Genomic DNA, 69,363 nt, shown 5'->3' on the forward strand with positions numbered 1-69,363 from the left:
CAGTACCCATTGTGAAACTAGAACTTACCGTCTCCTGGTGATTGGCCCAAAGTCACCCAGTTGCTTTCAACGCCTAAAGTGGGACTAGAACTCCCTGTCTCCTGGTGATTGGGCCAAAGTTGTCCAGTCAGCTTCAACACCCATTGTGAAACTAGAACTCACCGTCTCCTGGTGATTGGCCCAAAGTCACCCAGTTGCTTTCAACGCCTAAAGTGGGACTAGAACTCCCTGTCTCCTGGTGATTGGCCCAAAGTCACCCAGCCGCCTTTTAACACCTAAAGCAGAACTAGAACTCACCGTCCCCTGGTTTCTTCCACCCGGCCTGGAGCTGTTTATCCTCTCTGTCCAGCAGCTGAAATTCCTCAGGTTTGATGGTGCAGGAGAGCAGTTTCCACAATGGCCAGAATCCTGCCGGAGCCCCCTCTGGGTTTTTTTCCGGCCCGCCAGACTGATTCCAAAATCTCCAATTTCACGGGCGGCTGCCCCGCTTCCTCCGACATGCGGCGGGTATTGTGCGAGGTCGGGCGTAAACGGGGGTCAGGCCGGAGGGGGGGGAAATTCTCTTGCTGGGGGGGTGGATTGCGTGGCCGAAGGGAATCCCACAATCAACGAACCCCCAGGCCGTTTTCTCCAAATATTAAAACAATCCTAACTTAAGGTGTACAGGGAATCCTCAACTTACGACAGTTCATTTAGTGACCATCCCAAGTTACAACGGCACAGGAAAAAAAAGGGACTTAGGACCATTTCCCCCCCCTCCCACTTAACGACCGTTCCTAGCATCCACGTGATCAAAATTTGGATGCTTGGCAGCTGACTCATACTTACGACGGTTGCGATGTCCCGGGGGCCCCCTTTGGCGACCTTCTGAGTCAGCGGAGAAGCCAGGCTTGCTTAACAACGGCGCGATTCACTTAACAACCGCAGCCATTTTGTTTCGTAGCCAAAAAAAGAAAAAACACCTCGTAAAATCACCAACCCCTCGATTAGCAGCGTGGGAATCCTGCCAACTGCGGTCGTAATCCGAGGACTGCTGCATCGGGGATTTGCCCGTCGTTCTGAAGTCTTCGCTCCGTATGCTGGCTTGCATGCTGGTTTAATCTAGTCTTTTTATTTATTTTTTTTGATGCCAGCCCATGGTGGCTTGCCATGGAAACTCCAATCGAAAGAACGTGGCTTGCCCACCTCGCCTCTCCTCGGACGGTGGGTGGGGGGTGGGGGGGGATCAGGCCTTCCCCATCCGGTCCGTCGTCTCACAGAGCCCCCCACCCACCCACCCACCCTCCGTCTGTCCGTCTTGGGGCTTGAGAGCTCTTTCATGAAGGACGGACGGTCTCCGTAGGAGGTGGAAGAAAAGGCCTCTTTGTCCAGACCAAGTTTGTCGAACATCGGCATAGTTTCTTCGCAAGTCCGACTTTGGTTTCCCAGAAAACGCCCGCTTGCAGGGGCTGAAGAGGGGGCTCTCCTTGCACCACCACCCCCAAAAAACCCGGCTCTTTGGCACAGTCTCATTGGGTGGGGGGGTCTCGGCTGCGGGGGGGCACGGGCAAGACCCACCTAAGCAGCTAGCCAGGAAGCCTCTTCGGACGATCGCGAAGGAGAAGAAAAAAAATCGAGGATAAATCTAGCCAGGAAGCCGCTTCGGACGACCGCGAAGGAGAAAACCAAAACTCGGGGCTAAATCCGGGCTCTGGTTTCTTCTGATGTTTCTCTACTGGAAGAAGCGGGGGGCTTATGAGCTGGAGACGCTGCCCCCCGATTTGACGGATCCGGAGGCGAGCCTGGTGGAGAGGTTCTCCTGGAGTTCGACGCTCAACATTGCATCCCAGGATCCGGAGGGTAAGTCAGTCGAGAATTGGACGGGTCTTTCAGAGTGACAAGGGCTGGAAGGGGCCTCGGGGGGTCATCTAGTCCAACCCCCCCCCCCCCGCTCAAGCAGGAGACCCCTCGGCCATTCCGGACAAATGGCTGTGCAGCCTCTTGTTGGAAGCCTGCCGCAGTGATGGGAGCACCCGCAATTTCTGGATGGAGGCCGTTCCCTTGGTTAATTGATCTGGGATTACAGAATAACAGAGCAGGATGAGACCCCGGGGGGTCATCTAGTCCAACCCCCTGCTTTTCAGTCCCTTCTTAAAAACCTCCAGTCCCCTAGAGACTTGCTGGCTCCCCGCTGCTCTTGCAAAGGGTCACAAGGGGGGGGCTACAGATTGTCCTTGAATTACAACCTTCCCTTTAGCGACCAAAGTTACAACGGTATTGAAAAAGTGACCCCGGGGGAACTGAAGTCCATTGCTACGTGCCACGTGACCACGGGGGGGTGCCACGATGGTTGTAAGCGTGGGAAATGGCCCTTTTTGCAACTTGCAATGGCCGCTAAGCGAACTGTCGTAAGTCGAGGAGGGTCGGCAGTGCGGGAAGAAACCGCACAGGGCAAGCTTATTACATCGCGAGGACGGGTGTGCACGATCGTCCCGAGTCTTGCAGGGTTCAGAATATCATCGTTTGGGGGGGGGGGTGGGAGGTCAAAAAAGTCAAGATGGCGACAGGGGCCTTTCCAAGCGTTTCCAAGGCAACCTTCGCCCACCCTGGCTGGGACCGTCCCGAAACAATGGGGCGGTCGCTCGCTTCAGCTGACCAATGGGAGAGGGCGAAGCGCTTTTCTCTCGTGATGGGCCCTACTGCCCGAGCTAGGGGGGGTCAGTCTAGATGACCTCCGGGGGATCCCTCCCCATTCTGTAGAATTCTGTAACATTTGCTGCTCCATTCCAGATGCTGGCCGTCACAAAACCTCTTTTGTTGCTTGGATCTGTGTTGGAAAGGGGGGGGGGAGAGATGAAAAGGACGACACACACTCTCACACACACACACACACACAAACACACACCAGCCCAGCTGGAAGGCCGTTTCTATTTTACAAAATTATATTCTCCTCCTCCGAGGAAGGCATAATGCCCTAATTATGCGATCCGGGTTTGTGGGAGGGTTGAAATGCAAAAGCTTTTAAGAGATTCAAGGTTTTTTTTGAGCAGGAAGAGACACAGTTGTGAGACGAAGAAAGTGTTTCGTCTGCAGGGTTTGTGTGTGTGTGTGTGTGTGGTGTCCTCGACTTACGACCTACCGTACAGATGGTCCTTGATGGACTTAATAACGCATTTAATGCCGCAGGTCTGAATTGGTGGTTAAAGGCACCAAGCTAGAAACCAGGAGGCGGTGAGTTCTAGTTCCTGCTTAGGAATGAAATCAGCTGGGTGACTTTAGGCCAATCACCACGTGACAGGGAGTTCTAGTCCCGCCTTAGCCATGAAATCAGCTGGGTGACTTTGGGCCAATCACCAGGAGAATGGGAGTTCTAGTCCCGCCTTAGCCATGAAATCGGCTGGGTGACTTTGGGCCAATCACCAGGAGAATGGGAGTTCTAGTCCCGCCTTAGCCATGAAATCATCTGGGTGACTTTGGGCCAATCACCAGGAGAATGGGAGTTCTAGTCCTGCCTTAGCCATGAAATCATCTGGGTGACTTTGGGCCAATCACCAGGAGAATGGGAGTTCTAGTCCTGCCTTAGCCGTGAAATCATCTGGGTGACTTTGGGCCAATCATCATGTGACAGGGAGTTCTAGTCCCGCCTTAAGAATGAAATCATCTGGGTGACTTTGGGCCAATCACCAGGAGAATGGGAGTTCTAGTCCCGCCTTAGCCATGAAATCAGCTGGATGACTTTGGGCCAATCACCACGTGACAGGGAGTTCTAGTCCCGCCTTAAGAATGAAATCATCTGGGTGACTTTGGGCCAATCACCAAGAGAATGGGAGTTCTAGTCCCTCCTTAGCCGTGAAATCATCTGGGTGACTTTGGGCCAATCACCACGTGACAGGGAGTTCTAGTCCCGCCTTAGCCGTGAAATCGGCTGGGTGACTTTGGGCCAATCCCCAGGAGAATGGGAGTTCTAGTCCCTCCTTAGGCAAGGATCACCTCTCCATACCTGGAATTGTGATAGGAAGAGAAGGTGAAATTGACTCGCCTCTGTGAAACAAGTTTGGGAAACTGATTTGAAGGAAATTGACCCGCGAAGGACATCTCAAATCCTTGTTTTCGCAAAGGGGACAGAAAAAAATAACTTTTTCACTTTAAAAAAAATAATAGCCTTGAGCGCCGAAGGGAAAGAACAAATTCATCCATCTTTCTCTATCGGGAAAAAAAACAAAATTAATTTAGTCGTCCCCCCCCCTCAATACAGCTGCAAAGTCGCTCAACTCTGCTTGTGTTTTATACCCAGTGGTAGGTCGTGGCTGCATTCACACACTTTGACCCGTGTCCTGACAGGGCTGGACTAGATGACCTCAATGTTTTTTTTAATCCACGCTACTGAGAAGCAACACACTCACACACAAACACACAAAATACATCACACAATTGGCTGCAATTTAGGGGTCTTTCTCCCCCTCCCTCCTATTGTACCCCCCAGTTTATCCCAGTGTTGCAACTGGATTTCCTCACTCGGTGGCCTTTTTCTTGGCTGGAGAAACGGCCCATTTCCACTTTCCTTGTTATTCATAATAGATTGTTGGGCAGAAATAATTTTGCCCGGCCTTTTGGCCAATAGGAATGCTGTCACTAAGTGGTCAAGGACAGACAAGGAGACAGAAGGGCCTTTGTCTGACCGGAGAGGGGGGTGTCTGGCTGGCCAGAAAAATTTGGAAGCGTGGGCAGCCCATCTCTCTCTCTCTCTTTCCATCTCTCTTTCTCTCCCTCCCCCCTCTCCTTCTCTGTCTCTCTCCCTCCCTCCTTCCCTCTCCCTAACTCCTTCTTTCTCTTTCCCTCTCTCCCTCTTTTCTCACCTCTCTCCATCTCTCCTCTCTTCTTTCTCCTCCTCCCTTTCTCTCCCTCTTTGTCTCTCTCTTTCCATCTCTTTCCCTCCCCTCTCCTTCTGTCTCTCTCTCCCTCCTTCTCTCTCCCTAACTCCTTCTTTCTCTTTCTCTCTCTCCCTCTTTTCTCACCTCTCTCCACCTCTCTCCTCTTTCTCCTCCCTCCCTCTTTGTCTCTTTCTCTTTCATCTCTCTTTCTCTCCCTCCCCCCCTCCTTCTGTCTCTCTCCCTTCTTCCCTCTCCCTCCTTCTTTCTCTTTCTCCCTCTTTTCTCACCTCTCCCCATCTCTCTCCTTCTCTCCCTTCTTTCTCCTCCCTCCCTCTTTCTCTCCCTCTTTGTCTCTCTCTTTCCATCTCTCTTTCTCTCCCTCCCCCCTCTCCTTCTATCTCTCCCTCCTTCCTTCTCTCTCCCTCCTTCTTTCTCTTTCTCTCTCCATCTCTCTCTCCTTCTCTCCCTTCTTTCTCCTCCTTTCTCCCTCTTTCTCTCCCTCTTTGTCTCTCTCTCTGTCTCTCTCACCTTTTCTCTCTCAAAACGGAGCAAAATTAATTGAATTGCCTCACTTTGCAACATAAATTTGGGGCCCAGTTGTGGCCGTAAGTTGGGACTCTCTGCCTCTAAGGAGACCAACTGTCTCACACGGATTAAACCACCGTGTCTTCCTCTCCTCTTTCTAATTCCAGATGAAGAAGATGCAGTGGAGGAGACGGTGCCCCAGTGCGAAAACCCCAGCTGTGCTGAGAACCAGAGGGCCGTCAAGGTAATTCCCCTGCCCACCAGCAGTGCCCCATGGGCCTTGGGATCTATCCTGGCCAGATAGGTTCAGCGGTATTCTAAACCGGAGTGCTTGCCACAGAGTGAATGGCTGCGTGAATGCAGAACAACAGAGTTGGAAGGGGCCTTGGAGGTCTTCTAGTCCAGCCCCCTTCTCAAGCAGGAGACCCTAGGCCATTTCAATCAACCAATCCATCAGAATAGAGCTGGAAGGGACCTTGGAGGTCTTCTAGTCCAACCCCCTGCTCAAGCAGGAGACCCTAGACCATTTCAGACAAACGGATGTCCAGTCTCTTCTTAAAACCCCTCCAGTGTTGGAGCAACCACAAGTAGCAAGTAGTTCCACTGATTAATTGTCCTCCTGGTCAGGAAATGTCTCCTTAATTCTAGGTTGCTTCTCTCCTTGATTAGTTTCCATCCATTGCTCCTTCTCCTGCCTTCAGGGGCTCTGGAAAATAAGTGGATCCCTTCCTCTTCTTTCTGAGGAACCCCTCAAATACTGGAAGATTGCTATCATGTCAATTCTAACACACACACACACACACACACACACACACACAAGTTTAGACACGGGATATTTCCAATTTGCAGCATGGAAGGACTCAGCTTGCAGGCAGGAATGGCAGGTGGTCCTCGGGTTACGACCGAAGCCCCAAAGTTACGCTGCTAAGCGAAGCCTTTGTTAAGCGAGCTTTCCCCCCATTCCTTCGGGTGACTGTTTTCCCGACCACGCGGCCCATCCTCCCCAGCCAGGGCCCCCCCTCGCCTCTCCTAAGGGACTCCTGCCAAAATGCAGAGGTCCGACCCGGGTCAGCCTCTCGTAATGTGTGAATTGGCTGCAGGCCAGCCCTTCCCTCGGCCAGACCCCCAGGCGCAGCGCTGAGACCCACAATTTTCCTGGCGGATTCTGCAGCCAGATTGCAATTTGTGTGTCTCCAAGCAAATTAGCGGCTGGGGAGACTGTCTCTCTTCTTCCCCGGCTTTAATCGGTTCGCCTCTTCCCGTAATAAAACCGCATTTTATTCTCCCCTCCGTTGAAGAATCAGCTGCGTTGAAATTTGTGGGGGGGGTCCTTTTCTTAAATTTGGTCTTTGCGTGTGACGTTTTAAGTCCTTTCCAGACCTCGCTGCTGTTCCCCCCACACACACACTTTAAAATAGCCACTTTGGCTCACAATTTCCCCTCCCCTTTTATTCATTGGCGTTTCGTTTGCGAATTGTGAATTATTCGCTAATTGTCGGCCGCATTTTACGACCTTGCTGGCCACGGCCGTTAAAGGAATCGCTGCCGCTGTTAGCTGTGTCTCTTTTCCCCGTCTGCAAAGGTCTTCCCTGCCACCACAATAAGAACCTTGCAAATTTGAAAGTACAATCCTTCCCCCTCCTCTTTTTTCTGGCCTGAGAAACTAGGGAGGGTCCCTTCTGAGTCTCTTTCTCCACTCATCATGCAGCTGAGGGCTATGCGGTCTCTTATCTGACTGTTCCCTTGGCTGTGTCTCCTTTTCTCATCTCCCAAGGTCCTTCTCACCCACCCCTACAAGAATTCTTGCAAGTCTGAAAATGCAATTCTCCCGTGGTCTCTTTTATAGCCTGAGAAACTAGGGGGGGTCCCTTCTGAGCTTCTTAACCCCTTCCAATATCCAGGGGGAGGTTATGGAGTCTCTTATCTGACCGAAGGTCCTTCTCATCGAGCCCTACAAGAATCTTGCAAGTCTGAAAAAGTACAATTCTCCCACGGTCTCTTTTACAGGCTGAGAAACTAGGGAGGGTCCCTTCTGAGTCCCTTTCTCAGCACATTATGCAGCTGAGGGCTGTGCGGTCTCTTATCTGACTACTCCCTTGGCAGCGTCTCTTTGTCTCGTACCCCAACGTCCTTCTCATCTAGGCCTACAAGAATCTTGCAAGCCTGAAATTACAATTCTCCCACGGTCTCTTTTGCAGCCTGAGAAACTAGGGAGGGTCCCTTCTGAGTCCCTTTCTCTGCTCATTATGCAGCTATGGGGTCTCTTATCTGACTATTCCCCTTGTCTCATCTCCCAACGTCCTTCTCATCTAGGCCTACAAGAATCTTGCAAATTTAAAAGTACAATTCTCCCACGGTCTCTTTTGCAGCCTGAGAAACTAGGGAGGGTCCCTCCTGAGCTTCTTGCCCTGTGCATTATCTAGCTCTGGACTATGCTGTCCCTTATCTGACCCTTCCCTTGGAAGTCTCTCTTTTCCATGTCTCCAAAGCTCTTTCCCACACACACTACCACAAGAACCTTACAAGTTTGAAAGTACAGTCCTCTCCTCCTTTACAGGCTGAGAAACTAGGGAGGGTCCCTTCTGAATTTCTCACCCTGTCCATTGTGCAGCTGTGGGGTCAGCTGTCTCTTATCTGACCCTTCCCTTGGCAGTGTTTCTCTGCTCCATCTCACTTACCACTACAAGGACCTTGCAAGTCTGAAAGAACAAATCTCCCCCCATCTACAGCCTGAGAAACTAGGGAGGGTCCCTTCTGACTCTCTTTCTCCATCCATTATGCAGCTGTGGGCTCAGCTGTCTCTTATCTGACCTTCCCTTGGTTGTGTCTTTTTTCCTGGTCTCCCAAGGTCTTTCCCGCTTACTGCAAGAACCTTGGAAGTCTGAAAGTACTATCCTCCCACGGTCTCCTTTACAGCCTGAGAAACTAGGGAGGGTCCCTTCTGAATTTCTCGCCCTGTCCATTGTGTAGCTGTGGGGTCAGCTGTCTCTTATCTGACCCTTCCCTTGGCAGTGTTTCTCTGCTCCATCTCACTTACGACTACAAGGATCTTGGAAGTCCGAAAGAACAAATCTCCCTCCATCTACTGCTATCTCCTTTACAGACTGAGCAACTAGGGAGGGTCCCCTCTGAATTTCTCGCCCCTTCTATTATCCAGCCCTGGGCTCTGCTGACAGACTGTCCCGTAGGCAGCGTGTCTCTCTCCTCCTCCTCTCTCCCAGGGCCCACCTGTCTTGGCATCATATCACAATAACGCCATCATTCCACACCTTGAGTTCCCTCCCCCCCCCCTGGCCCTTGATGATGCAGAGCTGCGTTTCCCTCCTGGCACCCACAGGTGGCGCCGCGTGCTCAGAGCTCAGGCATCTCCAGGCGCAAAGGATTGTGGGAAAATCCCAAGCCCGCATCTGAACCCTTGACAGCTGTTTCCGAAATGGAGCTTTACAGCCCCCCCACCCACCCAATGTTGCTGTGGCAACAAAGAGCAACAGAGGAGGTAGGTGTAGACTGAGCATGCTCCGACAGGCTTCTCAGGAAGGGAGTGCCCGTTGTCCCTCTGTATGAGTCACAGTTCTGGGGTTTTTATCGGCTCAGCTGGCCGGATATTACTCATCCCGGCTTTTCCCCTCGTCACACAGGGTTGGGCTTCTTAAATGCAAGCTGGTCCTCGGCTTAAGACAATTGAGCCCAACATTTCTGTTGTTGAGCGAGACACACTACCGACCATCGTAACTACGAAACCAGTTGCCAAGCCTCCCAAATTTTGAACCCGTGACCGTGGGGATACTTTCGTGGCTGCGGCTAGAACTATCATTCCCCCGTCTCCTGGCTTCCGCAACCGTCATAAATCTGAGTCAGTTGTCCAGCCTCTGACGGATTTTGATCACGTGACAAACCTCCAGTCCCCCCCCCCCGTCCGGGGACGCTGCAACGGTTGTTAAGTGTGAAAAACAGCCCTTTACCCAGAGCCGTCGTAACCTTGAACGGTTGCTAAGTGAAGTCAAGAGCCGCCTGTAACTTTTAAGGAAACCTAAAAAACTTAAAAATCTTCTCAAAACAAACATAAAACCTGCCTTTTAAAGAAACTTTTAAAAAAACCTCTTTAATTTTTTAAAAAAAATGTTTTAAAAAATCTTTTAAAGAACTCTGCAAAGCATCTTTTTTTAAAAAGACACTAAAATATCTTTCAAATTATCTTTTTTTAAAAAAGACTAAAATATCTTTTTCAAACTTATCTTTTTAAAAAGACACTAAAATATCTTTTTCAAATTATCTTTTTTTAAAAAGACACTAAAATATCTTTTTCAAACTTATCTTTTTTTAAAAAGACACTAAAATATCTTTTCAAACTTATCTTTTAAAAAAGACACTAAAATATCTTTTTCAAACCATCTTTTTTTAAAAAGACACTAAAATATCTTTTTCAAACCATCTTTTTTAAAAAAAGATACTAAAATATCTTTTTCAAACCATCTTTTTTTAAAAAGACACTAAAATATCTTTTTCAAACTCTTTTTTTAAAAAGACACTAAAATATCTTTTTTAAATTATCTTTTTTTAAAAAGACACTAAAATGTCCTTTTCAAACCACCTTTAGGAGAGAGAGACAAACATATTTTTCTCTCTCCGTCTTAATTCTCCGTTTCCCCATCTCCACCACCCCCAAACCTGCAATGACCACCTTGTGGTGGTCTCTCCCCCACCACCTTCTCCCCAATTTTTCACTCTCTGCCCAAGCCCCGTCTCCTTGCGCGTGTTGGGCGAATGCAAAGCGACGCTCACTTGCTGGGGAGAGGGGAGAGAAGGGGAAATAAAATACCCCTGGGGGGTTGGATTTCTCCAGCTCTGAGTCCCCCCCACTCCGCCAAAAAAAACCCCAGCCTTGGTCTGCAAGGACACAGTCCAGACGGTCTCTCTCTCTCTCTCCCCATCAGCTGTAGCTGGCACGATTGCGCAGCGCCTCCCCACGGCTGACTATCCTCTCCAGCTGCCCCCGGAAGCTTCTCCCCCTTCTCCCCCCCGCTAAAATCCCTGCTAAGCCCCCGAGCAAGCTTCCAGCCCCCCCCCTCTCTTTTGCCTTGCCAGCCAGGGGGAGGGGGGGGGCTTCCCAAGCCGGCCGCTGGGGGAGCAGCAGAGACAGCAGCAGCCGCCGCCAGCCAGCCGGCGCGTAAAAACGCAGCAAGGGCCGGGTGGAAATTAAGGCAGCCGGCCAGGGCGGTTTGCAAGCTCGGGCAGGCAAGCAGGCGGAGATCCGTCTGGCTCAGCTGTCGGCTGCCCTTCCTGGCTGCTGTGCTCCCCACCCCCCAATTGCCGCCGCTGAGTCAAACCGCGGGCAGCCCAAGGCGGCTGCTGCAGCCGCCGCCGCATCCAGAGCGCTGTTGCTGCTGCTGCGCCCCCGCGCGCACCTTGCTGCCGCTTTGCCGGCCAGGTGAGTCTGGGGGCTGCTGCTTGCTTTCCGCCTCCCTCCCCCCTCCCCTCCTCCGGGCCTTTGTTCGCCTGCCTGCGGCCTTCCAGCCTGGCTGTGGCTGAGCCGGCGCTGAAAGCCGAGGGAGAGGGGGGGCTAGGAGGCTGGTGGAAAGGAGAGGAGGGGTCTCCCAAGATCAGGCACGTCCGGGGAACGCGGGTTAGTTAGCTGGAGAGAAGCGACTGGAGCTCGCCAGAAAGCAGATCGGGGAGTTTTGGGGGGGGGGTCCTGAGCGGGTGGGATCTCTGCTCTGAAACCCCCCCCCTATCTCCCATTCACCCATCCCCCCAAAAAAAACCTGGATTCCTGTGCATGGATGAGAAACGGGGAGGGGGGGTTAGATGGCTGGCAGGAAGGCAGGCAGCGTCACCAGAGGCCGTCTGGACAGGTTGGGGAGCCAGAAGTCTCCTCCACCCCAGCAGGGAAAGGACGGAGGAAGCCGGATTGGGGTAGGGGGTCGTGGAGTGAGGGGCTCCCTTGCAGAGCTCACAGGGGAATGCAGCTTAGCTGGACCGAGGCGACTCAGAACTCGCAAGAAAGCAGATTGGGGATTTTTTTTGGGGTGCTGGGAAGGAGGGGGGGGCGCCTTCTGGACACTTCAAGCTGTCTCTCAACCCCCCCCTCCCCAATCTGATTTTTTTTCCCCTGTGCACGGATTGGGTTTGAAATGAGGAGGGGGGGGGTGAAGGCTGGCTGGCAGGAAGGGAAGGCATCCACAGGGACGCTGTCTGGGCCACTTGGAGAGGCCAGGGTGGGTGCCCCCTCCACCCTTGGCTCAACAGGGTTAAAAGCCGGGTGGGGAAAAAAAGAAAAATTCATATTTTATTGGCAACTAAAGAGAGCAGACAACCCCCCCTCCTTCCCTCTGTCTGTTAAAATGGGATTTTGGGAATTCTGCCCAGGCCGGTTTGGGGGAAAAAAAATAAATCTCTTTTTAAAGGAAGCAGCCGGTTGGAGGTTGGGGGGAAAAACCCCGGAAACAAAATAAAAATAAAAATTGGAGGATCAACCAAGAATTCAGATTTTGTTTCAAATATTACAGGCGCGCCAGGAAATGCAGGACGAATGTTCTCTGTTTTTTTTGGGGGGGGGGGGAGATGAGGGTCTTTTTAATTTTCAAAATCGGGGAGGGGGAGTTGTCTGCTCTGGGTTGGCTGGGAAAAACTGAATTTTGAAAGCGGGATAAAAATATGGAGGAATTTTGGCCAAAGGTGCTTACTGTGACCTGAATGACGGAGAAATTTGGGCAAAGTATTTTGGTCCGTTGTGTTCTGCTTTGCTCTGCTATATTTTATTTTGTATTAAAATGTGGCCAAGTGTATATCTTGAGCCTGGAATATTTTATCTTGCTTTATTTACAAGCAGTCCTCGACTTAACGACCAAGACTGAGCCCAATTTTTTTTGGTTGCTAAGTGAAACATTTCTTAAGTGGGGGCCCCCCCTCCCCATTTTACAACCTTTCCTGCCGCAGTTGTTAAGTGGATCACTGCAATTGTTAACATTTGTCGGAACTGTTGTTGAAATGGATCTTGGAAACAGTCACTGACGGCCGTTTTTCACACGGAACAATTGTGGTGGAATCTTCACAGTCCCGGGATCAAAATTCAGACGCTTGGCAACTGGCTCGTATTTATGACGCTTGCAGTGTCCCGTTTTGCGACCTCCTGACAGGAAAAGTCAAATTTGCTCAGCGATCACATTACTAACTTAACTGCGGCGATTCACGTAACTCCTGTGGCAGGAAAGGTCGCAAAATGGGGCAAGACTCACTTAGCAACGATCTCGCTTGACATCCGAAATTTTGGGCTCAGTTGCGGTCATAAGTTGAGGACGACCTGGAGTGAAAGGCTTCAGGGGTGCGGTTAACAAAGGTCTAAGCGTTTTGTGCGGATCGGAGGGAGGTGGGTGAAGTGAGGTGATGGGGGAAATCGAACTCACCACCCACACAAATTGGGAGGAGCCACTTCAAATCCTGGAGCAGGTTCTGCACTGAGCACGGGGATGGACTAGATGGCCTCTGAGGTTCCTCCCCAGCTTATGGGGTGTTTTCTAAGTAGCGGAAAACGTGGGAGGTTGGAGCGGAGTTCTTGAGGACTGTGCGATCATCAATGGATGGAACTCGGCCAGAAGATGCCTCTTCCTTGACTTGTATGCAAGAGAGAGAGAGAGAGTCTTTCCTTTATTTGAACACCAGAGGAAGCTGCTTCCTTCACAGGTGTCCATCGTTCACTTGCAAGAGAATGCCTCTTGCTTCACGAGCCGGCAGTGTTGTTATGCCTCCCTCACCTAGCTGCAAGATAATTTCTCCTTCGAATGTCTGCAAGAGAATGCCTCTTCTTTCCCTTTCTGCAAGAAGAATTCCTTTCTCATGTCTGCGAGAGAATGCCTCTTCCTTCTCATGCCTGCAAAATAATTTCTCCTGCTTCTCATGTCTGCGAGAGAATGCCTCTTCCTTCTTGTGTCTGCAAAATAATTTCTCCTGCTTCCCATGTCTGCGAGAGAATGCCTCTTCCTTCTCGTGTCTGCAAAATAATTTCTCCTACTTCTTATGTCTGCGAGAGAAAGCCTCTTCCTTCTCGTGCCTGCAAAATAATTTCTCCTACTTCTCATGTCTGCGAGAGAATGCCTCTTCCTTCTCGTGCCTGCAAAATAATTTCTCCTACTTCTCGTGTCTGTGAGAGAATGCTTCTTCCTTCCCATGCCTGCTAATAATTTCTCCTGCTTCTCATGTCTGCGAGAGAATGCCTCTTCCTTCTTGTGTCTGCAAAATAATTTCTCCTACTTCTCATGTCTGCGAGAGAATGCCTCTTCCTTCTCGTGCCTGCAAAATAATTTCTCCTACTTCTCATGTCTGCGAGAGAAAGCCTCTTCCTTCTCGTGTCTGCAAAATAATTTCTCCTGCTTCTCATGTCTGCGAGAGAAAGCCTCTTCCTTCTCGTGCCTGCAAAATAATTTCTCCTGCTTCTCATATCTGTGAGAGAATGCCTCTTCCTTCTCGTGCCTGCAAAATAATTTCTCCTACTTCTCATGTCTGCGAGAGAAAGCCTCTTCCTTCTCGTGTCTGCAAAATAATTTCTCCTGCTTCTCATGTCTGCGAGAGAAAGCCTCTTCCTTCTCGTGTCTGCAAAATAATTTCTCCTGCTTCTCATATCTGTGAGAGAATGCCTCTTCCTTCCCATGCCTGCTAATAATTTCTCCTGCTTCTCATGTCTGTGAGAGAATGCCTCTTCATTCTCATGCCTGCAAAATAATTTCTCCTGCTTCTCATGTCTGCGAGAGAAAGCCTCTTCCTTCTCGTGCCTGCAAAATAATTTCTCCTGCTTCTCATATCTGTGAGAGAATGCCTCTTCCTTCTCGTGCCTGCAAAATAATTTCTCCTACTTCTCATGTCTGCGAGAGAAAGCCTCTTCCTTCTCGTGTCTGCAAAATAATTTCTCCTGCTTCTCATGTCTGCGAGAGAAAGCCTCTTCCTTCTCGTGTCTGCAAAATAATTTCTCCTGCTTCTCATATCTGTGAGAGAATGCCTCTTCCTTCCCATGCCTGCTAATAATTTCTCCTGCTTCTCATGTCTGTGAGAGAATGCCTCTTCATTCTCATGCCTGCAAAATAATTTCTCCTGCTTCTCATGTCTGTGAGAGAATGCCTCTTCCTTCTCGTGCCTGCAAAATAATTTCTCCTACTTCTCATGTCTGCGAGAGAATGCCTCTTCCTTCTCGTGCCTGCAAAATAATTTCTCCTGCTTCTCGTGTCTGTGAGAGAATGCCTCTTCCTTCCCATGCCTGCTAATAATTTCTCCTGCTTCTCATGTCTGCGAGAGAATGCCTCTTCCTTCTCGTGCCTGCAAAATAATTTCTCCTACTTCTCATGTCTGCGAGAGAAAGCCTCTTCCTTCCGTGTCTGCAAAATAATTTCTCCTGCTTCTCATGTCTGCGAGAGAAAGCCTCTTCCTTCTCGTGTCTGCAAAATAATTTCTCCTGCTTCTCATATCTGTGAGAGAATGCCTCTTCCTTCCCATGCCTGCTAATAATTTCTCCTGCTTCTCATGTCTGTGAGAGAATGCCTCTTCCTTCTCATGCCTGCAATATAATTTCTCCTGCTTCTTGTGCTTGCGAGAGAATGCCTCTCCTTTCACTTCTCTGCAAGGTCATTCTTCTTTCTTCTTATGGATGCAAGAGAATGCTTCTTCCTTCATTTGAATACCCTTCCGAAACCTAGCTCTGTTTATCCCTATCTAGACCAAATAGATCCATTGACCAAATTTCCATCACTAACTTTTCCTTAACTTGGAAAGCGGTCTGAAAATAAGACACACGCGCACCGCCCCAGGTGGATTATAATTCCTAAACCGCCACCTTCCCTTCTCTCCCCTCCTCTGCCCCCCCCTCTCCAGGTCTGCCACCACGCCAAATGTGAGCAGCTCAATCACCACAGCCCCCTGCACTTGTGCGAGGAGTGCGACGGGGAGATCCACGGGGCGATGCACTTTGACCGACATATCCGCTTCGACCTTCCTCCTCCAGGTGACCGCCCGAGGCCTTGCCGGGACAGAGCTGGGCCTGGTTCTCACGCACGGCGCTCTTTCTATATTGATTAGCCGATAACCTGGCCTTGCCCGGATACTTATTCATAGGGGGAAAATGTCTGGACCAAACGTAATTTCTAATGTTGTATTTTCCCCCTTACCGGACGGGGGCCCCCTTGTGGAGTACTGTGAAGCCATTACCGTGGCAACTCCACTGCGCTGTGCAGTAGAAGCCATTTCTCGTAATACAGTAGAAGCCGTTTTAAGGCACAACAGGCTGTATCTTAACAGAACACACACCTCGAGGGGTTTTAGGGGTGTCTTACCCCCCACAGTATTTTTCTCCAGAGAGTAAGTCATCTGTGTACCAAGTTTGGTTAAAGTTGCTCGAGGCGTTCCAGAGTTATGCTGAACATACGCTCACACCCAGCCGTTTTTATATATATATATATATATATATAGATAGATAGATAGATAGATAGATAGATGATAGATAGATAGAGATAGAGCAATAGCAATAGCAATAGCAGTAGACTTATATACCGCTTCATAGGCCTTTCAGGCCTCTCTAAGCGGTTTACAGAGAGTCAGCATATTGCCCCCAACAATCTGGGTCCTCATTTTACCCACCTCAGAAGGATGGAAGGCTGAGTCAACCCTGAGCCGGTGAGATTTGAACCGCTGAACTGCTGATCTAGCAGTAGCCTGCAGTGCTGCATTTAACCACTGCGCCACCTTGGCTCTTTCTCTTATAGAGATAGAGATAGAGATAGATAGATGATAGATATAGATATAGATAGATATAGATAGAGAGAGAGAGAGAGAGAGAGAGATGATAGATAGATAGATAGATAGATAGATAGATAGATAGATAGATAGATAGATAGATAGATAGATAGATAGATTTGTCAAATTTTACGTGATTTTAAGTGACAACAGAGAGGTTGTTTCTCAACCAAATTAACCTTGAATCATTAATTTACGAGACAGGCACATAAATAAACCTCGGCTGCTTTAAGAAGGGTGGACTTCAACTCCCAGAATTCCCCCAGTCCGCCATGCCTGTTTCCAGTCTCCTCCTCCTCCTCCTCAGAGCAGAGAGAGAGATCGCAGAGGAAGGGATTGCAAGAGAATAAGGAAAGGGATGCATTCTCGCCATGGGAATTCTGGTTGGAGTTGGAAGTCCACCCATCTGAAAGTAGCCAAGGTGGAGAAGCAGTGATGCAGCGGTGCCGGTTGGCGCGGTGCAGGACTCGCACCCAGTGCAGGATTCCGCCCCATGCCTCGGAAGAAGCGAGCCGCCCCTCGTGGCGCCTGAAGCCTTTTTGGGAATCAAATGAAGTCAAGAGAAGTGTGGCCGGATAAGAAATCTCTCCGAGGGGAGGAGTAACGTATGAATGCGACTTCCAAGTCCCCAATGCGGGGATTAACCGCCCCGTCACTCTTTATCCTCAGGGTCTATCCTGGCGCGTAACATCTCCACCCGTTCCTGCCCGCCACGCACCAGCCCGGCCTCCGATGTGGAAGAGGACGACGAGCCGCTGATTGACGGGAGAGGGTGAGTGCCAGGAAGAGCCGTTCGGCGAACATCCCCGCACTTCAGAAAGCTAGCTCCTCAGGGCCAGCCCGATCTCATTTCCTGCAGAGCTAGCTTTCAGAAGGAATGGAAATATATATATATATATATATATATATTTCCCCCCCCCACCTCTCTTTTGGGAGGAAGAGCAGAGAATGGAACAGAGGAGATGCTGTGTTGTAACCCCCCCAATTCCGTTCTCTTCCTTGTTTCTTGCAGAGAGAAGCGAAATTTAGCTCGGAAGCCGAAGAAAGGGACAAGGAGACACACAGACGTAAATAAGATATTCCTCAACCGCTTAGCAACTTTTGGATGGGATCCGGAGGCCAAACTGCAGGCTCTCGCAAGATTATCTAAGCCGATAGGGCCCCTCAGAGGTCATCCAGTCCAACCCCCCCACCGCTCAGACTTACTCCTCCTGTAATGGCTGTCCCCGATGGGCGGAGGAATCTTTTCAGCTTCTGAGTCGCCTATAAAAAAAAGGCAGATCGTTTTTTAAGTTTTAAATCCTTGTTCCTCAAAGTTGGGCACTTTCAAAGACGGGTGGGACTTCAACACCCAGAATTCCCCAGCCAGCTGGCTGGGGAATCCTGGGAGTTGAAATATCCACCCGTCTTTAAAGGGACCACGTTTGGAAAACACTGTGCTAAAGACATCTTTAAAAACAAAAAAGCTGCTTAAAAAAAACCACTTTAAAAACACGTTAAAAAACCTAACATTCCAAGTTTAAAAAAAACACAAAAGTTATATTTCTTCTCCAGGATCCCAGCAGGGAATATTTCACTCTGAAATTTGATTTGAACGTGGACGTCGAAACGGAGATTGCCCCCGCCATGAAGAAGAAATCCTTAGGGTGAGAACGGTTTCCTTCTTGTAATTCTCTAACCCATTTAAGCCTCTCAAATATTTCCGGATGATTCTCTCTGTGGGCGCGATGAAGAATATATCTGCTGGGGAAAAAAAAACTCTGCATCGGGGACAGGAAGGGCAGGCGGCCAGTAAAACACTCTTCTGGTTCCATCCAATTGGCCAGACTCGCCAAAAGGGATTATGAGGCCGTTAAAAGAAAAAGAAGATTCTACAGGTAGTCCTCGGCTTACGACTGTTCATTTAGTGACAGTTCAAACTTACAACGGCGCTGAAAAAAAGGGGGAGTTAGCACCATTTTTCACACTTACGACTGTTGCTATATCCCCCCACGATCACGGGATCAAAATTGACAACTGACTTGCATTTACAATGGTGGCAGTGATCCGCTTTTATGACCTCCCGACAGGCGAAGTTCAACGGGAAAGCCGGATTCACTTTACGACCTTGTGACTAACTTAACGACGGCAGTGATTACAAGAAAGGGGGCAAGAAAGGTCGTAAAAATCAGGCGGCAATTTGGTCCACAAATTTGGCTTTGCTTAGCAACAGAAATTCTGTGCCCCCCCTCCCCCCAGTTACCGTCGTTAAGTCGAGGACTGCCTGTACATTATCTAAATAAAATAAATATTTATTCAACATCCTTTGCTGCCCATCTCATATCTAAAATGACCCTAATCAATTTAATCATGGGTTAAAATATGCATATAAATTAGCAATAGCTAAAATGAATACATTTAAAATAATAATACATAAAAAGCACATGTTTTTCACAGGGGAGTTTGAGTCTGATATTCTTTGGGGGCAGGTATCTGCCCGCCGAGCGCTGTCACCTGTTGAATTTCTGCCTTTTTCTCTCCCCCCCCGCCCCCCCGCAATTGGACTATCCAGGGAGGTTTTGCTTCCGGTTTTCGAGCGGAAAGGAATCGATCTGTCGAAAGTCAACATTTACTTGGACCAGTCCAACACTCCGCTGTCGCTCAACTTTGAAGCCTATCGCTTCGGAGGGCATTACCTGCGCGTGAAAGGTAACGGCGGGATTCGATCCACGAGCTTAACCTTAGCGCTTGACTTAACGACGGGTCGCTCAGGGTGGACTTCAACCCCCCAGAATTCCCCCAGCCAGAATTCGGGGAGTTGAATTCCACCCATCTTCCCAGTTGCCCCAAGTTTGAGAAACTTTGCTCTACGAAAAGGAGGGGGGAAAATAAATGAGCTGGACGTTTCTCTGGGTGTGGGGAAACTGACTAGATCACGTTACTGTTTGGAAACAACCCCCCCCCCCCAAAAAAAAGAAGGTGGGAGAGAAACGATGGCTTGACAGCCCATTTCTGGCCAGAGGGTTGTTATCGAGGACTGTCAATCACCATTTCTCTCCCGCCGCCTTGATATTTTCCAATTTTCACCCAAACAGAAATGTGATCTAGTCAGTTTCACCCTGCTGGATGTCGGCACAATATTGAATGATTTCACCTGGGTCAGATCCAGAGGGCGTCTGCTTGGAGAACAGAGAAGGACGAGGACCCAAATTTGCAGCTGCCCCCCCCCCCCAAGTAGCCCGCTAGGAATCGGCTTTCGCAGGAAGTGGGTCCCACATAAAACCACGTTTTCTTTGTTTCAGCCAAACCGGGAAACGATCTCAAGGTGGAAGAGGGGGTGAAGGACAGCAAATCCCTGAGTTTGCCCATCCTGCGCCCGGCTGGCATCAGCCCCTCCTTCCTTGCCACCCCGTCTTTGGATCGACTGGAGCAAATTGCGCTTCGCCGGGAGAGTGCGGACATCGGGGTGAGTTGGGGGACAGCTGTGGGGGTGGACAGCTGTGGGGGTGGCGTTTTGCAATTTGCAGTTTTAATAGATTTGTATGCCGCCCAATCTCGAAGGACTCCGGGCGGCATCCCCATGTCCAGAAGCAGATGGATCAGGGACTGACCCGTCTGTTCTGACCGAGGCTTCCCGAGAGCCGGAAGCCAACTCCTGGTCCCGACAAAAACCCCTTTTGTTAATTCCCTGTGAATTCTGCTCATTCACATCCAGCAAAGTCTTTCGAGGGAGGATTTACGGTCACAGACCTTATCTGGCTTGGAGAGCTGCCAGGCCGATATCTGCAGAACTTGGCCAGGAGTCTCGGAGAGTCACGAACCAATTAAATGAACTAATGGTCTCCTGCAAACTCCACTCCCCTTCTGCTCTCTTTTATTCCCTCTGGGAGGGGCCATTCACCGTCCCCCTGTGGCCTTCCTCCCTGTTCTTTAGCTCTTCCCTTCATCTGGCAACTCTGCGCATGCGCACACTGGGAACAGGCTCCAGCTGTTCTTCTGCCTCACTGATGTCCGACTCCGAAGGCAGCTGATAACTGTCGGACGGCCCTGGCCCCCTCTCTGCCTCCAACCCAGAGCCCTCCTCAGAGCCTCCCCCAGACTCCAGGACTGGCCCATCTTCCTCCCCAACCCTCCTCACTCTCCGACTCTGCCGCCAGCTCTGCTGGCGACTGGCGGGTCACAACACCGCCAGGGAGAAGGAGCTGCATTCAGGGCTGCTGCCTGGGGGAATGGACTACCTTGTCTGGCCGTCGTTCCCTTCTCAGGCCAAGGTGGAAAATGCCTCCGTTGGAGATCCGTCAGACATTTTAGGAGTCAGAAGTCCAGTTCAAAAGTTGCCACGGTTGAGAATCTCTCTCTTGCCAGCGAGGAAAAAGAAGCTGGGAATTTCTACCAGCGGGATGAAACTGACCGGATCGTGTTTCAGGTGGCTACATTGGTCCCAAATTGGAAAATATCAAGGCGGCGGGAAAGAAATCAGGAGTTGCAACAACCCGTTTAGCTTCATTAGGAAGTGAGCAATGCGGGTGGGCTGTACAGATAGTCCTCGATTTGCGACTGTTCCTCACAACGACTGTGGCAGAAATGGACGCGCTGGTTGAACTTTGAGAGAAAAACCTCCTTTGGACAAGCCAGGATGGCCTCACTTCCCCCCTCGTGGGCCTTAGAGGCTGCCACGGGGCAACGGGACCCACGCTCCTCCCTAGAGAGAAAGGACGGTTGCTCTTTAGGCTTGCTATTTATTACCACCAGCCAGCAGGTGGCAGCATACAACCAACTTTGACTGATCCTGGGAAACTGGCAGGAAGTTGTTTAATGCTGGGATGGAAGACCAACAGGAGATCCCTGAATGGAAGACCTGGGCCAGGAGGTTAAAAAGAAAGACGTGGCAACGCGCTTCCTCAGGATTACTAAAATGGATGGGTTGTCTTTATTTGATTTTGAGTTTGAAGTTTGATTTTATTTTTATTGCATATTTGATTTTTTTTTAATTTGTTTGATTTGATTTTGAGTTTATATTTGATTTTCAACTTATATTTGATTTGATATTTAATTTAGATTCATTTTATTTTCAGCTAGTTGATAGCCCGGCTTTGCCTGGGTATTTATTTCTAGGGGGGAAACATCCGAAACCAAACATAATTTCTAATGTTGTATTTTCCCCCTTACCAGAGGGAGCCCCCTGGTGGAGTACTGTGATGCCGTTACCATGGCAACTCCACTGCGCTGTACAGTAGAAGCCATTTTACGGCAGTAGAAGCCATTTTAAGGCACAACAGGCTGTATCTTAACAGAACACTTCCCCTCCCCGAGGAGTGTTAGGGGTGTCTTACCCCCACAGTCTTTCTTTCCAGAGAGTGATTCATCTGTGAGCCGAGGTGGCGCAGTGGTTAGAGTGCAGTACTGCAGGCCACTTCAGCTGACTCTTATCTGCAGTTCAGTGGTTCTAATCTCACCGGCTCAAGGTTGACTCAGCCTTCCATCCTTCCGAGGTGGGTGAAATGAAGACCCAGACTGTGGGGGCGATATGCTGACTCTGTAAACAGCTTAGAGAGGGCTGAAAGCCCCATGAAGCGGTATATAAGTCTAAGTGCTATTGCTAACTGCTATTGCTGTGTACCAAATTTGGTTGAAATTGCTCGAGGCGTTCCAGGGTTAAGCTGGAATACACACACACACAAACACACACACACAAACACACACACACAAACACACACACACACTTTTCATTTTATTTTTAAATATATTTAAATCTATCTTTATATTTAACTTCTCTTCAACTTTATCTTTTATTTATATTTAACTAATATTTAATTCTTATTCACTTTTCATTTATTATATTTATACTTAACTAATATTTTATTTTAATTTATATTGTCTCTAATTTTACTTTTCATTTATTTTCTTACTCTTTATTTTTCACGTATGCTTACTTTTTACTTTCAACCTTTATTTTTTGGTTGACATTTAGTGTTTTTTGTTTTATTTTATTTTTAAAAAACAAGAGCTTTTTTTCCTTGCCCTGCGCTATTAACTCCTGGTGACCTCCAGCATTTTTTGGGGGGCTCAGCTTAAATTTTACAATTCAGCCTGTTGTCCATTGTAACTTAAAAAAGGCTTTTGATTATTCGTCATTCAAGGCGAAAGGAACAAAAATTGCGATCCAGTGCGGGAGAAAAATAATTATAAGTTCAGAAGTTGCCTCTTAGGGTGTGAGACGTTTAGTTCCTGTTATTTGGACGGTAAATAAATTCTCTTGAGTGATTGATGGGCGTATAGCAGATCCCTGTTGCCGCTCCAGAGTGTGACCTTTGGAGCTGATTACAAGTTTCCAACAAACACCAGGAAGTGCCAACACCTGGCCATCCTGGTGCCCGTTTGAAAATCTGTACTCCGCCTGCATCCACCGAGCCTTTGCCAGGTGAGCTTCCCAGCTGAGCCAGATGCCTTTTTGAGTAAAACAAGAAGTTCTGCTGAAGCTCATCCTCCTCCCCACTTAATGATCTTTTGAATTCTCCCCCTCGGCTGAGTTCGGATTCAGAGCTGTCACATTTTTGAGTGCGCAACTCTCAAAAGGACAATTTGCTCCCCGCCGTTTGGACGCTGGAAAAACAAATCCCTTCGTCAAAAATCATGCGGGATTAGAGGACCCCAGCGATGTTCGGTCCCAAGTGGAGAAGGTGGGACCTTCCGACTCACAGCGAGGGCCCGCCGGTGCCGCATTACGCCCGTTTCCAACATCTACTGGACGAGCCCTTCGTCCGACAGCTGTCCGTCACGCCGGGTTTTGTGGCCGCTTCGAATTCAGCTCTATAATTCTCAAGCCGAGATTTCTGGAGTTCCTTCCCAGCTGGCAAAACCAAACAGGGATTTTGGACGCGGCGCAGAAGAAGCCAGTCCGAGCGAGCCCGAAGGACAAGGATATCCGGTCGACGGGGACGATCCACACGGTCAGCCTGGATGTCGGACATCCGAACAGTCTGTAAGTCTGTATTTGCTGGACCGTTTAGGCTTAAAAGAGATCAGAAATCTTGAGTTTGCTTAGCGTAGCAGAAAAAGAGTGTCGTGAAGCTGCTACAGAGCTAACCGAGATTAAACCATCTTTGCGCGACACAGAGAATGCAGCTTCTAGGGTTTTCAATCAGCTGGTTGTGAGCATTGTGTGAATCCAACACGGGTCTTTTTTTTAAAAAAAAATCAAGAATGAGCCCAAATTTGGCTCGCTTTCTCTTCCGAAGCACCTTTTGAACTTTTGAGCAAATTGCAATGTCTGTTTTGGCAGAGGGAAGCGTCAAGAATTAAGGCCCCGTTTTAACGAAAACCAGGGTGTCTTTTATGGGTGACGGCCAAGTTTTCAATTCGCGGGACGGGACGGCGCTTGGGAATTGAATTCGGGTTGTCTGGTGGGTTGTGGATGCGAAGCAGATGACGGGGTCCCATCTCCTTCGGCTCGGTGGTGTGGTGTCAGCGGTGTAATGTCAGCCTGGCCTACCTCACAGGGCTGTTGTGGAGGGGGGGGATTAGACCTGTGCTGCACTGAGATCTCGCAAGATTGCAAATAAAAAGGAAAAATGTGTATATGGCTAATAAGGATCTCCTGAATGGTGGATAATTCATCACTGGGATTTTCAGTATTTATTTACTTATTTCTCATCTTCTTTCCTTCCTTTTTCTTTTTTTCTCTTTCCCTCCTTTCCTCTTTCCCTTCCTTCTGTCTTCCTTCCGCCTTCTCACCTACCTTCTTTCTTTCTTTTTTTTCCCTATCCTTTCTTCACCTCTCTCCTCCTCTTCTTTCCCTTCCTTCCTTCCTTCCACATTCTCACCTACTTTCTTTTTTTTCCCTATCCTTCTTCACCTCTCCTTTCTTCCCTTCCTTCCTTCCACATTCTCACCTACTTTCCTTTCTTTCACCTCTCCTCTCTTCTTTCCCCTTCCTTCCTTCCTTCCACATTCTCACCTACTTTCTTTTTTCCCCTATCCTTTCTTCACCTCTCCTCCTCTCTTCTTTCCCTTCCTTCCTTCCTTCCTTCCATCCATCTTCTCACCTACCTTCTTTCTTTCTTTTTTTCCTTTCCTTTCTTCACCTCTCCTCTCTTCTTTCCCTTCCTTCCTTCCTTCCTTCCATCTTCTCACCTACCTTCTTTCTTTTTTTCCTTTCCTTTCTTCACCTCTCCTCCTCTCTTCTTTCCCTTCCTTCCTTCCTTCCTTCCTTCCTTCCACCTTCTCACCTACCTTCTTTCTTTTTTCCCTATCCTTTCTTCACCTCTCCTCCTCTCTTCTTTCCCTCCCTCCCTCCCTCCCTTCATTCCTTCCTTCCTTCCTTCCTTCCTTCCTTCCTTCCATCTTCTCACCTACCTTCTTTCTTTCTTTTTTTCCTTTCCTTTCTTCACCTCTCCTCCTCTCTTCTTTTCCTTCCTTCCTTCCTTCCTTCCTTCCTTCCTTCCTTCCTTCCTTCCTTCCACCTTCTCGCCTACCTTCTTTCTTTTTTCTCCTTTCCTCTCTTCACCTCTCCTCCTCTCTTCTTCCCCTTCCTTCCTTCCTTTATTCATTCAGCCACCAATTTCTCAACCAATTTTGGCTGCCCGCCAATGCAACCTTGAAAGACTCATCAAACTGTTTTAAAACTATAAAACTGAAGCTGACGAAAACATTTTTTTTTAATTTTTATTTTGTGTTTGGTTGCCCTCCAAGCAATGGTGATTTTTTTTTTTAAATGGTTTTAAAGGTTAAGGGTTTTAAGGGTAACTGTTCTTTTTTTCAGCCAAAGCAGCTGCCATCCATCCTGCATTCATTCATTCTCTCTCTCTCTCTCTTTTCTCTCTCCTTTCTCTCTCTTCTCTCCCCACCCTCCCTCTCTCTTATGGTATAATTTATATTTTCTTTCTGTGTGTCAGAAGGCATAGTTCACTTAGTGTGCTTTGCGGTTCTTTAGATAAACCCAGATGGTTTTACAACTTTCCACCTGTCAGTTTTATGACTTTATGGTTCTTTGAAACTCTTGAGTTTCGGAATACAGGAGAACAGAGTCGGAAGGGGCCTTGGAGGTCTTCTAGTCCAACCCCAACGACACTGGGGAAAAAACCCCATTTTTTTCACACTTACGACCGTGGCAGCATCCCCCTGTCACGTGATCAAAATCCGGACCCTTGGAAAACCGGCTCACATTTATGACGGTGACGTAACAGCCGTGTTCCTAACTTATGAACTGCGGAAATTCGCTGAACAGCCGTGGGAAGAAAGTTCCCGAAACTCACTGAACAACGGTCTCGCTTAGCAGCAGAAATCTTGGGACTCAATTGTGGTCGTAACGCCAGGACTCCCTGTAAATATTTGTCTGGGAAATGAAGGGAAATTTTTATCTCGAGAGGATTCCATCTGTATAATTCTATAATTTTATATTTCCTCTTTTTCGCTCTGTGGTTCCCTGATTGTATTGATCCAGGCTGGAAATAAACTTAGCTGTGTAAATTTGTCGAAGGAGCAAAACCGAAGGGGCACACCCTTTTTTTTTTTTTGACGTGGCAAGCAAAGAAACAGCAACAAAACTAAAATAAAAATCCAGAGGCCAGAAAACCTTCAGCAGGAAAATTCCCTGCAGGACGCTGGTTGAGAACCCTGCATGTAGAAAGCTAGCTCTGCGAGGAAAGCGTTGCATTGCATCCTCTTACTCCGAGGACTTCTGCTGGCCAGGATTTGTTGAAATTAACGGCTGATCCTATTTAAGAGAGGTGGTGGATTCTGGGAGTTGAAGTCCACATGGGCTCGCTGGGGGACGATGGGAGTGGGAGTTCTTGCATTCTGGCTGGGGAAATTCTGGGGAACGGAAGTCTTTGTAATCTACTTGGGGAATTCTGAGGGTTGAAAGTCCTAGCATCTTAAATTTGGAGATTGACGAAACTATGGTTTATATAACTCGTTAAATATCCAAGGAGGTTATGTATTTGTAAATGTATTGATGACTATATGAAATGGACATATAAATAGATACATATAAATGTTATGATGGTATAGGTAGGTGGATGATAGATATAGATTGATGAGAGAGAGATGATATTACATAGATACATTCATAGATAGATCATATGGATAGAGAGAGATGATAGAGATAGATGGATGGATGGATAGATGGATAGATGATGGATAGATGATGGATATATATATAGATAGATAGATAGATAGATAGATAGAGAGAGAGAGAGAGAGAGAGAGAAGAGAGAGAGGATATATATATAGAGATAGATGATAGACATAGATGGATGGATGGGATGGATAATATAGATAGATGATGGAGAGAGAGAGAGAGAGATAGATAGATAGATAAATAGATAGATAGATAGATAGATAGATAGATAGATAGATAGATAGATATAGATAGAGCTGGATGGATGGATTGATAGATAGATAGATATAGATAGATGATAGATATTTCAAGCTATTTAGCTCTCATCAGCTAGCCATACCCTTACTGGGATTTTTATATTATATTATATTATATATATATATATATATATGTATGTATGTATGTATGTATGTATGTATGTATTTGTATGTATTATGTATATGTATATGTGATAGAGATAGATAGATAGATGAGAGAGAGAGAGAGAGAGAGAGAGAGAGAGAGATGATATAGATAGATGTAGAGAGAGAGATTATATCTATAATCTATATATAGAGATTAGATAGATAGATAGATAGGTAGATAGATAGATAGATAGATAGATGATAGATAGATGATAGATAGATAGATAGATAGATAGATAGATAGATAGATAGATAGAGAGAGAGAGATAGTTAGATATGTTATTTTTAGGAGCAAATGGGTTGGTACTTGAGTAAAAGGTGCATTACATAAATATAGGCAGAATTGTAATTGTTTTAACAATATTACTTTTTTTAGACACAAATCCCTGCGTGCTTGAATAACATTTACATTAGATAAGTTATAAGAAGTGGAACTGTTGTCCTAATATTATTTTTTGTAAGAAACAAAATTGTTTGCCCTCGAACAATATTTACATTAGATAAGTTTATATAAATATAACAATATTATATTTTGTTTCTGCTGCGGCTTTCCTTTCGCACTTTTTTTTATATAAAGAACTTTCAGTAGGTTCCCTTTTTAAAGAAGTGTTAGATGGATTAACAAAAATGTAAGATGCATAGAAACCGCACTTAAGGCTCCACTTTACAGCTTCAAGGTCTCTAGCCGTGAAGCTGTCACACACTAGCCACCATTGTGGGTTGAAAAGGAAGGCTTAGCCTTTTTCCCCCAGCATCCAAACAAGAAACCAACAATGATAGTTTGAGCTTCCCTGCGCTGGTTTGCAAGAGATTCGGCTACCCAGATTGGAAGTTTGATATTTGTGTGTGTGTGTGTGTGTGTGTTGTATTTGTATTTGTATATGTACATATATTGTATATGTATATATATGTTTTCGGAGGTTTTCTGAGGTTTTCGCGGGTGTTAGTATGTAGGTCTTTAGTTATTCGGGTTTTCTCCCGCGTAAAATTGGAGGTGTCTTGGTGACGTTTCGACGAAGTCTCATTCATCATCTTCAGGCTTCGTGCTTCCAGGAGCAATGTGAGAGCTCGGCTGTGCAGTTAAAAGGAAGAAACAGCCGAGATCTCACATTGCTGGAAGCAACGAAGCCTGAAGATGACGAATGAGACTTTGTCGAAACGTCGCCAAGACATCTCCAATTTTACGCGGGAGAAAACCCGAATAACTAAAGACCTACATATATATATATATATATATATATATATATATATATATATATATATATATATATATATATATATATATATATATATATATATATATATATATATATATATATATATATGAAATATATATATTTCGTTTCTTTTTTTAAAAATAGTTTTTATTAAATATTTTCAAGTTTAAAAACCACAAACACAAGAAAAAAAAATGCAAAAACAAAACGAATAAAAACACAAACAACATAACCATATAATATAATTTTACAGCCCCCCCGCCCCCGTATTGGCATGCATATTCTACTTTGTCGTTTACTATTTGATTATTACCTTCTCCTAGTTCTTAACAATTCTAATAATAATAGAATAATTACAATAACTATATTATAATATGACAGTATAGTGCATACAATCAAATTTTACATATGCACATTTTTCTTCGCGGTATAATTCGCCGTTTTTAAAAAAACTTTTATTTTTTGTTTCGGCTTCTGTTCTCCAGCCAATTGTAGAGTCTCCTCCAGGTTTAATAAATACTCCGAGCCTTCTTTTTCTTTTAACTCCATGGTTATCCTATCCATTTCTGCACATTTGAGTATCTTCCCGATTACCATTTCATCCGTGGGTAGTTTTCGTTTTCCAATTTTGCGCAAAAGCGATCCTTGCAGTGGTTAGTATGTGTAATGTTATATGTCGATATTTCTTATTCATCTCTGGCTCTAATATGCCTAATTAACACAATTCACAATTTCAATGCTGTCCTCCGTTCCTTGATCCCTTCCAGCCAGTCCTTGATTTTAAGCTAGGATTTCCTGGCGTGGGGACGTGTCCAGATTGATGGCTACGGGGTTTTTTCGTTTCTAAATGGCATTTTGGGGGGGTTTCTTCCCCCTCTCATCCTGCCCCCCCCCTCATCCAAGCCTGTCTGTCTCTGACCCTCTTTCTCTCCCCCCCCCCCCCCCACTTGCAGGGGTCTGGACGGCAAAGGAAGAACATGAATGAATTTCTCGGTGATGCCAGGATCCCAAATCCTGACCTTTTGCCCCCTACGGCTGCGGCCCCTTCCCCAGTGCCCAACGGGCCGGACACGCGGAAGAACCGGGCGGCCAGCCGTTTCAGCGGCTTCTTCGGGTCGGGCAACAGCGGCAGTTCGTTCTCCAGGGTGCGTTTTCCCCCACCGCCCCCCCGCTTTACGGCCAGCCTGCACCCCAAGTTTATTCCTCTGCAGGGAAGAAATAAAGGATTTTGATGGTGGCCTATGTCTTTCCTTTCCCCCCCCTCTGCTGAGATAGAGCCTCCCTGTGCAGGAGCAGAGTATCGTGAAATGGGGATGGGTTGGGGAAGGGGGGGTTGGAGGAATTGGCCTGGGGGTTCTTTGGGCTTTTTTGAGGGGCGGGAAGGAAAGGAGAGGAAGGGAAAAATACAAGGGAAAAGGAATGGAATGTTTAGGCAAAGGAAATTTCCTTCCTTTTTTCCCTCCCTCCCTCTTTCTCTTTTCTTCCTTCCTTCTTTACTTCCTCCCTCCCTTCCCTTCCTTCATCTCTTCCCCCCCTCTTCTTCCTTCCTCCTCTCTCTCTTCTTCCTTCCTTCCCTACCCTCTTCTTCCTCCCTCCCTCCCCTCCCTCCCTTCTTCCTCCTTCCCTTCCCCTTCTCCCTCCTTTCCTTCCTTCCTTCCTTCCCTCCCTTTCCTTCCTCCGTCCCTCCCTTTCAATCCCTCCCTCCCTCTTCTCCCTCCCTCCCCCCTCCCCTTTTCTTCCTTACTTCCTTCCCTGCCCTTCTTCCTCCCTCCCTCCCCTTTTCTTCCTCCCTCCCTCCCCTCCCTCCTTCCTCCTTTCCTTCCTTCCTTCCTTCCTTCCTTCCCTACTTTTCCTTCCTCCCTCCCTCCCTTTCAATCCCTCCCTTTCCTTCCTCCCTCCCTTCCTCTTCTCCCCCCTTCCTTCTTCCCACCCTCCCTTCCTTCTCCGGTGTGGCTCTTTCTCAGCCCCCCCTCTCCTCTCTCTGCCCCCCCCAGGAGCTGGACAAGACGGAGCAGCTGGAGGCCAAACTGCAGTCCTACGGCCTCTTCGGCCTCCCCCGGATGCCCGAGCAGCTGCGCTTCGACCAGGACTCCTGGGAGGACGGAGAGGAGGAAGACGAGGCCTGGCTTCGGATGGAGGACAGCTGGCAGCAGATCATCCAGGGCGCCGAGGTGGGCCTTTCTTTCTTTCTTTCTTTCTTTCTTTCTTTCTTTCTTTCTTTCTTTCTTTCTTTCTTTCTTTCTTTCTTTCTTTCTTTCTTCCTTCCTTCCTTCCTTCCTTCCTTCCTTCCTTCCTTCCTTCCTCTCTCTCTGTTCCCTCCCTCCTCTTTCCTTTTCTATCTCCTTCCTTCCTTCCTCTCTCTCTCTCTTCTTCCTCCCTTCCTCTCTCTCTCTCTACTCCCTCCCTCTCCTCCTTCCTTCCTTCCTTCCTCTCTGTTCCCTCCCTCCTCTTTCCTTTTCTATCTCTTTCCTTTTCTATCTTCTTCCTTCCTTCCTCTCTCTTCTTCCTCCCTTCCTTTCTCTCTCTCTACTCCCTCCCTCTCTTCCTTTCTTCCTTCCTCTCTGTTCCTTCCCTCCTCTTTCCTTTTCTATCTTCTTCCTTCTTTCCTTTTCTATCTTCTTCCTTCCTTCCTCTCTCTTCTTCCTCCCTTCCTTTCTCTCTCTCTACTCCCTCCCTCTCTTCCTTCCTTCCTTCCTCTCTGTTCCTCCTCTTTCCTTTTTATATTCTTCCTTCTTTCCTTCCTCCTCTTTCCTTTTCTATCTTCTTCCTTCCTTCCTTTCTCTCTCTACTCCCTCCCTCTCTTCCTTCCTTCCTTCCTTCCTTCCTCTCTGTTCCTTCCCTCCTCTTTCCTTTTCTATCTTCTTCCTTCCTCTCTCTGCTCCCTCTCTCCCCTCCTTCCTTCCTTCCTTTCCTTCCTTTCCTTCCTTCCTTTTTTCTACCAGACGGCTAAGATTAAATCTAATGGTGGTTTGTTTCCAGACTTTGACGCGACGCCAGTGTCACCAGCAGGAAGCAATTTGGGAGTTGCTCCAAACCGAAGCTTCTTACATCAAGAAACTGAAAGTCATCACGGATGTAAGTCCGGAGTTATTCCCCCAGAAGCTTTCCGGTGCCCGGTGCAAATCTTACCACGCCGTTTCCTCAATGCCGGTCCTTTAAAGCTGTGTGGACTTTAACTCCCAGAATTCCCCAGCCAGCCATGCTGGCTGGGGAATTCTGGGAATTGAAGTCCACCTGCCTTAAATGTCTCTGAGTTGGACAAACACTTTCTAACAGATTAATACATTTATTATTGTTGTTGTTATTTTTCTTTCTCTCTGCAGCTCTTCCTGTGCTGTCTTTTAAATTTGCAGGATTCGGGTCTCTTGTGCGAGGTAAGCCCACCCCACCCCCTCACCCCCCACCCCCTTCAAAACTTAAAACAGAGGAGAAATTTCCCGACAGTTAAAACAATTAATCAGTGGAGCAGAATTTGCCTCCAGAAGTTGTGAATGCCCCAACACTGGAAGCCTTTAAGAAGATGCTGGATAGCCATTGGTCTGAAACGGTATAGGGTTTCCTGCCCAGGCAGGGGGTTGGACTAGAAGACCTCCAGGGTCCCTTCCAACTCTGCTATTGTGTTGTATCTTTCTTTACGCAACGTGTCATCTGGGTACAAGCATCTCTGTGCCACATCAAATACAAATGCAGTAGCAGAGTTGGAAGGGACCTTGGAGGTCTTCTAGTCCAACCCCCTGCCTAGGCAGGAAACCTTATACCGTTCCAGACAAATGGCTATCCAGCATCTTCTTAAAGGCTTCCAGTGTTGGGGCATTGACAACTTCTGGAGGCAACTTCTGTTCCACTGATTAATTGTTCTCACTGTCAGGAAATTTCTCCTCAGTTCTAAGTTTCTTCTCTCCTTGATTAGTTTCCACCCATTGCTTCTTGTTCTGCCCTCAGGTGCCTTGGAGAATAGCTTGACTCCCTCTTCTTTGGGGCAACCCCTGAGATATTGGAAGACTTCTATCATGTCTCCCCTGGTCCTCCTTTTCATTAAACTAGACATACCCAGTTCCTGCAACCGTTCTTCGCATGTTTTAGCCTCCAGTCCCCTAATCCTCTTTCTTGCTCTTCTCTGCCCTCTTTCCAGAATCTCCACATCTTTTCTACATCTTGGCAACCAAAACTGAATGCAGTATGCATCGTTCTTTATTTCCCCATCTTTCACATTCATATTAACATGATTTCCCTAAGTTTAGCATTGCAACATATGAAGCATTTGAACCTTATGAAACCCTCCATTTTTCTCCTTCCTATCTTCCAGTAATAATATATCAACTTTAAACATCGTCATTCTCATCACACCCATGCTAACCGTTTTATATCTTTTATCTAAGTGCATTGTCTACATTATTTTTTTTATTTTCCAAACTCCTTTTCTTTTTCTCTCTCCAGCCATTGGTTAAAAATGCTTCCCAAATAATAGGATATTCAGTTTGCTCTCAAGTCTCCTTAACGGCTAAATGTTAATCTGTTCGTTTCTGCACATTCTTAATATTTTCCTTATCATTTTTTTTTTCCCTTCCAGGTGGAAGCCGAGCGGCTTTTCAGCAACATCCAAGAAATTATCCGGATTCATCGCCTGCTCTGGAGGACGGTCATGGCCCCCATTTTGGAGAAGGCCCGGATGAGCCAAAACTTGCTAGACCCCACCGATTTGTCCGCGGGGTTCAAGACGGTGAGGGGGGAGGGGGGAGAGGAGGGCTTTTTGAGTGGGTGGGTGGGTAGACGGTGGGGTAGGGTCTTAGAGGCCCTTGCAGTATGCTCAGCATTTGGAGTTGAGCTTGGAAGCAGACGCCTGGCCTGGGGAAGAGGAGAAGGGTCAGTATATAATCAGAGGGGGAAACCCCTCTCCCTTCTAGAGCTGATGATGTAACCTAGTTGGGTCGTGAGATGTCTGCAAGGAAAGCACCAAGCTCAGAGAGTAGCAAGGACCCCGCAGTCCTCCTCTTCTTCTTCCTCCTCCTCTCCTTCTTTCTTCCGTCCGTCCTTCCTTTCCTCCTCCTTTACCTCCTCTTTCCTTCTCTTCCTCCCCCTTTCCTTCCTCCCCTCCTCCTCCTCCCTCCTCTCCACAAACCCTTCTCCCTTCTAGCACTGATATTGTTCCCTAGTTGGGTCATGATACATCTGCTGGAAAAGCCCCCCAGCTCAGAGAGCACCAAGGACCCCACAGTTCTCCTTTCCTCCCTCTGTTCCTCTCTGCAAACCCCACCTGCCTTCTAGCACTGATGATGCTACCTAGAGGGGTCATGAGATGTCTCCAAGAAAACCATCCAGAGAGACTCAGGAACCGACAATCATCCTCCTCCACCCCCCTCCCACCCCTCCTCCATCATCCCATAACCCCACCTTGCCGTCTAGCACTGATGACGCTACCCAGTTGGGTCATGAGATGTCTTTAAGAGAACCATCAATCTGAAGAGTATCAAGGACTCCCCAATCCTCCTCCTCCTCCTCCTCCTCCTCCTCTCTGCAAATCCAACTCCCTTCTAAGCACTGATGACGCTACCCAGTTGGGTCACGAGACGTCTGCAAGAAATCCACCAAGCTCAGAGACCACCGGGAGCCCCCCAGACCGAAGTATTTATTCAGCAGCAGAGAAGGGGCGAGAAACAGCCCACCTAGAGGTGCCCACTCGGGCAATGCTAGATAATCCCAGCTTCTGCCCACCTCCCCTAAACCACGGTTTAACTCTGGGTCTCTCTCTCTCTCTCCCTCCCCCTCCCTGCAGTTCGGCTCCCGCTTCCAACCTTACGTCCGTTACTGTATGGAAGAGGAAGCCTGCATGGAGTACATGCGGAATTTGCTCCGGCAGAATGAACTTTTTCGCCTCTACGTGACGGTAAGGAGAAGCAAGGGTGGATGTGTTGTGGCCGGCCAGGAGATCCGGACAGTGAGGAGGATTGGGGAGGAAGATGGGCCAGTCCTGGAGTCTGGGGGAGGCTCTGAGGAGGGCTCAGTGTCGGAGGCAGAGAGGGGGCCAGGGCCGTCTGACGGTTATCAGCTGCCTTCGGAGTCAGACATCAGTGAGGCAGAAGAACAGCTGGAGCCTGTTCCCAGTGTGTCCATGCGCAGAGCTGCCAGACGAAGGGAAGAGCTAAAGAACAGGGGTGGACTTGGGAGGAAGGCCACAGGGGGGACGGTGAATGGCCCCTCCCAGAGGGAATAAAAGAGGGAGCGTCAGGGGAGTGGAGCTTGCAGGAGACCATTAATTCATTTAATTGGTTCGTGACTCTCCGAGGCTCCTGGCCAAGTTCTGCAGAGATCGGCCTGGCAGCTCTCCAAGCCAGATGAGGTCTGTGACCGTAAATCCTCCCTCGAAAGACTTTGCTGGATGTGAAGGAGCAGAATTCACTCAACAAAAGGGGTTTTTGTCGGGACCAGGAGTTGGCTTCAGGCTCTCGGGAAGCCTCGCTCAGAACGGGATGTTTCCCACCCGAGGCCGATGCAGAAAGTCCTCTCCTTACGACCCTCAGTACAGCGCAGATTCTGCTGTTCCGGGACTCGGAGTCCGCGGGGGGTCTCCTTTTTTCGGTGGGCCCCCCCGTCGGTGACGAGACTCTTCCCATCCTCTCTTCCTCTGGCAGTGGGCCGAGAAGCACAAACAGTGCAACCGCCTGAAGCTGACCGACATGTTGGTGAAGCCGCACCAGCGCCTGACCAAGTACCCTCTCCTCCTGAAGTCCGTGCTGAAGAAGACCGAGGACCCCGAGGGACGAGAAGCCGTCGTCGGCATGGTAAGCGGACAAACCAAGTTCCCGGATGATGGCTAGAAGTGGTAGGGTGTGGGGAGGAGGGTTGGCCTGGGCCTTTCAACACACTGTTTTAACAAAACTCTCCGAGGAACGAAGGATCAGAACGGATCAAGGTGCGAGGTCTCCTGCGCAAGCAGGGGGGGGGGGTTGGGCTGGATGACCTCACGGGTCCCCCTTCCGACTCTGTTATTCTGTAATCCCAGATCAATTAACCCCGTGGAAGAAATTGCCTCCAGAGGTTGTGGCTGCTCCATCACTGGAGGTTTTCCGAGGAGAAGACTGGGGAGCCATTTGCCCTGGATTGTAGAGAGTGTCCAGCCCGAGCAGGGGGTGGGGGGTTGGGCTGGATGACCTCACGGGTCCCTTCCGACTCTGTAATCTGCATTTTCCACAGCTGGGGGGGGGGGGGAAGGCCAAACCAGGTCGGATCTCCTCTTGCCCGGGAAATAAGATCAATAAATAAGATAAGGGAGCAGATAATCCTGGCTCAAAATGCTTTTTATTCTCTTTTCTTCTTTTCGAGAGATAAGAAAAGAGGGAAAAGCCTTCGTGGCCTTTGATAAGCCGACTTTCTTGGTTAATCTGGGAATTCAGAAACCGGGGGGGGGGAGGGGAAGCTGGATTTTCTAATCCACCCTGAGTTAACCTAGGGATCTTCCTGCCACTTTGACACCAATTTTTGAGAGAGGGATGATTTTATTTTATTTTTAAAAAAAACTTCCTCAATCTGCTTTTGCCTCGAACGGGCAAAAAAAATCCCTTTTTTTTGGGTGGCAATTTTGTACTGCGAACACCAAGACGGAAAAATGGAAGAGAGCAAATGCAATTAAGGAACGGAAATGAATGTTTCAGAGGGAGGTGAAATTGGGCCAACCACCGGGAGGCTGGGAATTCTAGTTCCTCTTTAGGCATGAAAGCTAGTTGGGTGACTTTGGGCCACCCACCGGGAGGCTGGGAGTTCTAGTTCCTCTTTAGGCATGAAAGCTAGTTGGGTGACTTTGGGCCACTCACCGGGAGGCTGGGAATTCTAGTTCCTCTTTAGGCATGAAAGCTAGTTGGGTGACTTTGGGCCACTCACCGGGAGGCTGGGAATTCTAGTTCCTCTTTAGGCATGAAAGCTAGTTGGGTGACTTTGGGCCACTCACCGGGAGGCTGGGAGTTCTAGTTCCTCTTTAGGCATGAAAGCTAGTTGGGTGACTTTGGACCAATCACCGGGAGGCTGGGAATTCTAGTTCCTCTTTAGGCATGAAAGCTAGTTGGGTGACTTTGGGCCAATCACCGGGAGGCTGGGAGTTCTAGTTCCTCTTTAGGCATGAAAGCTAGTTGGGTGACTTTGGGCCAGACACCGGGAGGCTGGGAGTTCTAGTTCCTCTTTAGGCATGAAAGCTAGTTGGGTGACTTTGGGCCAGACACCGGGAGGCTGGGAGTTCTAGTTCCTCTTTAGGCATGAAAGCTAGTTGGGTGACTTTGGGCCACTCACCGGGAGGCTGGGAGTTCTAGTTCCTCTTTAGGCATGAAAGCTAGTTGGGTGACTTTGGGCCACTCACCGGGAGGCTGGGAGTTCTAGTTCCTCTTTAAGAATGAAAGCTAGTTGGGTGACTGTGCCACTCACCGGGAGGCTGGGAATTCTAGTTCCTCTTTAAGCATGAAATCTGAGTGGCTTGAACGTCCAGTCAGTAGGGGACTGGGAGTTCTAGTACCAAATTAAGCATGAAAGCCAGCTGGGTGACGTTGGCCCAATGTCCCTCAGCCTATCCTACCTCACAGGGCTGTTGTTGTGGGGAAAATAGCCGGAAGACGGAGCGTTGTATACATTCCCCACCTCCAGTTATTTGTGAAAATAGAATTTTTAAAAGAATGAATGAATGAATGAATGAATGAATGAATGAATGAATGAATGAAAATACAGCAAGAACATTTGGGGGAAAAGCCACTTGAAAAGTGGGCTCGGATTCACCCTCTTCCAGCTACCTGCCGATCAGTCCCGAAGGCTTAGTAGAGCCTCCGTCTTCCGTCGCAGTCTACCTTGGAGAAACCCAGCTCAGACTCCCGGGGGAGGAAGCGGGTGATTTCTGGCTCTTCTTTCTCCGCAGATCAACGCGGTGGAGCACTTCATCAACCACGTCAACTCCCGCATGCGCCACCACCAGGAGCAGCAGCTCCTGGCCACCACCGTCAACCGCATCGACGCCTACGAGGTGGTGGAGGGCAGCACCGACGAAGTGGACAAGGTGAGGTGGGGGTCTGGTGGGGGGCAGGACGCAAGGAAGTCCCAGGGCTCTTGACACAGGTAGTCCTCGACTTATGACGGGTTGCCTAGCAGTGACTAGAACTCACCGTCTCCTGGTGATTGGCCCAAAGTCACCCTTAAAGAGGAACTATAACTCCCAACCACCTGGCGATTGGCCCAAAGGCACCCACTTGGCTTTCAGGTCTAAGGCAAGACTAGAATTCCCAGTCTCCTGGTGAGTGGCCAAGTCTCCCAGCTGGTTTCATACCTAAGGCGGGACTAGAACTCACTGTCGCCTGGTGATTGGCCCAAAGCCACCCTTAAAGAGGAACTATAACTCCCAACCACCTGGCGATTGGCCCAAAGCCACCCACTTGGCTTTGAGGTCTAAGGCAAGACTAGAATTCCCGCTCTCTTCTACCCCCCACCCCCCACCCCAGATCCTAAAGGAGTTTCAGCGCCTGGATCTGACTGGCCCAATCCCCGGGACGTCGCGAGAGGAGACGCGGCAGCTGCTTCTGGAGGGGCCCCTGAAGATGAGGGAAGGCAGAGACAGCAAGGTGGGTCCCCGAAAAGGCTGGGGGGGGGGCTGGCAAAGGGCCGGGGGGAGGGGCTGGCTCCGCTTTGGGGCCGACGGGAGAAAGGAGGGGCTGCGGGAAGGGATGGGGGCTGGCTTTCTGCTTGCGGGGATGATTGGAACATGTCAATTCTCCAAGTGCCCATTTAAGCGCCCCAAAATTCTCCATTGCAGAGAAAGTGCATCATTTAGCTTTGGTTGGCATTTCCTTCCTTCCTTCCTTCCTTCCTTCCTTCCTTCCTTCCTTCCTTCCTTCCTTCCTTCCTTCCTTCCTACCTACCTACCTACCTACCTACCTACCTACCTTCCTCCCTCTTTCTTCCTTTCTTTCCTTTCTATATTTCTTTCTTATTCCTTCCTATTTTCTTCCTTCCTATCTTCCTTTCTATCATCTCTCCTTCCTACCTTCCTTCATCCATCTTTCTTCCTTTCCTTCCTTCTTCCCTCCTTCCTTCATCCGTCTTTCTTCCTTTCCTTCCTTCTTCCCTCCTTCCTTCATCCGTCTTTCTTCCTTTCCTTCCTTCTTCCCTCCTTCCTTTCTATATTTCTTTCTTATTCCTTCCTATTTCGTTCCTTTCTCCTCCTTCCTATCTTCCTTCCTTCCTTCCTTCCTATCTTCCTTCCTATCATCCTTCCTACCTTCCTTCCTTCCTATCTTCCTTTCCTTTCTTCTTCCCTCCCTCCTTTCTATATTTCTTTCTTATTCCTTCCTATTTCTTTGCTCCCTCCCTCTCTCTTCTGATTCTTCTTCCTCCCTCCCTCCCTCTTTTATTCCTCCCTTTTCTTTCTTTCTTATTCCTCCCTCCTTCCCTCTCTTTCTTCCTTTCATTTCTTCTTCCCTCCCTCCTTTCTATATTTCTTTCTTATTCCTTCCTATCTTCCTTCCTTCCTATCTTCCTTCCTTCCTATCTTCCTTCCTTCCTATCTTCCTTTCCTTTCTTCTTCCCTCCCTCCTTTCTATATTTCTTTCTTATTCCTTCCTATTTCTTTGCTCCCTCCCTCTCCTTTCTGATTCTTCTTCCTCCCTCCCTCCCTCCCTCCCTCCCTCTTTCTTTCTTTCTTTCTTTCTTTCTTTCTCCCTTTTCTTTCTTTCTTATTCCTCCCTCCTTCCCTCTCTTTCTTCCTTTCCTCCCTCCCTCCTTCCTACATTTCTTATTCCTTCCTATTTCTTCCCTCCCTCCTTCCCAGCCACCCACCCACAGACACCCCCAAACCCACCGGGGGTCCCCAGGGGTCCCCATGGCAGGAGGTCCCTCCCCTTCTCCCACCTCCCCCTCCCCTCCCCGCCTGCTCCTGACCCCCCTCTCTCCCTCTCTCTCTCTCTCTGGCCAGATGGACGTCTACTGCTTCCTCTTCACCGACCTCTTCCTCATCACCAAGCCGGCCAAGAAGGCCGAACGCACGCGGGTGGTCCGGCAGCCCCTCCTCATTGATAAGCTGGTGTGTCGGGCACTCCGGGACCCAGGTAACACACACACACACACACACACACACACACACACACACACACACACCACAGTACGACTCTCCCCATCTGAATCCCCAACTTTAAAAACGTTCCTTTACTCGCCGTATTAAGAGGTCCTGATCCCCGGCCGTCCTCGACTTACGACCACAATGGTGCCCTCCCTGCCCCCAATTTACGTTTGTTAAGCGAGGCAGCTATTCAGCGAGCTTTGCCCCTGGTTACGACCTTTCCTGCCCACCGTCGTGAAGCGAATCGCTGACGTTCTTTAGCAAGGCGGGGCGAGGTTTTCAGTGCCCTTGTCATTTTGGTCGCTAAATGAATGTGTTGTAAGTCGGGGACTGCCTGTAGGGTTTTTTAAAGCTTTTTTTTTTGTCTGTCTGTCTCTCTCTCCCCTCCACCCCCCCAAAGGATCCTTCCTGCTGATCTACCTGAACGAGTTTGGCAGTGCCGTCTCTGCTTACACCTTCCAGAGCAGTGGGCAGTCGCTCTGCCGGAGCTGGGTGGAGGCCGTCTGTAACGCTCAGGTAGGCAGTGCTGGGCTCTGGAGGATCTTCCCCAGGGAGGACAGAGGATTCTCTCCAGCTGAAGGCTGATTAGGGTAATACAGCGTTTCTTTCTTTTTCTTTTTCTTTCTTTCTTTCTTTCTTTTTCTTTCTTCTTTCTTCTTTCTTTTTTCTTTCTTCTTTCTTTCTTCTTTCTTCCTCCCTCCCACCTTCCTTCCTTCCCTTTCTGATCGTTCCTTCCCTCCCTTTCCTTTTTTCTCCTTCCTTCCTTCCTCCCTCCCTCCTTCCTTTTTTCCTCCCTTTCAGATCCTTCCTTTCCTCCATTTCCTTTTTCTTCTTCCCTCCCTCCTTCCCTTCTTTCCTTTTTTCTCCTTCCTCCCTCCCTTCCTCATTCCTTCCTTCATATATGTTAGGAGATTATATATACATATACATATACACGTACGTACGTATGTACATACATACATACATAGATACATACATACATACATACATATATGTTGTATTTTTGCTGATAAATAAATAAAGAGAGACTAGTATAGATCTATTTCAAGCTATTTAGCTCTCATCAGCTAGCCATAACCCATGCTGGGATTCGAACCTGAGCTGTATTGCATCTTAGGCAGATGTGTTAACCATTAAGCCACAAGGTTCTCCTCCTTATCAGCTATATATATATTCCTTGTGTTTTTCGAGAGATTCTCTCTCTCTGTGACGCTGCTCTGCTCCCCCCTCCCACAGAATAAGCTGCAGCAGCTGCGCCTGCAGGAGCTCCAACGCAACCAGCGGCTTCCTCAGGTGGTGGAAGCCAAGGTGGAAGAGGAGGAGGAGGAGGAAGGGGAAGGGGAGGAGGAAGGCAACAGGGACTCCTCGGAAGCCAGTTCCCCTCCCACCCTCCGGAAAAGCACCAGCAGCTTGGACTCCCAGCAGTGGTGAGTCCCGGGGGTGGGGGTGGGGGGGGAGGGAGGTAAAAAGTGTCACTGGAGGTGACCCTCACCCAACTTGCAAGGTGACCCTCACCCAACTTCCCCTCTTGGTTTGCAGCCTCTCCGACGGGTCCACCGACACCATCTCGGTGATCGCGGCCGAAACCGGTGAGGAATTCCATTCGCCTTCCTTTGACGGCAGCCAGATCCTCCTCCCGCTGGAGGAATTGAGCACCGGCCCCCTCCCCAATCCCGTCACGCCCTCCTCAGAGACGGAAGACCCTCTCCCCGACACCCCCGGAGCCTTGTCGAAACCGGAACCCAGCCCCTGCAGCTGCTCGTCCTTCGACAGCGCCTACGGGACCCTCTCGCTCGGCTCGCTACACGAACTCGGGGAACCGTCGCTGCCACAGGGGGATACGGCGGCTGAGGAGGAGGAGGAGGAAGAGGAGGATGTCGCCAAGACAGGTTCCCCCAAGCTGCGTCGGCGGACGCCCGTCCAGCTCCTGCCCGCCAAGACCAAGGTGCTGAAGTCCAAATCCGAAGCCAACCTTGCGCAGGTGCTATCGCCCTCGTTATTCCTCGTCCAGAGTCAAAGTTTGTCCGAACTTTCTCCGGCGGTCATGCTGTCCGGGAGTCCCTCCGTGCAGGAGCCCCAAGGCCAGATCCTCTGCAGGGTCTTTAGCAGCAGCAGCAATAACAGCAGCACTTCCGAACTCTCCGAAGCCGAGGAGACGTCATCGCCGGGAATCTGCGTCTCTCCGGGGTTGGCGGTCGCCGTCTCGAGCGGACCGCCGTCACCATGCTGGCCGGACGAGGAGAATCCGAGCGAGGAGCTGTCGGAGGAGCAGCAGGCATTTTCCGACCCGTCGGCGATTCAGCACCGGAAGTTGACGTTGGGCCAGCTGTACCGCCTCCACACCACGTTGCTGCTCAACTCCACGCTTACGGCCTCGTGAGTGTGGCTGGCGGGTGGGAGCCCGGCTAAAGGACCCCTGAGCTGTCCTCTTGAAGGGGGGAGGGGAGGGAGGCAGGATGCTGAATTGTGGGGATTAAAATTCAGACACTCGTATTCAGATCACCGGTCTCATATTTATGACGGTCGCAGTGTTCCAGAGTCACGCAATCCCCTTTTGCCACCTCCTGACCAGCAACGTCAACGGGGAAGTCGGATTCACTGAACAACCGTGTGACTCGCTTAACAAAAGCAGGGGTTCCATTGGTAGCGGTGGCAAGAAAGGTTGCAAAGTGGGCCAAACTCACTTAAGAACCGCCTTCCTCAACCACAGAAATTGGGGGGGTCACGTGACCAGTGAGATACGGCAAGGGCCGTAAGTGTGAAAAGCGGTCATAAGTCCCTTCCTTCCGTGCCGAATGGTTGTAACGTCTTATTTTCTCGTCTCTTGCAGGGAGGTATGAGGAGCGTCGGAAGAAGAGAACCGAATGCAGGACAGAGGTCCGGTTCTGTGGTCGCACCCACCCCCCGCGGGCATCAAGACCACCCCGCCGCCCCAAGGGGGGTGGGCAGAAGGACAGAGTACAGCACCCCAAACGGGGACCACTTTTCTGCACGGGCGTGATCCCAATCGATGTGTTTGCGGCCGCTGTGCACCCTTGGCCCGAGGACAGGACCGACAAAGGAAAAGTGGGGGGCAGGAAGGTAGGGCCCCCCAGAGTGCCCCCCCCAGCAACAACTTCCCAGGAACTTCAAATTTGAACCCCAAGTTTTCCCTTTTGCACTGTTTCAATTCCTCCTGGTTCAATTCTCCTCTCTGGACACAAAGGATGGAGGATTCAAGTGGAACTCCGTGCGATGCTTTCTCCATTGTTTTTCTCCCTCGCCTCTTCCTCCCTCTAAATACGGCTCCCTCGTTACCCCAAATCTCCCCATATCAAGAATTGAGTCTTGTTACTCCCCTTTGGACGTGCGCCTCGCTGGCCATGGTCACCCCTCCCCAAATCCACTTTCCAGACCACCTAAAATTTGCTCGTCCGTGCCACGCGCAGTGCTCAATCCTCAGAGCTCCAAGAAGGGACTTTCCAGCCTCGATTATCCTGCCTGGACAATAGGTATGACACACACACACCCTAATCCTGTTCCCGTAGCGGTACGGGGTCTCCCCATCGAGCAGGAGAAAAATAAAGACTCCACGTCAACAAAATAAACAAGTGTTGTTGTACAGAACAACGTAGAGGTCATCTAATCCAACCCCGGCATCCTGAGAGTGGGAGGGGAAGGGGTTTGAGCCGAGGTTGGCTGTTTTTCGGGAAAGAAAGGAGAAAGAACCGGAAGGTCGGAGAAGGGAAACGAGAAAGATAACCAAAGTGATCCGAGGAACGAGAGAGCAAGACGGTGGCGGGAAGGATGAAGGTTTTGCAAGCTGGGCGTATCGGAAGAAGGGAAAACGGAACAGCGGCCGGTTTGAGTTAACGACAAAATTGACATTGAAGTCATCTTTGGGGACGTCCGTGTGCCCCTTGGGGACCTTCCAGTTTTGGGGTGACAATTGTCCCGGTTTTCATTCTATGGCTGACGTCTTCCGTGGACGAAAAACTAAATTGGGGCCCCGCTCGGACACTGGACCAAAGCCCACCCACAAATATATCGGCCGCTCGACATAACTCTGAAACGATGCATTTTGTCCCCTAGCAACCCCCCCCCCATTTTTTTAAAAAAATCAGGGTGTGTTGCGTTTTGCGTTGGCTTATAACGCTTATTTATTGCGCTTGTATTCTCGCGGGCCCGCCCCCCCCACCAACCCCCCCGTTTCTCAATCGGGCAGGAGAAGGGGTGGTGTAACTAGTTCAGTTTCTTTCCGACCATGGGGTGCCATGGCATTTGTGGCTTCCCTCCCCAGAGAGGCTGTGGGGAGGGGTCTTGATTTTGCAACCCTCCCCCCCTTTTTTTTGGCAAATGTGATTCGCTTGGCGTAATAATTGGTTCCCCCCCCCCATTAAAGGCCGGTTAAATCTTAACGCATTTTATTTTCTGTCCTGGGGTGCAGTTGTGGAGGAGGGATTGGGGTGGGGTGGGGGGGAGGTTGTGGCTGGGTTTGGGCACGACAGCAAACCATCATTGCTTGTGGGGTTCGGGTGGGAAATCCAGCCCATGGCGGCTTGCTCAACAAACCAGGTTTTGGATGCGCGACACAACCAGCCGGGTTTCCCCTGATGGGGCCCTTCCTCTTTCCTTTGGTGGAATTCATTGCCAGAATTGCTGCTTTGGCAGTCCTTGACTTACGACCATTCGTTTAGTGACGGACGTTACAGCGGCACCGGAAAAAAAGCCGACGTAGGGCTGTTTTTTCCCCACTTAACGGCGTTCGCAGATTCTCCTGTAATTCCAAATTCAAGACACTTGGCAAACGGCTCCTATTTTATGACGGTGGCAGTGATCCCCTTTGGCGACCTTCTGACGAGCAAAGCCAATGGGGAAGCGGGGCTTCACTTAATGACTGCCCGATTCACTTAATGACGGTGGCGAAAAAGGCCCTAAAATAGGAAGACGGCTCTCTTAACAACCCCACCTTTGCTTAGAAGAACGGAAATTCTGCTCCCAGTTTTATAAGAGCCAAGGTGGCGCAGTGGTTAAATGCAGCACTGCAGGCTACTGCTAGATCAGCAGTTCAGCGGTTCAAATCTCACCGGCTCAGGGTTGACTCAGCCTTCCATCCTTCCGAGGTGGGTAAAATGAGGACCCGGATTGTTGTTGGGGGCAATATGCTGACACTCTGTAAACCGCTTAGAGAGGGCTGGAAGCCCTATGAAGCGGCATATAAGTCTAAATGCTGTTTTCTGTTCTGTTCTATTTATTTCTATTTATTTCTATTCTATTCTATTTATTTCTATTCTATTCTATTTATTTCTATTCTATTCTATTTATTTCTATCCCATCCTATTCTATGCTATTCTATTCTTATTTCTATTCTATTTATTTCTATTCTATTTATTTCTATTCTATTTATTTCTATCCTATCCTATCCTATTCTATTCTATTTTCTATTCTATTCTATTTATTTATTTCTATTCTATACTATTCTATTAATTTCTATTCTATTAATTTCTGTCCTATTCTATTTATTTCTATTCTATTTATTTCTATCCTATTCTATTCTATTCTATTCTATTTTCTATTCTATTCTATTTATTTATTTCTATTCTATACTATTCTATTAATTTCTATTCTATTAATTTCTGTCCTATTCTATTTATTTCTTGAGCCGAGGTGGCGCAGTGGTTAAATGCAGCACTGCAGGCTACTTCAGCTGACTGCAGTTCTGCAGTTCGGCTGTTCTAATCTCACCGGCTCAGGGTTGACTCAGCCTTCCATCCTTCCGAGGTGGGTAAAATGAGGACCCGGATTGTTGTTGGGGGCAATATGCTGACACTCTGTAAACCGCTTAGAGAGGGCTGGAAGCCCTATGAAGCGGTATATAAGTCTACTGCTATTGCTATTGCTATTGGTCGTAAGCCGAGGACCGCCTGTAATCAATGATGCCAGTCCGATGCCCCTTTTCAACCACAGTTATCTGGGGCGATCACCCCCCTCTTTTTCTACGAGGGAGGGGGGAAACCCCTAAGGCCCGTGCGTCAGTCGCGGCCTCCTTCACTCATAATTTCCAATCCCTATTTCACCCCCTTGCAAACCGAGCTTTTCAATCCATTTGCATAAAAGGCGGTGGTGTTTTTTCTTCATCTCTGCCCCCTTTTTTTCGAGAAAAAAAACCTCGCTCTTTAGCAAAGTTCACCAAGTCACATTCTCAAAACACACACACACACAAAAAATAATAATTCCGGCACGTTTAGCTTCCTCTTAACTTTTTTTTAGTTCGTCTTCCTCTGGAACCCTAAAAGAATATTTTTTTTCGCCCCGAATCCGGTCTTTTAAAAAACGAAAAGAGAGGAAGGAAGGAAGTTTTTTTCAACCTCACCTGCCTCTTAATTTTTTTTTTTAATTAATATTTCTCTTTTCCCCCAACTTTTTCAAAAGTTTCCCGCTGGAACTCTTTTAAATGCACTTTTAAATGTTATTTCATTTTTGGGTTCTTCTTTTTAAAAAAAAATTGCATTTCCTTTCAGGTTGCCTCTGAAGGTTGGTGTTCATTTTCCCCCCGGAGACATCTGGGGGGGGACACGGCTTGGTGGGCTGTTGGGGGTGAGGGCTGGTTTCCTGAGCCTTGTGGTGTTGTGGTGTGTGTGTGTGTGTGTGTGTGTGTGTGAACATTGGTCGTAGTGTCTTTTCACCGCGAGCGATGCGCAGTGGGGGTGACGTGCCTCAGCTGCTGCGGTAAGCACTCGGCGTGCATCCGATTTTGCAAAACTTCATTTATGCAGACGGAAAAACTGCCGGGGTTAATTCACAACCAGGCGCGAGGTTGATTCAGCCGAGTCTCAGCTGTCTTCCGTCCAAAAAGGTAAGTGAGATTTTCCTGCCATTTCTTGCTCTGATTCTTTGGCAAAGGGGGCTTCTGGTTTTCTGCCTCGTTCTAACAGGAGCCTTGAGAATATGGGGTGTCTCAGGGATGAGATGAGCTCCCCCCTTGGTTTGAGTTTCGTCCCTGCTCCCCACCTGTCTCAATTTAATTGGCAGGGGTTTTTCCCCCCTCATTTGAAAAAGAATCTAAAAACCGACCTCTCTTAAAAAAATCTCGGTAAGTACTTTTTCAAAATCTTTTTAAAAAACTTTTTAAATTAAAAAGTTAAATTTAAAAATTTAATTTTTAAAAGTTAAAAAAGAAAAACTTTAAAGCCCTTTTTCGAAACCGTTTTAAAAAGACTTTTAACACTAAACTGGAAACTTTAAAACTTTTTAAGAACCGGTAAAAACTTTTTAAAACTCTTTAAAAACTATTTTCAAACCTTTTAAAAAAAAAACCTCTTTAAAAATCTTAAATACCTTGGGAAAAGTGTTTTTTTTAATTCTTGTAAAATCTTTAACAATATTTTTGAAGTCTCAAATATCTCTTCAAGTATCCATTTTTGGAGAGTTGGTTTGGGGATTTAAAAAAGATAATGGGTTTTTTTCCCCCCACTTTGGGAGAATTCTGGTGGTTTTAATAAATGCACAGAGAATGATATCTAAAGGGCATCCCTTTCTGAAAACTTTTTTTTTGGGGGGGGGTGTTGGCAAAGGAAGCCAATAGATCTTGTGAAGTGGAAGCAGGAATGAGAAATGGGAAGCAGGATAGTGCAAGTGGAAGGGATACCCAAGGATCATCTAGTCCAGCCCTCTGTAGCATGCAAGACAGCCAGTAACTCCACACATGAGAAGGTATTGTCCTATTTCTTTCAAGCCACCAAAGATGGAAAACTTCCATGGCTGGATAATTGAACGTTAGGAAGGTGGAGATATTTGGACTCAACACACGTCAAAGTGTTTTGACAACCTGAAATACAACTTAATTTCAACAACCAAGTTGACAAGTTGTTAAGTGACACAAGCCCTTAAACTTTGCTTTTGAGGTTCTTAGGTGTGTCCCATGTCAGCTAAACCTAGTTCCCGGATTCAGTTCAGTTCAGTTTATTGTATTTGTATGCTGCCCTTTTCCCCCGAAGCGGGACTCAGGGCGGCTCACAACTCGAACCGGGGAAGGGGGATACAAACAAAAATTTAAAAAACAAACATAACAATATATTCAGGATCCTGCAAAAGGCTTGCGTTTTTTATTGTGCTCTGATACTAGCTTTCTCCCCTAGGGTTGCAATATTGCAGTTGCAATTCTGCCAAAGGGCCACCAGAGGGCCACCAAAGTGGCACCCATTGGCGCCCCCTGATGGTCATCTGGATTATTGCAGCTGAGATTTGCAACTATCCTATTCCTTTTACAAATTGGGGGCATTCCCGATCCCAGCCTGATTGGAAAAAGGGGCCGTTTGTAACGGATGGGGAGACTTCGCCAACCTGCCACGTTAATCCTGGCCAAGATACTAGTCCTCATTATTTTTATTTTATTTTTTTTTGCACTCCATGTTTGCAGAGTAAGATAGGCCTGGACTGTCCTTCCCGGCAAATACGTTAAGGTCACGAAGAGAAAAACAAAGCTGTTGGTTCCATGCATGGGAGGTGTAAACCCTGTGCAAACTGCCCCCTCCTCCTCTCTGTGCGGGAAAGAGTTAAACGGGGGAGGAGATCGTCTTTCGGGAAAGGAAGTAGATTTAATCTGGAGCTGACTGTACCCCCCGATAAGGATCTCCAAGGGCAGGGCCCACACTACGGGGTAATCTATTTTGGAAATAGGATGTGAGCTTTGATGCTCAAAGCAGGCCGAATGGCTCTAGAAACGCTTGCTTGCATCTTCCAATTTAGATTTTGTTTTTATTTGTTTCCTAGTTACGATTTGATGGATTATTGTTAACCTTCACTATCACAAAGTGTTGCATCTTTTTATTCTTGATGAACGTATTTTATTCTCCTTATGTGCACAGAGAGCCTACGCACCAAGGACAATTTCTTTCCGTGTCCAATCACACTTGGGCCAATAAAGAATTCTATTCTTCTCTACTCTGTTCTTCTATTCTATTTTATTTATACTGTTTTGTTTGCTTTTTAGTATAATTTGATTGCTCATTAGTAACCTATGACTTTCACTAAGTGTTGTATCTTTATGAGTCTTGATGCATGTATTCTATTCTATTTTTCTTTATGTACACAGAGAGCATCGGCACCAAAGACAAATTCCTTGTGTGTCCAATCACACTTGGCCAATAAAGGCTTCTATTCTATTCTATTCTATTCTATTCTACTCTACTCTACTCTACTCTACTCTACTCTACTCTACTCTACTCTACTCTACTCTATATTCTATTCCTTATTTTATTCTACTCTACTCTCTGTTCTGTTCCATTCCAATCTACTCTACTCTACTTTACTCTCCATTCTATTCTATATTCTATTCTATTCTACTCTACTCTACTCTACTCTACTCTACTCTATTCCTTATTCTATTCTATTCCATTCCATTCTATTCCATTCCATTCTATTCTATTCCTTATTGTATTCTATTCTACTTTACTCTATTCCTTATTCTATTCTATTCCATTCCATTCCACATTCTATTCTACTCTATTCCTTATTCTATTCCATTCCATTCCATTCCACATTCTATTCTATTCCATTCCACATTCTATTCTATTCTATTCTATTCTTTATTCCATTCCATTCCATTCTATTCCTTATTGTATTCTATTCTACTCTATTCCTTATTCTATTCCTTATTCTATTCCATTCCATTCCACATTCTATTCTATTCTATTCCATTCCACATTCTATTCTATTCTTTATTCTATTCCATTCCATTCTATTCTACTCTATTCCTTATTCTATTCTATTCCATTCCACTCCACATTCTATTCTATTCCATTCCACATTCTATTCTATTCTATTCTATTCTTTATTCTATTCCATTCCATTCTATTCTACTCTATTCCTTATTCTATTCCTTATTCTATTCCATTCTATTCCATTCCATTCCACATTCTATTCTATTCCTTATTCTATTCTGTTCTATTCTAAAAACTACACACACACACACCCTCTGAATTCTTGGTATGATGTTAGAAAAGCGGTAAACCCGTTTCCAAAGGCATAGCACTAAAAGAAAAACGACGGGGAGGGAAGAGGGAGGGGGGAGACCAAATCTGAATGCCAGCCGTTAATAACTTTTTTTTTCCTGACTGGCTGCAGCTAAAAGTTTCCGCTTTACTGAAATCGCTCTGAATTTTCCTGGGCAGAGAAACCGTCTGTCGGCGCGTTCCAAATACCATGCAGAATTAAATCAGAGTCGAAGGCAAAAACTATGCTTAAAGCTCCCATTTAATAAGGCAGGCATGTTGGCATCGCGCTGTGGGATCCCAACTCTGGAAGTTACATCAGGATCCCACCCAGTTAAAAGTTCATGATCTTGTCCCCCACACCCCCACAGTCCATCACATGGTCCAATCTTCTTCTTCCGCGCTGGCGTCTCCACCCAGCTGCTTCCGGTCAGGTGCAAAGGTTTTGGAGACAAAAGTTGACCTTGAGCTTCTAGAAAGGAATTTTTTTATTTTGAAAACAACACATTCTACTCCTTGCTAATCCCCCCCCCTTAATGAGAGTGTGGCAGGCCAAGGATTCTTAAAGGAACCGCTGTAAGGCCTGACAGGCGGCCCCTCTTCAAAAGAGAAACGGTTTCTGGAAAAGAAAATTAAAGAAAGGTTACTCTATAGCAGTTAGACTTATATACCGCTTCATAAGGCTTTCAGCCCTCTCTAAGCGGTTTACAGAGTCAGCCTATCGCCTCCAACAACAATCCGGGTCCTCATTTCACCCACCTCGGAAGGATGGAAGGCTGAGTCAACCCTGAGCCGGTGAGATTAGAACTGCTGAACTATAGCAATAGCAACAGCAGTTAGACTTATATACCGCTTCATAGGGCTTCCAGCCCTCTCTAAGCGGTTTACAGAGTCAGCCTATCGCCCCCAACAACAATCTGGGTCCTCATTTTACCCACCTCGGAAGGATGGAAGGCTGAGTCAACCCTGAGCCGGTGAGATTTGAACAGCCGAACTGCAGAACTTCAGTCAGCTGAAGTAGCCTGCAGTGCTGCATTTAACCACTGCGCCACCTCGGCTCTATATACCTAACCACCCCTTCCTCCCCCAGGGGGACCCTTTGGCTTATCAGTTGAACTTCTCATGGGATCGTTTCACTAATTTATCTGCTTTTAAAATCCCATCTTTTCACCCATGTAGCTTCAGACAAAGGGTAGCCCTCCCAATGCACCAAATATTGTAAGCGACCTCTATACATCCTGGAATCTAAGATTTTTTTTTTCACTTCATAATGTGTTTCCCCTTCTACCACTACAGGAGGAGGGGGAGCTTGGGTAGATGGCCTTATGCTAGACCCCATTACAGGTTTTAACAAGCTACAATGGAATACTGGGTAAATTTTCCCTAGGATTCTGGATAGGCTGAGTCGAACTGTAACTGGGTTAATTATCTTTTCTATTGGGAAAGGACCTAGGAATTTTGGACCCAATTTCTTGCTAGGCTTCCTCAATCTTATGTAGATACAAAAACTTTGCCCCCCACCCTAAAGGGGGGGGGGTTGGAGGGAACGATGTTTATCAGCTTGCTTCTTGTAGGCTTCTGCCGCATCGATTAGAGCCCTCTTTGTATTTTCCCATCCCTTCTTTAGTGTGTCCATTCCATTCATTCAGAGACACGGAGGAGGGAGGTTCTTTAGGCAGCTCAGTCATGGGAACGAACTCCATGCCACTGGTAATCTGGAACGGAGTTAAACCGGTACTGCTGTGGACCACATTCAGCGAAGGGTAGTTAAGTCTGACCAGTTGTCTTGCTGATAAGTCCACATAACACCGGAGGTATTGTCCCACCATCGCATTGGCCCTCTCGGCTGCGCCATTTGTGCTGGGATGAAATGCTGAGCTGAGTCCCTGTGTGGACCCAATTCATCTGAGGAACTCTCTCCAGAACTTGGCGGTGAACTGAACTCCGCGATCGGAAACGACCCTTTTTGGCACCCCGTGCAGGCGATAAATGTGTTTCACAAGAATTTTCGATAATTTCTTTGCGGATGGCAGCCCCGAGCAAGCGATGAAATGCGCTTGCTTGGAAAACAAATCAACCACTGTCCAGATTACTCTTATTACCGCCGCTGTCTGGAAGCTCGACGATGAAATCCATGGCCATCTCTTCCCATGGTCAGCTGGGGCTGGCCACTCGTTGTAGTAGTCCAGGGGGGCTTTCCCGGCCGGGTTTTCATTGCGGCACAAGTAGCACAGCTTTTGACATAATCTCCCACCTCCGATTTCATCTTTGGCCACCAAAATTGACGTCTGGTGAGGTGGAGCGTTTTTAGGAATCCGAAGTGGCCTCCTAGTTTCGCATTATGACTCCGCTGTAGCGCTCGCAGCCTCATCCCTGCTGGAACGTATAGCTTGGACCCCTTCCAGGCTAAGCCATCGCTCACTGTTAGGATGTCCTTGTTGTTGTTGAACCACGGGTCCATCCGGAGATAGATAGATAGATAGATATTTTATTTGTATGCCGCCCTTTTCCCTGGGGGGACTCAGGGCGGCTCACAGTTCAGGGGGAGGGAGGACAAACCATGTTAAACACATAAAACAATGCATCATTAAAAGCACAACATTCATACAATTGGGGTGGGGTCAATATCTTTAACCCCAGGCCTGTCGGGACAGCCAGGTTTTAAGGGCTGTGCGGAAGGTCTGGAGGGTGGTGAGGGTACGAATCTCCACGGGGAGTTCGTTCCATAGGGTCGGAGCTGCCACCGAGAAGGCTCTCCTCCGCGTGGTTGCCAGTCGACATTGACCGGCAGATGGAACGCGGAGGAGGCCTAATCTATGTGATCTAATTGGTCGAGTGGAGGTAATTGGCAGTAGGCGGTCTCTCAAGTACCCAGATCCAATACCATGAAGGGCTTTGTAGGTGATAAGTAGCACCTTGAAGCGTACCTGGAGAGCTGCCTTCAGCTCAGTCGTCAACTTATCTTGGCTCTGAGTGGTGACTAGAGCTGCTTTTTGGTGAGAGGGAGAAATGATGGGGTGGACGACTTCTTCCTTCTTACTGTCATATTGCGGTTTTCTCGACAGAGCATCTGCTAACAAGTTCTTTCCTGCTGGGATGTGTTTAAAGTCGAATTTGAACCTTTGGAAATATTGTGCCCGGCGAACTTGCTTAGGGGATAACCTCCGATGGGCTAAAAGAGCTTCAAGGTTTTTTATGATCAGTCCAGACCTCGAATGGTATGTCCCCCCCCCCTTCTAGGAGAGCCGAGGTGGCGCAGTGGTTAGGGTGCAGTATTGAAGGCCCGCTACAGCTGACTGTTATCTGCAGTTCAGCGGTTCTAATCTCACCGGCTCAAGGTTGACTCAGCCTTCCGTCCTTCCGAGGTGGGTGAAATGAGGACCCAGACTGTGGGGGGCGATATGCTGACTCTGTAAACCGCTTAGAGAGGGCTGAAAGCCCTATGAAGCGGTATATAAGTCTAACTGCTATTGCTATGTCTCGAGGTGAGCCTGCTCCACCTGATTGCGAATGCCTCTTTCTCCCAAATGGGCCACCTTCTTTTGGTAGGGGTGAGTTTCTTGGAGATATAAGCGCAAGGCAAGAGGTGGCCTTCTTTAGTTTTTTGCAGTAGTACTGCGGCTATTGCTACATCACTGGCATCCATCTGGATTATAAATGGTCATTCTGGGTCAGGATGCTGAAATATGGGCTCCTGGGCAAGGAGCCATTTTAATTTCTCAAAGCCTTTTTGACAGCCCATTGTCCACTTTAGTGGTTGGTCAGCTTTTGGCTTTGTTGTGGAAGGACCCGTATTTAGTAGCTCAGTTAATGGTAGGACAATTTCAGCGAAAGTCGGGATGAACTGCCTATAAAAATTTGCAAATCCAAGAAAGCTTTGTAGTTGTTTGTGAGTACTTGGAGGCTTCCAATCCAACACCGCTTTTTACTTTTCCTGGATCCATTTCTACTCCTTCGCTGGAGATACGATACCCCAGGTAATCTAGCGAGGCCTTGTGGAACTCACACTTTGACAATTTTGCGTACAGCTCGGCAGCTAGAAGTTTTTTCAGAACTTGACGCACTAGTTGAGCCGAGGTGGCGCAGTGGTTAAACGCACCACTACAGGCTACTTCAGCTGACTGCAGTTCTGCAGTTCGGCGGTTCAAATCTCACCGGCTCAGGGTTGACTCAGCCTTCCATCCTCCCGAGGTGGGTGAAATGAGGACCCAGATTGTTGTTGGGGGCAATATGCTGACTCTGTAAACCGCTTAGAGAGGGCTGAAAGCCCTATGAAGCGGTATATAAGTCTAACTGCTATTGCTATTGCTAGTTTCACATGTTCTTCTAGGGTCTCAGAGAAAATCAAGATGTCATCCAAATAAATGAGTACTCCGCGGTACAGGTGGTCGTGAAGCCCCTCATTTATGTACCGCATGAAAACTGTGGGTGCTCCTTGTAGTCCAAAATGCATGACTTTGTACTGGAAGCTTCCCAGGGGAGTATTAAATGCGGTTTTCCACTCATCCCCTTTTCGGATTCGTATGCGGTCGTGGCACGACAAAACCGCGGTCCACTAAAGCGCGCCCGATTAAAGCGTGTCGCTGACGTCATCAGCAGCGCGACAACAGCGACCGCGGAGAAAAAAGGGCGCTTTAAAAAGTGCTTTGAAAGCAAGCCGATTCACGTTAAGGTAAGGGTTAGGTTTAGTGTTAGGTTTAGGGTTAGGTTAAGGGTTAGGGTTAGGTTTAGGGTTAGGTTAAGGGTTAGGGTTAGGTTTAGGGTTAGCATTAGGTTTAGGGTTAGGTTTAGGGTTAGGTTTAGGATTAGGTTTAGGGTTAGGTTAAGGGTTAGGTTTAGGGTTAGGTTAAGGGTTAGGTTTAGGGTTAGGTTAAGGGTTAGGTTTAGGGTTAGGTTAAGGGTTAGGTTTAGGGTTAGGTTAAGGGTTAGGTTTAGGGTTAGGTTTAGGATTAGGTTTCAGGGGATTAGGTTTAGGTTTAGGGGTTAATTTTAGCTTTAGCGCTCACAGCGTGCTTTTTTCGTCGTGCTCTGATGACGTCAGGTACGCGGTTTCTTTGAGCGCGCTTTAGTCGAACGCGGTTTTGTGGTGGAACCGTATGCGGTAATATGCCTCTCTCAAGTCCAGCTTGGTGAGGATTTTGCCTTTAGCCAAGTGGTTCAACATATCTTTCATGAGGGGGAGAGGATAGGCGGTTTTTTTCCCCCGCATACTGCATTCAAGGCTCGCAGATCTACACAGAGGCGAACTCCGCCATCTTTCTTTCCTCTGAAGAGCACTGGGGCCGCTACTTTCGACTTGGCTGGTTCAATAAAAAAACCCTTTTCAAATTGGTGTCGATGTACTTCCTCAGTTCAGTCATCTCCTTGGGAGTCATAGAGTACATTTTTTTGGTTTCGGTAAGGCTACCCCAGGTTTGAAGTCTATCGCACAATCTGCGGGGGGCGGTGACGTGGAAGGTAGTTTCCGTCTTCCGTACTGAACACCCCCGCCAAGTCCCAGTAGACGCTTTGACACGCGTTGGATCCCCGGAGGTTTGGTGTCTGCTGCGGGGGCTTCAGATTCCAGATGGTTTTGGGCTGTTGGTTCTAATCGTTCCCGGGTGGCCTTTAGGCTCCACGGGTGGTAACGGCCCTAAATCAATGATCAATTTTCTAACACCGTCCTCCCACTTGATAGTAGGTGCCCACTTGTCCAGCCAAGATAATTTACTCCTGCATTTTAGGAGCTACAACGAATATGAGGAACTCATAGTGGCGGCCTATCTTCAACTTTACTAATTTGGTGATCTTTGTGGCCGGAGCGCCCCCAATTATGGTTCCATCTACTTGCTCGAATCGAATAGGGTGGGTTAGGGTGCGTATACCTAACTACTCCACTATTGACATGCTGATTAAGCATCTGGTGTAGCCGGTGTCTATGATCGCCCCAACTTCCCCTTCTACCCCTGTTCTGGACACTTGGAGTTGGGATTTTATGGTAAAGGAAGGAATAGGTGCACTCACCATTGGTTCGTCTTCGGCATTTTCATCCTCCTCTGAAGTGCCAGGGGCTTTTTCAATAACAGGGCTCTCCGCCTCCATTGGCTGCTGTAGTAAACGGCTCTTTTCGGGTCCCTTTCTGGATTTTTTCTTCATCGTGTTGGCAGGTGATTGGCGCTGTTGTGGAACAGGAGCTGGAGCCAGGCATCCTGTTGCTCTGTGTCCCATCTGACCGCATCGGTAACACTTTATAAAGGCCCCACGAGGGGTTAGTGGAGGCCTTTCAGCTCTCTGCCTCTGCGTACGTTGGCCCAAAGGTTTTTTTTGGCAGGGGGTTCCAGTACCAGGCTTTCGATAGGTGTTAATCTCGTGGACTAGTATGATTGCAGTGGTGTACCAATCTTGGAGATGTCCTGGGATGCCCCGTACGGCACAAGCTTCTTTTCTGCTTAGATGTGTTTAAAGCCGAATTTGAACCTTTGGAAGTATTGTGCCCAGCGAACTTGCTTCGAGGATAGCCTCCAATGGGCTAAAAGAGCTTCGAGGTTTTTATGATCAGTCCAGACCTCGAATGGTATGTGTCCCCCCCGCCCCGCTTCTAGGAGATGTCTCCAGGTGAGCATGCTTCCAGAATTGGGATAATGTCAGCCTTCCAAATGCCATGCAGAATTAAATCAGAGTCGAAGGCAAAACTGTGCTTAAAGTTCTAATTTAATAAGACAGGCATGTTGGCATCGTGCTGCGGGATCCCAACTCTGGAAGTTGCATCAGGATCCCACCCAGTTAAAAGTTCATGATCTTGTCCCGCACACCCACAGTCCATCACATGGTCCAATCTTCTTCTTCTTCCGCGCTGGCGTCTACACCCAGCTGCTTCCGGTCAGGTGCAAAGGTTTGGGAGACAAAAGATGACCTTGAGGTTCTAGAAAGGAATTCTTTATATTTTGAAAACAACACGTTCTACCCCTTGCTAACCCCCCCCCCCTTAATGAGAGTGTGGCAGGCCAAAGATTCTTAAAGGAACCGTCCTTTTAAAGTCTTTTGTGGCTCGTTTTATATCCTACCTGGGTTCACACACACAGTCGAAGTTCATGCCGGCAGGTGTTAAAATGTGGGAGAAGAAACGCCGGATGTGAGCGAAGGGCGAAGGTTAAAGGGTACTTGAGAGACCGCCTGCTGCCAATCACCTCCAATAGACCGATCAAATCCCACAGATTAGGCCTCCTCCGAATTCCATCCGCCGGCCAATGCCGACTGGCGACTACCCGGAGGAGAGCCTTCTCTGTGGCTGCTCCGACCCTCTGGAACGAGCTCCCCGTGGAGATTCGAACCCTCACCACCCTCCAGGCCTTCCGCAAAGCCCTTAAAACCTGGCTGTTCCGACAGGCCTGGGGCTAAAGAGCTTTTGCCCACCACCCCCCTCGAATGGTATGGTTGTTGTGTGCTTTTAAATTGTGTATTGTTCTGTTCGTCTTTTTTTATCCCTTATCTGTACCCCCTTCCCTTGACTTGGATTGTGAGCCGCCCTGAGTCCCCTCCGGGGAAAAGGGCGGCATATAAATGCAATAAATTCAATTCAATTCAATTAAAACGAGCGTAAAACCAGAAGGGAGCCTCGTCCCATGGCGAGGTGGCCAACAAACAGGTTTCATCAAGGAATAAAAGAAATGATGCTCTAAAAATAAACCAAGATGTTGTAAGATAAGGAGTGGGACTGTCAGCTTTTCGGCTGCCGTTGAAACGGGGAGGGGGGGGCATGGTATTTGGGTGGGGAATCATGATGTACCGGAGGAGTGTTATTAGGACTTATTACGGCCATCTCTCTGCACATGTGGAAGAAGGGAGCTTCCCCGCCGAGGCCAAATGTCCGGCATTCCAACCTGATGATGCTTTTTGAAGGCATCTCCCACCTGACGGTTGGGTGAATTATGATTGATTGATTTAATTGATTGATTGATTACATTTATATGCCGCCCTTTTCCCCGAAGGGGACTCATAGATTGGACTCATAGATTGGACTATGGACTGGGGGCGCCAAGGGGAGGGGATCGAATCATACATGATATCCATTGCTTTCGCGCCTTTTTTTACTCAGACTCAGCTTTGCTTTGCTACTCGTCGTTTGTAATTAGTGAAAGTACACTTAATTCTGAAGTGGTTTCTTTCTTGATTATTAAACGAAGGAGCACCTGGCAGGGTCGCGGGGGGGGGAGGGGAGGGGGGGGCTTCATTTGTTTCATCTTGATCTTTCTTCTCCAGGAGAGTCCTGAGGAAAGAAATCGAGAAAGGAAGAAGCAGCTGGAAGGTGTGCGATTTTGGGGAGACCTATGGATAAGGAGGCAAGTAGCTATCGGCAAAGCATAAACCACATATTTTTGAAGCGGGGTTCATGGAAAATATAGGGAGTCCTCGACTTACGGCCATCTTCTTCTTCTTCTTCCTCCTCCTCCTCCTCCTCCCTTCCTTCTCCACTTCCCTTTCTCCTTCTCTTTCCTCTTCTTGCTCCTCCTCCTCCTCCTCTTCTTCTTCTTCCTCCTCCCTTCCTTCCCTTTCTCCTTCTCTTTCCTCTTCTTGCTCCTCCTCCTCCTCCTCCTCCTCCTCTTCTTCTTCTTCTTCTTCTTCTTCTTCTTCTTCTTCTCCTCCTCCTCCTCCTCCTCCTCCTCCTCCTCCACCACCACCACCACCACCACCACCTCCTCCTCCTCCTCCTCTTCTTCTTCTTCCTCCTCCCTTCCTTCTCCACTTCCCTTTCTTCTTCTCTTTCCTCTTCTTGCTCCTCCTCCTCCTCCTCTTCTTCTTCTTCTTCTTCTTCTTCTTTTTCTTCTTCTTCTTCTTCTTCTTCTTCTCCTCCTCCTCCTCCTCCTCCACCACCACCACCTCCTCCTCCTCCTCCTCCTCCTCTTCTTCTTCTTCTTCCTCCTCCTCCTCCTCCCTTCCTTCTCCACTTCCCTTTCTCCTTCTCTTTCCCCTTCTTGCTCCTCCTCCTCCTCCTCCTCCTCCTCCTCCTCCTCCTCCTCCTCCTCCTCCTCCTCCTCCTCCTCCTCCTCCTCCTCCCTTCCTTCTCCACTTCCCTTTCTCCTTCTCTTTCCCCTTCACTCAACGATTGCGGCCAGGAAAGTCGTAAAACCGGGGCACAAAACTCACTTCACAAAGGGCGTCGCTTTGCAACGGAAATTTGGGGCTCCGTGGTGGTTCGTAAGTGGAAGATTATCTCGTATTTATCGACCTTGGCAACTCTAAAGATGGATGGACTTCAATTCCCAGAATTCCCCAGTCAGCTGAGCGGGGGAATTCTGGGAGTTGAAGTCCACTCATCTTAAAGAGTTGCTACAATTGTGGAAGCTGGCCTAGACAATCTCCAACCACCTCTCCCCCACCCCCCAAAAAATTCTCTCTGCCTCTTTCCCGTCTCGTGGTGAGGGTTTCGAAGGAACCCTAAAGGTCATCTAGTCCAACCCCGAACTCGAGGCAGGGTTTCTCATCTCCTCTCCTCTTCTTCTAGATCTTCCTGGTGATTTTTTTGCTCTTCTCTGCTGGGTCGCAAGCCCTGGATGGGGTGAAGGATGCCAGGAAGATATTCCGAGAAGTGGAAGGATCGGCTTTGAGGAGGAAAAAAAGCTTGAGATGCGTAGGGCCAGAAAATCAGAGCAACCCTGGTAAGTCATGTGATTTCCCCCCCCTCCCCTCATCGAACAAAAGGGGGTTGGGCCAGATGATCTCTGAGTTCTGTTTGAACAAGAGTCCATGAAAACGAAGGTCGGGTTAAATGTGGGAGTTCCAGTCCTTCCTTAGCTATGAAATCCGGCTGGGTGACTTTGGGCTAATCACCCGGAGACAGTGGATTCTAACCTCGTCTCAGGCATGGAAGCTGGCTGGGGGGCTTTGGGCCAGTCCCCCCCCTCTCTCAGCTCAATCCAACCTTACAAGGTTGTTGTTATGGAGAAAATAGGAGGAGAAAGGTATGTTGCATAGGTTTGCTACCTTGAGTTATTTGTAAAAATGAAGGTGGGATAGATAGATAGATAGATAGATAGATAGATAGATAGATGATAGATAGATAGATGATAGATAGATAGATAGTTTGATAGATAGATAGATAAATAAATAGATAAATAGATGATAAATAGATAAATAGATATAGATAAACAGATAAACAGATAAATAGATAGATAGATAGATAGATAGATAGATAGATAGATGATAGATAGATAGATAGATAGATAGATAGATAGATAGATAGATAGATAGATAGATAGATAGATAATGGATGGAGGGATAGAAGGAAGGAGGGAGAGAAAGAGAGAAATAGACAGACAGACAGATAGACAGACAAACTGATTGATTATGGATGGAGGGATAGAAGGAAGGAGGGAGAGACAGAGAAATAGACAGACAGACAGACACACAAACACACAAACACACACAAACACATACCAGTAGATACTGGTAGGTAGGTAGGTAGGTAGGTAGGTAGGTAGGTAGATAGATAGATAGATAGATAGATAGATAGATAGATAGAGATAGATAGATGATAGATAGATAGATAGATAGATAGATAGATAGATAGATAGATCTAGATGAAAGGAGGGGGGAAGGGAGGGAGTAAGAAAGAGATAAAGGAAAGGAGGGAAGGAAGGAAAGAATAAAGAGAAAGAAAGGGAGGGTGAAGTTAAGGAAGAGAGAGAAAGAGAAAAGGAGGAAGGAAGAAGGGAGGAAGAATCGGAAAGGAGAGGGGGAGGGAGGGAGGGAGGGAGGAAGATGGAGAGGGCAACTTTTAAGCCTTACTCATTGCTCATACTGCAACCATTCCAGGAAAAAAACAGCCTCTTTCTCACTCGCTCCTCTTCCCCTTTTCCCCCCTGCAAGGACCCTCCTCCTCCAGGAAACCCGCCCCTTGCCCCAAAGGGAACTATCGCGTGGACAGGGACAACTGTGACGAGTGCAAATCTTGCACAGGTGAGAACGGAGAGCAGACAGGAGGGGGCGGCCGGCAGGAGCGAGCAGTCGGTGGGCACCCATCCGTGGCACACCAAAAAGTGTTGCGCGGACGTGTGTGCCTGTGTCCGAATCGGACCCCATGCGAGGCGGAGGGGGATTCTGGGAAACTGGCACCAAAGCCCCCCCCCCTTTCCCCAAAACAATGCCGCCCACTCCCCGGTGTAAATGGTTTTGGCCCATCGAAAACGCTTTCTTTTGCAGCCGCTAACACAATTGTGGTGCGGGAGTGCCGAGACAATTGGGACACTGAGTGTGGTTGCGCCGAGGGCTATTTCAACGAAGCGAACATTCCCCGTTTATTTAGGTGCATGAAATGCACCAACTGCAGCGCCCAGAACAGGCAGACGCTGCGGGCCTGTAAGTGCACACGCGCACGGCGTTAATTTTAGTTTTTATTTCTGATTTTTCTTTTAAAAAATTAATTCAACAATTAGAGGTCTGGGCAGCCCTTGGCGGACGACCTCAATCGCGCGCCAAATTTTCCCGTGGCTAAGTGGGGCAGTCGTTAAATAAGCTTGGGTCTCCTGTTACGACTTTCCTGGCCGCCGTCGGCAGGCGAATCGCTGAACGTTGGTTTCGTGAGTGCCGCGGGCCCCGTTTGGCGATCTCTCTTGCCGCCGCGACGCGAAACGAATCGCGGCCGTGAGTAACCGTCAGGGGGAAGAGGCTGGAAATGAGGCCGAAGGCTTTCCCAAGGAGACCCTTTTTCGTCTTTGAAGGTGCCTCAGTCGACGACGCCAAGTGCGGATCCTGTTTTTCCGGCTTCTGCGAATCTGGAGGCAACTGCAGTCCGTGTCCTCCGTAAGCCACACACACCACCCTCAGCCAGTTTGGGGTGGGGTGGGGGAGGATTTAGGGTGTCCCGACCTCAGAATAATGTATTTTATTTATTAATAATGTATTTCTTTTATTTAGAGAAAGCATTGTGGCCACCTCCACAATGGTTACTGATAGGAACAGCCCGACTTCCCTGTAAGTGGATATCCCCCACTCCTCCCTCACCCCTCCAATCTTCCCCACATACACCCTAATGGTCCCTCAGCCCACCCATGGTCCTCGCCGTACCACCACAATTGAGCCAAAAATCTCCATTGCTAAACGAGTCAGTGATCAAGTGCAGTTTTCTCCCATCTTACAACCTCTCTGGCCCCTGTCATTCAGTGAATCCCTGCGGTTGTTAAGTGAAGAACGTGGTTGTTAAGCGAATTTCCCCCTCGACTTGGCTCGTCAGAAAGTCGCCAAAGGGGGAATCATGTGATCCTGGGACATTGCGAGCGTCGTAAATGTTGCTGAGTTTCTGAGCGGGGGATTCATTTAAACACCGCAGGATTCACTGAACAACCTCAACGATTCACTTAGCAACCGGAGAGAAGGGGGGGAAAAAAGCCCGGCTCATTGAAGCGCCACCTCGCATAGCGATGGGATTTTTGGTTCCCGATTGGGTTCATAAATCGAGGACTGTCTGTGAACCTCCTAATTATTTCTGCGATGCAAATCCCGTCTTCACCCAATGCGCGCGGTAGGATTCGCACCCCGTCCACTTCATCCCGTTCTAAAGCAACGCTACCTTTCCTAAAACTAAGTTTTCTCTCCTAGCGGGATCTCTCAAAACGAGCAGTGCAACGTGGTGTGTAAAATCGGTACGTAATGTCGGTGGTTATTTTCCCCCCCCCTCCCATTTGTGGCACGCCGAAGCCACGGTTGACGGAGATAGTTAGAGAGCCGAGATGCAGGGCTTGTGGGGTGAGGCCTAGGCAAATTTGTCCGATTGGGATGGGACACCACCATGAGATCCCAGAGAAGGAGGTTAGACTTTGAAGCTGAAAAACACCTTCAAATTGTTAGGTTTGTCTTGCATTTTATTTTACATTTTTAGTTTGGTTTAGGATTTCATTTTATTCCAGTTCACATTTTTAATTCCTTTTAGTTTAGATTTTTTATTTGATTTTAGCTTTTTTTTTAACTTCATCTTAGATGTCTATTTTATTTTAGATATTTCTCTTACTTTAGATATTTTATTTTATTTTGCTTTAGCTTAGATTCTTATTTTGCTCCATTTTTACACTTCGTTCTATTTCAGATATTTATTTTAGTTTAGATTTTTGCTTTATTTCACTTTGGCTTCTTATTTTAGACTTTTCGGTGTTTAATTTTCGATTTTGTTTTATGTTTTATATGAGTCTTTTTTTTTATTAGATTTTTTTTACTTTTTAGATATTTGTTTTGCTCCGCTTTGGATTTTTATCTTGTTTTGGGATTTTGATTTTAGACATCCATTTCCTTGCTTTACCTTTTGGTTTTATTTTATTTTAATTTCATAGAGGAAACGTTTTTAACTCCAGGGTCTTGCAAGCAAGCTGGGGGAGTGGGGGGGGGGCGGAAATACCCCAGACATGTTTGCATAATCAATCTGATATTTAATTTTTCTGCCAATTGAGAATAGGGCGTGGATCGGCTGACCCGTGGCTCCTGGAAAATGTGGGGGGGGGGAAAAATCTTGATTTTACTCTTTTCCTGGTCTCAGCTCTAGGTGGTTCTGTGTGTCTCTTCATCCTGGCCGGAGCCCTGATTCTCTATTTTAAGAAAAGGAAAACTCCTTCGGTTCAAAAGCCCATCCCTGCTCCGAATATCTACATTAACAAACCCCATTTTGGTAAATTTTTTCCCCGATTATCGTTCTGCTGTTTATCCGCTACAGGTAATCCTCGCCTTAACCAACTGTCAACTGAGCCCTGATTTCGTTTTAGATTTTCCTCTTTATTTTAAGATTTTATTCCAAGCGAGGCAATTGCCAAGCAAATGTTGGCCCCTTTCCTTGCCACAGTCGCTAAGCAAATCACGGCAAGTTAAGTGCGAAGCGTATCTGTGTGTTGTCGCCCCCCCCCCCCCCCCGTGGCTGGTCAGAAGGTCGCAAAAAGGGGATGGCGTGTCCCCTGGGAAAACCGCGACTGCCATAAATACGAGTCGGTTGCCATGAGGCCGAATTTTGATCAGCTGGGGGTCAAAGCGGTCGTAAGTGTGAAAAACGGCCCTAAGTCTCCGTTGTCATTAAAGGAATGCTTGTATGAGTGGTGGGGTGGCCTATAGGTGGGGAAGCTGCTCGGGAGGCTGTGAGTTCGGTCCTAGGGAGAGGCAGGTATTTCTCTCTCTCTCGGCACGATGAGAATATATCTGATGAACAAAACTCCGCTCTGGTGACAGGAAAGGCATCTGGCCAGTAAGCACCCAGCTCCATTCAGTTGCCCAGACAAGGGATTAGGTGGTCATTAAATGACAATTTTTTAAAAGAATAGAATAGCAGAGTTGGAAGGGACCTTGGAGGTCTTCTAGTCCTACCCCCTGCCTAGGCAGGAAGCCCTACACCACTTCAGGCAATATATATTAAACCAATGCTTGTAAATTGAGGATTACCTATTTTGCACTGCCCGTTGCTCTTGAGAATGGAACACTCCAGACGTCGCTAGCGGAGATCAAATGGCGTTCATGGCTTGTTTCCAGATCCCAGCCTGATGGGATCTGTAATCCAACCCATCTGGAGGGGCTCGTATTGGGTGTGTTAGACTGGGGTCCCCAGTTCCGTAAGCCAGTGGCACTGATTTCCCCGCTGTTTTCCAGGCAGTCCGGTCTCCTCCCTCCCCGAGTCAGCCTTGCTGGTGGACAAAGCACCCGCGCCATCCCGCTCTCTACAACAAGGGCGGCATCTCTACACCGTCATCAACGCCGTGCCCGTCCGACGGTGGAAAGAGTTTGTGAGGGGCCTGGGGCTGCGGGACGGAGAAATCGAGCTGGTCGAACTGGAGCACTCTCAATTCCGCGAGCAGCAGTACGAGATGTTGAAATGTTGGTGTCAGCAGCGGGGCGCCTCGTTGAAGGCCATTTTGGACACGCTGGAGGCCATGCAGTTGGGCGGCTGTGCCCAGGAACTGAGGGAGAATCTGCAGGTGGAGCATCTCTGGTGTAACCCGTAAGGCTGACGGCAACGGGGACTGTCCTCGTACGGGGGGGGATACGTTGCGGTCGAGTCGGTGTACGAGCGGCGGAATGGGACAACTCATGTGGCCATGACCATCTCGCCGCAGTCCACTCGCCGCAACGAACTCGCCACGGTCATCTTGATGCAGCCAACTCGCCGCAGAACAAGTCTCCGCGAGAAAATTCTACACGGGATAACTCGACACGATAAATGTTACCCGCCAATGTTTCTTTGACATTATTTCCATTTTTGTGGGAAAGGGTTTAGTGGAAATGGTGCTGAAGGAACTGTGGGCGGATAACACTTATCGCGTTGAGTTATCCTGCGTGCAATTATGATTGTAGCGAGTTGTCCTAGACCCCCCATGAGCGTAGCGTTGTGGATGTACGGTGCCACACTGGAAATGCTCAGGACCAAACTCCAAGGGACGGTACCCGGTTGCTTGAACCCTCGGCCTCGTTCACAACTTGCTCGTTTGTCTTCTGTGCAAAAGATACTCCATGGATCTCCTTGCGAAGGGAAAATACGAGCGGACCGCGGGTGACGCATTACCGATATCGACCGAGCCGTCAAAAACATTTCGCCCAACGGTGGGCAACTCAATACCTTACTGGAAGAGCCAACAATCTTGTTTTGCCTGACAAAACAAGATCTGTCCGATATTACGCTAAACAACTCGAGGTATTACTTGAATTTTATTAATGGTGTTTCTTTATAGAGCCGAGGTGGCGCAGTGGTTAGGGTGCAGTACTGCAGACCACTTCAGCTGACTGTTATCTGCAGTTCACCGGTTCTAATCTCACCGGCTCAGGGTTGACTCAGCCTTCCATCCTTCCGAGGTGGGTGAAATGAGGACCCAGACTGTGGGGGGCGATATGCTGACTCTGTAAACCGCTTAGAGAGGGCTGAAAGCCCTATGAAGCGGTATATAAGTCTAACTGCTATTGCTATTGCTATTGGAGGGTTCAGGCACTGCAACAGATAGTAGTAGACATTGTATGTCACGTTTAATCTGTCCTTCAGGAGCACGAGGCAACGATATTCTGGGGAGAGCAGGGTTTTTTATTGTGAATCACAAAAAAAATTAGACACAGAAGATTCATCTTCGGACTGGCCTCAGTCTACCCATCTGCAGAAGGGGCAAAATGCTAATCTTCCAAAATGTTGCAGGGAAAAAGATGGACCCCTTTTATCTCTCTATGACAAAAATGTAAGATTTCACTGGGTGAAATTCTGCATCGCAGGACGAAACTTTTTCCAACGAGGAACGTAAAAACAAACTAACTTATGGAATGCGCCCCAAATCCGTGAGCCCCCTCCCAATTCCCATGGAATTGAAATTCGGCAATAAAATCTCATGTTTCCTAGGGTCCACAGCTGATCTTTGACCAGCGCTGAACAGTTCAGCTTTTTTTTAGCTGTAGCTGTGAGTGCAGGTAGTCCTCAACGTACGACCACAACGGAAGCACAGAATGTCCGCTGCTAAGCGAGACAGTTGTGAAGGGAGATCCGCCCCACCTTACACCCTTGCGTGCCACCGTGGTTGAGTGAGTCATTCCGTTAACAACGGGATTGTTAAGTGGATCTGGCTTCTTCATTGCTGGGTCGCAAAACGGGATCCCGGGACACACACACACCTGGACCGTCATAAATCAGAGCTGGCTGCCAAGTATCTGAATTTTGGCCGCGCGACCACGGGGAAGCTGCCACAGTCGTGCGAACAATGAGTTGCCAGTCCCATTTTTCAGTACCGATGTTCACTTCGGACGATCACTAAGCAAAGGGTCGTAAGTCGAGGACTGCCTGCATCTTTCTGAATTTTTAAGAACTATCCCAGGACATTAGCAGTTCTGTCCTTGTTGTGGACATTGAAGAATCTGGTAAGGAAACGGATCACCTGGGCGAGTGGCGGGTTGCACTTACCTTCACGACTGGTTCGCTGATTGCGTGCACTTTCTATTGGCCCACACTGGGCGCCCGCGTGCTACCCACCACCCCTGCAACAACCAGCTGATTGTCGGTGCCCGCGCAGGCTTTTGCCATAAAAGCAGGTATAGAATGCAGAGCCACCGTACCAGTCCGTTCTCAGCTGCTCCGTGTCACTACCCTTTCCTGACGAACCGGCCCGAACCGGCCTCAACCCACCTCTGTGGTCGTCTGTTGAACAGACACTAATGTGCTTCTTGTCAGAGCACCCCACTTCCCTTGCCCAATTGTGTGTGCAATTTTGTGTGTGCAATTTTGCCCTGCTCAGTCGGTTGGCACCAGGAATTGCCATGTTTGCCACGATTCTACGAATTGGGGTGAATTTATTAATTCAAGGATCAGGAGTTTATTTATATATTATAATATATGTATGTATGTATGTGTATTAACTCCAGGATTTTGGGAGTGCCCTCCTCATGCCCTTAATAATAATAATAATAATAATAATGATAATAATAATAAAAACTTTAGAACATTTCCTGGTCCCACCTGTGAGTCCTTTGATCTGCAAAGCGCCTGGTTTTTCCACAATGAAGAATTGTGGTCAGTTAAGGCAGGCGGTTGGATCGTAGTTTAAGCCGCTGCTTTGCATGCAAACAAATCTTGGTTTAAAGGCTGGTGTTTCCAGGAAGCCAGCTTTGCATATAGGTAGCCCTCGACTTACAATCACAATGGAGCCCGAAATTTCCGTTGCTAAGCGAGACAGTTGTTAAGTGGGTTTTGCCCCATTTTACGACCTTGCTTGCCACAGCGAATCCCTGCCGTTGTTAGTAACCTAGTTGTTAAGTGAATCTGGCTTCCCCATTGAAGAAGGTCGCAAAAAGGGGAAATCACGTGATCTTCCGGGACAATGCAACAGCCATGAGTACATGCCAGTTGCCCAGCCTCTGAATTTTGATCACATGACCAAGTGTGAAAAATGGTCCCAAGTCGTTTTTCTTTCCAGTGTAACTTTGAACAGTCACTAAATGAATGTTTGGTTGTAAGTCCAGGACTACTAGTAGTGACCTCCCCAGCATTGGCCTATCGGTGCTCAGCAGTGCCAACTATGGAAAATTTGGGCCATTTGCAAATGTTCCTTCTTTTTTTTCAGAATTTGCTTCGAGACAGGATTGATCTTCAGAGCAGGGCAGATGTTGGCTTAAAATTAAATTCCACCCTTTGCAGTTTGACGAAGGGACAAAAGACCAGCATTTGAACAAAGAAATTTAGATAAACGAGGGATCGAGAGGGAGAGATCCCGAAAGGATCTGATTTGGGTTGACGGACATTTAGCAAAACAAATGATCGAGAGGGAGAGATCCCGGGAAGGATCTGGGTTGGGGTTTGAACGAGTGGACATTTCACGAAACGAGCATCCGAGACGGATAGATCCCAGAAAGGATTTGGGGTGGAACGAATGGCGATTTAACGAAACGAGTGATTGAGGGGGGAGAGAGACCCTGGGTGGATCTGGATTTGAGTTGAACAAGCAGACAGTTCACCAAACGAGTGATCGAGAGGGACAGATTACAAAAGGATCTGAGGTTGAACGAAGAGAAATTTAACGAAACGAGCGATCGAGAAGGAAAGACCCCAAAAACGATTAGGGGTTGAGCGAGCGGACATTTTGCAAAACGAGCAGTTGAGACGGACAGATTCCCAAAAGGATTTGGGTGGGTGTGTCGAACGAATGGAAATTTAACAGAACGAGTGATCGAGAGGGAGAGAGAGAGACCCTGGGTGGATCCAGTGACGGGTGCAGAAGATTCGGAGACTGCAAAGCAGGAGACACGAATCTGTTTCCCCCGCAGCCGCCAGGGTCTGGGATCGAAACGGGCATTCCCCCAAAAGGGCAGAGAAGGGTTAATATTTCGCCATGTCTCCTTTTCTGAGGATAATCTGCCTTTGCCACGGGGTCAGTTTGTTCTCGTCAAAGCCGAGAGTCTTTAGCTTTTCCGCTTGTTCCTTCTCCTTCTCTTGCTCGATCTGTCGCAGTTTTTCCTCCTCCCGTCTGTCGGAAGAGAAACGAGAGGATTAAACAGAAAGAGGATACAGAATACCAGCAAACATGGGATTTATTTTACCAATAGCTGGAAGAAAAGGGGTAAAGATTAGGAATATAATCTATATTGTTAAGCAAACAACCCAGACAACAGGAAGTTTATTATGCACTAATTAAAGGTAATTGTATAAAATGAATAAAAGTTTATTAAAAAGGAAAAAAAAGAAACGAGGCCCATAGAGTTAGCGACATGCGCACTGCACCCCGAACCCCCTGGTTTATTTATTTTAAATCTTATCATTATATGCTTATAGGCAGATAGTCCTTGACTTATGACAGTTCGTTTACGTGACCGTTCAAAGTTACAACGGCACTGAAAAAAAGGGACTCGGGACTGTTTTTCACACTTACGACCGTTATAATTATTCCCAGGGTCACGTGATCCAAATCAAGACACGGTGGCAACTAACTGTCTCGTATTTACGATGGTCGCGGTGTCCCGGAGTCACGTGATCCTCTTTTCACGACCTTCCAACAAGCAAATTCAACAGGGAAGCCCGGTTCACTTAACAACCGTGTCACTAACTGAACAACGGCAGTGATTCGCTTAAGAAGGGTGGCAAGAAAGATAATAACACGGGAGATAACTCACTTAACTATCTTCCTTACCAACAAATGTTGGGCTCGTGTGTATGTGTGTGTGTGTGTGTGTGTGCATGTGTGCGAATTATCCTAAAAAATACGAGTTCCAGGTGTAGTTATAAAAGAAGAAACAGACGTTGCGATCTCCAGAACTTAAAATCCGTATATTGCTCACTTAACCTCTGCTAACATCCTCAGAGTGTAAAAACTACCATTAAAGAGATATCTGCCTTTATACACCATTAATCAATTTGACCATTGCACGTGTAATAGGTGTCTCTCTGTGTGTGTGTGTGTGTGTGTGTGTGTGTGTGTGCATCTGTGTGTATAGAGTATATGTAAGGTAAAGGTAAAGGTTCCCCTGGCACATATGTGCCAGTCATTCCTGACTCTAGGGGGCGCTGCTCATCTCTGTTTCAAAGCCGAAGAGCCGGCGCTGTCCGAAGACGTCTCCGTGGTCATGTGGCCGGCATGACTCAACTCCCGAAGCCGCATCGAATGCTGTTGCCTTCCCACCAAAATTGGTGGTTCCTATTTTTGAGGTGGCACAGTGGTTAAATGCAGCACTGCAGGCCACTTCAGCTGACTGCTAGTTCTGCAGTTCGGCTGTTCAAATCTCTCAGCTCAGGGTTGACTCAGCCTTCCATCCTTCCGAGGTGGGTAAAATGAGGACCCGGATTGTTGTTGGGGGCAATATGCCGACTCTGTAAACCGCTTAGAGAAGGCGGAAAGCCCCATGAAGCGGTATATAAGTCTAACTCCTATTGCTATTGCTATTTTTCTACTTGCATTTTTTACCTGCTTTCGAACGGCTAGGTTGGCAGAAGCTGGGACAAGTCACGGGAGCTCACTCCGTTATGTGGTGCTGGGGATTCGAACTGC

At 48.0% G+C, this 69,363-nt stretch overlaps 3 protein-coding genes and 1 long non-coding RNA gene across 7 annotated transcripts in view; 3 read left to right on the forward strand and 1 right to left on the reverse strand.

Moving 5' to 3' along the window:
- The first annotated feature begins 1,551 nt into the window (after positions 1-1,551).
- Positions 1,552-43,314, forward strand: PLEKHG5 (pleckstrin homology and RhoGEF domain containing G5). 4 transcript variants are annotated; one of them, XM_087701848.1, is made up of 21 exons: positions 1,552-1,839; positions 5,543-5,619; positions 15,231-15,360; positions 16,818-16,920; positions 17,161-17,215; positions 17,703-17,794; positions 18,700-18,836; positions 19,430-19,593; positions 28,822-29,013; positions 29,863-30,039; positions 30,848-30,943; positions 31,192-31,242; positions 32,439-32,588; positions 33,642-33,752; positions 34,498-34,647; positions 36,759-36,896; positions 37,336-37,455; positions 38,805-38,937; positions 39,349-39,464; positions 40,185-40,375; positions 40,488-41,328. In XM_087701848.1, exons 1-21 carry the CDS (start codon positions 1,704-1,706, stop codon positions 41,326-41,328), a joined length of 3,360 nt encoding a protein of 1,119 aa, XP_087557974.1. In that variant the 5' UTR covers positions 1,552-1,703. The 4 variants fall into 4 exon arrangements, with proteins under 4 accessions (XP_087557974.1, XP_087557971.1, XP_087557973.1 ...); XM_087701845.1 differs by lacking the exon at positions 1,552-1,839 and adding an exon at positions 41,779-43,314 and having other exon boundaries at positions 5,389-5,619; positions 40,488-41,324; XM_087701847.1 differs by lacking the exons at positions 1,552-1,839; positions 5,543-5,619 and adding exons at positions 10,705-10,803; positions 41,779-43,314 and having other exon boundaries at positions 40,488-41,324.
- A 15,085-nt stretch (positions 43,315-58,399) lies between these two features.
- On the forward strand, positions 58,400-60,354 carry LOC148042620 (uncharacterized). The gene is made up of 3 exons (XR_015695099.1): positions 58,400-58,554; positions 59,765-59,854; positions 60,098-60,354. It is a non-coding gene; the product is annotated as an uncharacterized LOC148042620 (long non-coding RNA).
- Positions 60,355-61,314: 960 nt separating this feature from the next.
- TNFRSF25 (TNF receptor superfamily member 25) lies at positions 61,315-64,733 on the forward strand. Its single transcript, XM_087702461.1, has 4 exons — positions 61,315-61,415; positions 61,493-61,536; positions 62,421-62,549; positions 63,512-64,733. The coding sequence occupies exons 1-4, from the start codon at positions 61,315-61,317 to the stop codon at positions 63,862-63,864; spliced, it is 627 nt and encodes a 208-aa protein (XP_087558587.1). The 3' UTR covers positions 63,865-64,733.
- Positions 64,734-67,377: 2,644 nt separating this feature from the next.
- LOC106556719 (espin) overlaps positions 67,378-69,363 on the reverse strand; it is a 43,211-nt gene continuing 41,225 nt past the window's right edge. Inside the window, exon 14 of the mRNA XM_087701959.1 lies at positions 67,378-67,848. Coding sequence (XP_087558085.1) covers positions 67,701-67,848 — 148 coding nt within the window. The 3' untranslated portion in view covers positions 67,378-67,700. The remainder of the gene's footprint in view (positions 67,849-69,363) is intronic.

The sequence above is a fragment of the Thamnophis sirtalis genome, unplaced genomic scaffold (assembly GCF_051295495.1).
Source record: "Thamnophis sirtalis isolate CommonGarterSnake01/CBP01778 unplaced genomic scaffold, rThaSir2_p1.2 scaffold_15, whole genome shotgun sequence".
Classification (NCBI taxonomy): Eukaryota; Metazoa; Chordata; class Lepidosauria; order Squamata; family Natricidae; genus Thamnophis; species Thamnophis sirtalis.

Bases quoted from the DNA above. Each gene is read 5' to 3' on its own strand.
- TNFRSF25 (XM_087702461.1), top strand. From the start codon at position 61,315: ATGGGATTTTTGGTTCCCGATTGGGTTCATAAATCGAGGACTGTCTGT. The intron at 61,416-61,492 runs GTAGGATTCGCA...TTTCTCTCCTAG, and splicing joins GTCTTCACCCAATGCGCGCG to CGGGATCTCTCAAAACGAGC. The intron at 61,537-62,420 runs GTACGTAATGTC...TCCTGGTCTCAG, and splicing joins CAACGTGGTGTGTAAAATCG to CTCTAGGTGGTTCTGTGTGT.
- PLEKHG5 (XM_087701848.1), top strand. From the start codon at position 1,704: ATGTTTCTCTACTGGAAGAAGCGGGGGGCTTATGAGCTGGAGACGCTG. The intron at 1,840-5,542 runs GTAAGTCAGTCG...TTCTAATTCCAG, and splicing joins TGCATCCCAGGATCCGGAGG to ATGAAGAAGATGCAGTGGAG. The intron at 34,648-36,758 runs GTAAGCGGACAA...CTTTCTCCGCAG, and splicing joins GAGAAGCCGTCGTCGGCATG to ATCAACGCGGTGGAGCACTT.